Below are 60,948 nucleotides of genomic sequence, written 5' to 3' on the forward strand. Positions count from 1 at the left end.
GTGTTGTTGCTAGCCAGTCCATAGGTAATGCATTCATAAATATGGCTCGAGAGAGAAGTGAAGTGTTGCAGGTGCTCTTCTTGTTCATCTCTCATTGCAGAAGATGTTACCATCTACGCCTAAAAAAGTTTATAAAGGTGGTAAAGAAGTGTGCCGAGTTTGTGCTGAAGAAACATCAGCACATCACTTGACCAGAGCTTTTTCAAAAAGTGGAAAGGAAAAATCCTTACATCACAAAATATTTAAAACATGTGGATTAAACGTTTTCGAGTTTGAACCATTGCCTAAAACAATTTGTTCCAAGTGTGACAGGTTTATCAATAAATTGTTTGACTTCCAGAATAATGTACAACAACAACAAATCCATTTACAACAGCAAACAACAGTAAAAAGATGTGCAGCCTTTTCACCAAACCAGCAGTCAAAACCAAAAAAAAATCAACATTAAAAATGAAAATTATCCTGCCCAAAAAAACTGTTTCCAGTCAAAAAAATCTCTACAATTTACGCCTTTACTGAACATAACAAATGAAACAGACATAAAGTCAAACACAAAAATACTTCCTAAAGAACTTGGCAAAACAAAACAACCTGAAAGCGACTTCATTACTGAAGATCAAGAAAATAAAATTATTACTGCATTACAAACAAGGAGAATTGATATTATCATTACTACCATAAAAAAATAATTGCCCTAAATTAATTGATGCCATTAAGCAACTTGTTACAGATGAAATAAGCACTGCATGCAAAAACTTGTGCAAGAAAAGTGGTGGCTCTGTCTTGTTTGACTTGTTTGAAGAATTGTGACGACATGATGTTTTTTAAAGAAGGTAATTTATGGTCAGAAGTCACACAATATAATCCAGTTTTAATAGACATATTGACAGCTGTAGCAGTCAGAAAACATATTGAGCATGATCTACAGATAAAATTGTGTTTTATTTACTCAATTTCAATGCGGCACAGATGGCATGAATTGTCCTAAATCCAAAGAATAAATACAGCACTTGTTATTGAAGGTGGCTGCAGCAAACAGGTAAAAAATACATTTATTGATTAAATAACATAAGTCGTACAAATCTTAAAAATCAATTAAAAACAATAAATACAAAAAAACTTCACACCATGGTTAAATTCCTCTCAAATAAACATCCGTTGGTTAGTTATAAATTATTATGCTTTATATTCTATATTTTTATTGCAAAATTATTAAATTTAAATAAATAATTGTCATAGGGTAGTTTTGTTTTTTGTGTTTTAACTCTGTTGCGATAGGTAGTAATATATCCTCATATCCTGCTAAACCTAAGCAATTACTCATTCTTATTTCTGTTTTTAAAAAACATTGGCCTGATTAAGTACGGCGGCTTGCCCCGGTTAAGAACAGGGCAGGAAATACATAATCAGGACAACATAATCAGGACAGGCTGGCTTATTACTCAGAAAAAATTATTATGCACTTATAAAAGGAACATAATAAGGGCAGGCCAGTTTGTATACGACAGTCTAATATTATTTCTCACTTATTGTAGAACGCACATAATCAGGGAAGGTCGGCTTATGTATGCCAGTCAAATATTATTTGAGACTTATAGAACGAACGTAATCCGGGCGAACCAGCTTATATACGATGTTTTTATATTATTTCTCACTTATTATAGAACCAACGCACATAATCGGGGAAGGTCGGGTTATGTATGACAGTCAAATATTATTCGAGACTTATAGAACAAATATAATCGGGGCCGACCGCTTTTATATCATTCATCATCACTGCTGACAAGCAAATAGCCCTGGTGGCAAAGTTTTTGTTGTTCTCAAATGAAACGAAATTTCGTGACAAATACTAAATTTTGGGATTTGCAAGTTTAATAACTTTTCACCAAACTTAATTCTCGCAAAAAGAATAATTTAGATTCCGTGAAATTTAGTTGCTTCAAAGTATGTATATTATGTTGAAATGTATTTACTACAAGAGTACTTTATACTAAGAATTACGTTGAGACTTATTTCTTTCGCCATGTCTAGTTTTTAGGGGTGTTCTATCTTCCAGAGAATGTTTAATTCACAAAAGTTCGAAGAAAATGCCAATCACAGCCTGCCTGGCCAGCCATTATATCAGCGTTCATAATCCGGTCACCACGACATAACCAGTGCAAAAAAAACATAATCGGACCATGCGTACATAATTCGGCTGTCCCGGTTGTAAACAGGCCGTTTTTGCAATCTGGGCAGAACATAACCACTTTGCAATTTTCTATTTTCAAAGCTTTTTTAAAATTACGTAATTTTGTGGGTGAAGCAGTTGCAGTCAAAGCTAACATGATACTGTGAGGGAAGAATGCTTGGAAAACTGATAAGTATTTAAATTCTGTACGAAATTCTCCAGCCCTAGATATAACATACAGTAATTCATCAATTTCTTAGCTTAACCGTATTATGTGATAAATTTATATTATTCAATTATCATAGCTATACATGTACACATATTTTGTTTGTGAAACATTTTCAAATGGATATATAATATATATTAGTTTGTTTATATATATTTAGTTGCTATATTTAAGGCATATTATTTTTATATATAATAGCTATGTATGTAGCTAGATTTTTGATACGTTATGTTTACAAAGAAAGCTAGCTAGCTAGCTAGCTACACTTACCATAATTCCACACAATGCGCCTTGCCTATCACACAAGCCAAAACATTTTTCTCAATTTTTGATCTTAATATTTTCCTTCCCTGATCTAATAACAGGGACTCTGGATGTGCAAATAAAATTTTACATTTGCCTGCAACAATGCTTTTTGAAATTTTGAAAATAGAATTTTATGCATCATTCAAATCTTCTTCAAACAAGGGTTCGTATTTCTGACTATTAGCTTGGTCTTCGAGTTGTAAGAAACCACATTCAATGCCTACTTTAGTTAAACATACTAGCTGATCTTGAATAATTGATGTTAAAAAAGAGACAACAAGTACAATATCGCCTCTGCCTTTCGTTCTGGAACAAAGTCGGGTAAAAGTTGATAAATTAACGATTTACCAAACCCTGTAGGCAAAACAGCTATAACGTGGTGTTCTTCTCCAAAATACTCGAAACATTGAACTTATTTTGGTTTCAAAATAAACAAGGGTAACTTTTCATACTTTTCAAAAACATTATTGAGCCGCCTGAAAACACGTACCACATCTTTCCAGCCCATCGCCAAAATCGTAAATATGCAGAATTTGCATAAATTAAAAATGAACCAGAATCTGGTTCATTTGATGCCCACGTGACCAGCCTGTGCCAGCGCCTTTTCGACGCCACGGTAAAAGGTGCTGGGTTCGAGCTTGCCCCTGAACATGTTGCCGCAAAACAATAACTCAGAGAAAAGGAAGAAGAGTAAATTGTTGCAACTAAGATTAATTTTGTTAATAATTATATAATGTGTTTTTGTGCTATGGCTTTTTGTAATAAGAATAATAGAAGTTGTTTGGATTGTTTGCGCAGTGAAGAACCTTTTATTTGCGATGTGTCTCTTTCAACAAGTACAAATTGTGATTCCTTTCACTAACGCAACTCGCCAGTGAATAAAATGTTACGGTATATATATATAAAGAAAAATGAATTCCCTAATGGAATTAAAGCTCGTTTTTTACATAATGATACATTCTAAATATAAATCAACTTAATGGCTCCTTAAGGGAGTCAGTGACATAACGGAATAATCAAATTCAGGACAGGAAAAATTCTTATAGAAGTAGCGCTGGAAAGCGTTCCTTCGCCAGCGTGTACTCATTACCAGAGTTTTAATCACTAGAATGTTTTGATCAACGTTGGCAAAAAAGGCTTTGGCAATTCTAAATCTCTGTCTACTTGTCTTTGCATTAGGCCATATGAAAATTCTGGTATAGGTGCTCGCTCTTCTACGTTGCGTCTAAGACTTTTCTATTATATTGTGGTACACTAGGCAGGGGATTTACGGGATTTTATTTTGTTCTACGCGCGTTGTTGATTCTTCTTTCTTTTTTTTTCTTTTTTGCTTTCTTATATTAATCTATTTTAATTTATTTTTCGTGTCGCGTTTCATTCTCATATCAAAGAACGCTATAGGCCCTGGGATCGAGGTTGCTTGATTTGTTATTATAATAAACCCAGGGTTGTGTTTTTGCACCCGTTCTTTCTATGTTTACTTCCGCATGGTCGTGATTATTAACGCTGCCAATAGTCTAGTCATATAATGAAGTTTTCTGCAAATCTTCTAAATTAAAAACGCTTTCAGAGTCTAACTCTTCTAACCAACACAAACTCTTAGGGATCACAGCGCGGCATTTTTCTAAAGAGTAAAATAAAATGTCGCCCGCCATGGTTTGCTCTGATAGCCCTAAATAGCTTCTTTTTCACTTTAAAATATACTTTCCAGCGCCGCGACCCGTCTCCTGTGGGCATAGAAGTCTCTACATAAGTCAGAAAGAGCCAATCTCGTTCTGAGAGCATTGGAATAGCTAAAAAGGCCACGGTTCACTACTAAGCTATTGCTTCAACTTCCATTCTCATCCTCATATCAGCTTTCCCAGCTAGAGTCTGATTCACTGTCAGGTTTTGTAGACTTTTTACTGGCCGAAACTTCAAAACTAAGAAAGCCCACAACTTTTTCACGGGAACTCAGTTTTAAAAAGGGAAGTAAAAATCAAGTGTTTACTTATCTTCAGTATATACCTGTTACTCATCTTCAGTACCTGTTACAAATGTTGAAAAAATAACAACCGCTTTGTCATATATAAAACCACTTTGTATATAAAAACATGGGCCAACGGCAGAGTCAGCGAAATTATTATCCGGAAGTTGACGTCACAAGCCCTCCCGCGAAGGAATTTATTTAAAATCGGGACACAAGATGGCGACTGGCACGAAGCTTCTTCTTCAGCTAATATTTTACAACTTCAACAACGAATATCTTGCGTACAAATCAAAATAAGTATAAAAGAATTTTTTTTTCGTAATTAGTACAATATTTTGAGTTGATTTTCGAATACTTTTTTTAAAGTGGGAGGTAAGCTTTAAAATGACTGCTCCGAGAGAGTTTGTTTTCACTGCAGTAAATCGCGCATGCGCAGAAAATTACTGTCAGTGATTAACCCGGATCCGAGAATTCCAAGTCACTTGAACTTGAAACTGTAGCATTCATTTTGTACTTCTAACTTTACTTTACTACTTCTAGCTCCACTCTTCACTTCCGAAGTAACTTATATTGTGGCTTCCAACTTCCTACTTCTACTTCTTCACTTGGTCTCTTTTTTCTTTTTTATATATGCTTTATTGAACTACTCTACTTTTTGCACTTTTTTGAAGACGAAGGGACCGTTCTTTTGTTGTTGTTTTGTGTGTCGATGTTAACCCTGTTCCAAATTATATACTTTTTTAATCCACTCCACTTCTTCCTTGACATCTGCACAATATCTGCACTTTTTTATGACTAAGGGATCGTCGGAAATAAGACATTTTATATCCGCTTCTTTAGTTCGCCTTTTGTCGAGACCTTTGTCGAGACCTTTGTCGAGAGATTTTTATGTTTGTTTGTTTTTACGCCAAGGAAACTTTCTAATCGAATGCCGTCCCGTTCGAAAGTATGTATTTGAGCGAATCATACTGCTTATTTTCTATCACGTGGTTTCTAACGGTTGCGAGACAAATGTAAACAAAACAAAAAACTCGACAAACTCGCGCATTCGGGTGATAAAAAATATCGCGTTTGCAAAAGTCACAGACAGACAGAACTGGCGTATTATTATAGAGATACATTCCATAAGGCGAGGTGTGTAGATAAAAGGAATTATTGCTTTAAGGTGAGAAGCATGTGTTCTACTCTCCAAAACACCTTAACTTATTTTAAAGGTTTTCAGTATTAGCTACGAAAAGCTAGTTGTTGAGCTATTAGCTATAGCTAGCTGGTTATTTCTTTTTGTAATATGTGCTCATTGAACAGATTTTTTGTTTTCAATTTGCTTTTAAAAACCAAAGGGAAAATATTTTTATATATATCTAAAAAAAGTTTATTCAGATTTTCCCTGTTCCATATTGTTTGTGACATGACTCTATCTCCCGAGCAGACAGTTAAACCAGAAGCAATCAACAACTGTAACCCCAAGACATGGTTGCCTTTTTTGTTAATACTTGCCGTGTCAACAGTAATAAAAAGAAAAATTAATAATAATTTGCTGAATTTTACAGGAATGATTTGCCAAATCGTCTGGTCTGATTATGATGGTTGCTTACCAGACAATGTTATTAAAGCGTTAAAAGCTGTCAAATTTGATGGCTTTGAATACATCAAGGTAGCATTAAGAATTTCAGCCACTTTACCGTCATATCCTGTGAATGTGAACCTTCCTTTTTTTCTTTACGTAGACTTTAAGACTACACTAGGCGCATCATGGTTTAGGATCGTTTAAATGGAATTGCGCTCATGTACATCCATAAGGAAATCATGCCTAACATAGATGCTGTTAGGTCGGTATACAATGAGAAACCGAAGGCTAACTTTTTCATAACCCTATTTTTCAATGTAATTGGTCGTTGTTATGTTTGTGTTTTATTGTGCTGTTCATGGCTGGTGTAATCATTTGATTCACCTAGTCATGCTGATGAAGCCTGATATTGGCAGAAACAGCAAGAGTTTATAAATATTAAAATACATTCACAATTGTCTCACTTTATTGTAGTTAATCCCTGTTAATCTCTGTTGTTGTTGTTTTTGATTGATAAACAGTTCAAGTTCTACATTTTTAAGAAACTTTCCAGGCTCAAATAAGGAAAATTAAGAAACATTTCAGGCTCAAATTATCGAAATTTTAAGAAACTCCAGACTCGACCATATAAAAAATGTTCTTAGGAGATTTTCTAATAGCTTTGCGTTTCTTTTCGTCAATTTCAATGACAACTAGATGAATCGAACGACAATTTCCGGCGATTTTGTACCCGCAAAGCTCGTATTAGCGAAAGCTTTTGGAGCTTCGCCCCAGACCCCACTTGGGGGCCTTACAGCGCCCCCCAAGACCCCCAGCTGGTAAATTCAAGCCTTATTCAAAATTTTGCTGCGCAGCAGCAATATTTTGACTAAGTCTTGAAAAACTCTGGATCCGCCCCTGATCAACCTGAGCTTAAACAACTTTTTCTAAAAGGCTCAATCTAAGCGCAAACAAAGAGATAGAAACCTAAAGATCTTTTACTGCGTAGTGATTCCTACAACATTAAATCTGAACTCAACAAATATTGTGATTCATGTAAAAACAATGTAGACGAAACATCTTAACGTCATTTGCAACAAGGAATATATTTAGGATTAGACGGAACAGCACTTGTATCGCAAGTAACGTTGTTTATGTTGCGTTACTGTAAAAATTGCGGTGACCAAGGAGTTGGTTCAACTTTTTCTTGGAAATCAAGAGTGGAAAATTATAAATCACACATACAAAAGAAGGTGCCATCTTGTAGAATTGTACATTTCACTGAAGAGTATACCAACGACACGGTGCGGAATAATCGTTTTATTATTATTGACGTGGTTAATAATGTTAAAAATCTGACAAAGGGTGAAATTGGTTCGTTGTTGTTGGAGAAGAAAACGTTCTGGATAAGAACGTTGGTGACACATAGTCACACGGTTCTTTTCATGTCATTTTCCTCAGAAGGTTTGATAGTCTCAATCTATTGTTTTTCAGGTCAGTAAAATTGCTTTGTCAGACAGAGTTTTTTGGTTTCCTCTAGGTTCCAAGGACCAAAATATATCACTCCAAAAGACCCTAATTTCATGTCATAAGCCTCATGATCAAAACTTTGTATGCAAGTAGTATTATTTTCTGTGATAACAAAAATACAAAATCTAACATAAAATTTGGGTTCCTAGGTCGTGTCAGACCACTAACAAAGCACCATAAAAAGGGCTTGTTTTCATGTCATAAGCCTCATGGCTGAAATTTCTCAGATAAGTAGTACAAACACCTACGAATACAAAAAATACAAATCTAACATCAAATTTGGGTTCCAAGACTAAGCCAGACCCTCCACAAGGCAGGTACCAAAATAGTGTTGTTTTCATCCAATAAACCTTATGGCTGAAACTTTCTAAGTCAGTAGTACTAAAGCCTACAAACACAAAAAACGTCTAGCATCAAATGTGGGTTCAAAGTCCAAGTCAGACCCTACAAAGACCCTTGGTCAAGCAACGTCTTCTCAATGTTGTATAGACGTTGGAACAATGTGAAAAACGTTATTTGTCCATGACGTGGTTCGAAAACTGGATGAAAGTAGTAACATCAAGAAAATTACATTCATCATCAATGCTCGTAGAATCCATATCATCCTCATCGTGTTCATCTTCACTGCCATAAGCATCCTTATGCTCTTTATCATCAAAATCTAAAAATGATGTACTTAGAAATGATTTGGATGTGGTTATAGTAAAATACCAACACCTTGATACAAATTGATCTCGCTCATATTTCATCACAACATGACAACTGCTTAATAATTACAAATATCACATATGAAAAACTTACCCTCTTTATCTAGTTCATCTTTTACAACATCAGCGATTTTGGGAGCAACATCTCCATCAAACCGCTTTAATTGATAGCTTTCACCATGCATCGCTCAACTGAATGATAATGGATCATTAATGGAAGCATCAGCTAACACATAGCTTTACCAGAGACTGGTGACGTAACTTGTTCTTCTCATTTCTTCTAGTAGCACTTTTAAACATGGAGGTAAGAAACTTGCATCCATCTTCTTCATATGATGTACTAATGACTCGTTTTTCTTTTCTGGTGTGTATTTTTTCGGAAACATGCCCGAGTGAGCTTCATCCACAGACACGATTGTCTTTTTCCCATAAATGGGACACACAAAAGATTCAATTATTTTAATATGAATATTAGAAATGTCATCCCAGTCACCAATTCTTGAAAGTGAGGACGTATCTTTACTTCGCGGTTGAAAGAAGCTGTGTAAACACATCCAGTAAAAGCATGATAACCGGGTGCTTTACAAAGTGATTCCACATTGCTGAAATATTTGGTTTATGCTCATATACCTTCGGCTATTCTTTGTGAACATCCCCACTTCCAACCAAACATTTGAACCGATATTCATAAGATGAATGCATCCAAGAGCTATGTTCAGCACATCTGTATCTACAGTGCGTGTCACCACGTTAACTGGTGAGGTAAGTCGTTCAAATGGAATATCATTTTCGAATCAGCTTCCTCGTGCGTGCACAAATAATCCTATTCTATTATGGTGATCAATCTTCCTTCTTCAGCAGTAAAGGAATAACACACATCGTCACAGTTGACAAGCAATTTCTTTTTATCCAATATTACCAAAACTAAATCATTATTCTCATAGCTAGTGAGGAATTCTACTAGGGATTCCTTGAATTGATCCTTTCTAAAGGTTTGTAAGCAATTGCCAGGCCTTTTCTGCTCGGCACCTGTGATTTACTAAGCAACACTTCGATTGTCTGATCCCTTATCTCTTTTACAATCCTTGATGGACGGTCTTATTACTTTATCAAACACAAGGAGAATCTCGTCGCCTTTTTGTTTGCAAACTCGACGTAATATGTGAGATGCAACTGAACCAAATGTTGATGGCAAGTCAACGAATGAATGAAGAAAAAACACTTCATCAATTATAGTGATGTTCACATAGCTTGGATCTATTTTTACTCTCTTCTCTAATTCATTTAATAACTTCACCTTCGGAGTTTTCTGCATCGTGCCTGACTCAATGATAAGGGTACAATTGTCAATGGATAATTCAGCGCTCCTGCCATGTCTATTTTTGCTTGCAATGCTTAAAATAAAATGCTTCCAAACAGATCTCTAGTCATGGCTACTGATACGTGTCTGTTTTCAGTTGAGCTAGTTACTTTGTGCCTTCCCGATTCTGATGCAAAGGTTTTGATTTTCTGTTTCTTTTTTCGTTCTGAGAATGCGTTAAGATCTTTGTTGTATGATTCAATAAAGTTATTTCAAGCATCAGTACCCATATCTTCGACTTTCAATAGAAAATTTGTAGTATCTTCATTTGCAGCCTTGAGATATTTGAGATATTGGAAAGGTGAAATTTAATGATATTTGTAGTAACAGCTCTATGTTTGATGTTAGATTTGTATTTTTTGTATTCGTAGGTGTAAGTACTACTTATCTGAGAAGTTTCAGTCATGACATGAAAACATATATTGAATCATTTTTATGGTGCTTTGTTAGTGGTCTGACACGACCTAGGAACCCAAATTTTAAGTTAGATTTTGTATTTTTGTTATCGCAGAAGATAGTACTACTTGCATACAAATTATTAAAATTATTAGAATATCAAAATAATAATTATTTGCAATTAACAGGAGTAATGACTCTATTCTTAAAATCTGCGAATGACTCTGTTCCCCGTATCTCTATTGGCAGTGCATTGAAAATTTTTGCACCGATAGAGAAAAAGCCAGATTTTGCGAGCTCGAGTTTCACTTTAGGAATAGATAACATTGTAGAGTTTTGCCGAGTATTTTCACAATGGATATTAAATTTAAAATATTACAATCTAAACATTTCTTTACAAGAAGGACTGCGTGCTTATATATTTCATCAATAACGCTCCTCGCCCAAAATTGCTGGTACTCTTCGATCAACCGAACTCAGTAGATTGAGTCGTGTTCTGGAAAAGTTGATTTGTTGATTTGCAAAGAATGAAAAGCAGCCTCTACCCTCACTCAGCTCTTTTTTCTCCATTTCATTATCATGATATGACAAATACGAGTTGAAGGATTTTGCATTGTGACCTATTTTTAATGCCAAGGTTGGCCACACTTTAGTAAAGAAATTGTTATGCATTGACGGGTCATTGCTGACGTCAGTAAAATTTAAATGACGGATCTTCGTTATTTTTTTCGTTTAAGTTCATTTTTCCACAGGCCTTATCGACTAGTCTCTAATTTGGTACTTTAGGGGAAACTTTGCTGACGTCAGCAAAGTTTTTAAACCTTTGTAATTCCTTAGCCGTTCGTCAAAAGTGCATGATCCTTCACATTATTATATTATATCCATCAGCGTTTCCAGCTCTACACAATAGAAGCAACGTGTTAACAAATAACCCAAAAATGTTTTTTGTATTGACGGGTTCTTGCTGATGTCAGCAAAAATTTTAAACAAATATATCTCCTTAACTTTTCCTTACATGTAGCTACATCATGTTCATATACATTATTTTGATCAGAGTTTCAAGCTCTTCACAATAGATGCTACGCGGGCTAAAAAATTCTAAAAAAAAAAATTTTATATATAAGAACTTGCCAGTGCTGACGTCAACAAAATTAAATGACGGTTCTTTGTCATTTATCCTTTCCCTAAGTGGATTTTTCCACGGGCTTTATCGACTAGTCTATCTATAAAATAATACGGAGAGTGTCTGTCTGTCTGAAACAGACAAAGTGGATGTGTTCATTTTCCTCTGATGTCGCCGAAAAATGCTTGTCTCAAATGGTGGTCGACAAACTTAAAGTCGCGAGGTCAATAACACTAATTAACGTCAATATCTTAATTTAAGTTAGCCTAACTTTATACGCCTGTTTTCTGCCTTGTGTAATTTAGCGTAAATTTTTACGCCTGCTTTCTGATTAAGCACCAGGTCGTTTGGTGTAATATTTTAATTCCTTTTCTCAATTTCACTTTTAGGAAAATGTGAGCGTCGATTACTTTCCACATGAAGAGAGCAGTGGCGAGGAAGACGGTAGTCCTTGCATATTTACAAAGAAAAGCAAAAAGGCTGGAAAAAGAGGGCGGAAGTGTTTGTGGCCAGAAGATATAGTGACAGACTTGGTAGACATTATACTAGAAAATGAAATGCTAAAGAAGAAACTTCTTTTGACCAACACCAAAAACGTAAAGAATAGCATTTACTACAACGACGTTATTCGCGAATTAAAAGAAAGGTGTAAAGAGCGTGATGATGATTTCCTCTATGATGTGGCACAACTTAGATCTAAGTTTAAAAGATGTGTAAGCATTTGCCGAAAAGCTGCATTGACGGTTAAGACAGCTTCTGGGATTAAAAGGTTCCAGGAGGGGAAAGAGTTTGGGCCGTGGTTTGAAAAACTGTTTCAAGCGATCTGTACGATGGATCATTGCCAACCAGAGCAATCAATTGAACAAGCACATGAAATGGCGGACTCCTATTTGACGACTCCTTCAAGTTCTTCTGAGCAAACAACATACGCTGACTCAGAGCAAGGCACATCAAAAGATTCTACCAGTAAGAAAAGGAGACGCAGTTCAAAAGTGTTTGTTCCAGTAAACAAAAATAATGTTAAAAGGCAGGTACTAGAAGAATCCTTAAGCCGTGAGTATACAAAAAAGGTGTGATATTTTAAAATGCTTATAATTCACCAAAACTTTATTTTGATATATTAATGTATATATTTTTAGAAAGCCTATATGATTACCTATATAATGGTATAAAAATTATTAAGAAAAAATAAAATTTGAAGGTTTACACGAAAAAAAAACGGCCCCTCTCCTACAAATGCGATCTCTTTTACAAAACTACTAATTTCTCAAGTTTGCTGTTTGCTTTTTTGTGACCACAAGACATTGATCTAAAAACGCTTTTTTAATTTTTTCTTAATGTTTTTTACTTTTGGAGTTATTTAGTATTAAAATTTTTTCCACAATTTTTAACCTCTGATTGTCAGAAAACTCATCATAACGCGCTTTCTACTCATTCTCAAGAAATAAAAAAAAAGCTTTTTTATTTAGATCAAACATTCCTCTCCACGCTAAGTGCGCTCTCCACCCCACATACTTTATAGTTTTGTAAATAAGATTTAAAACGTAAGTGATACTCTCTTAAAAATTTAACACTGTGAAAAAGAGCTTTTAAGTTTCTTACAGAAATCTTATACTTCTGCATAATAATTGGTCACTATGGTAACGACTATTTGTTAACAGGTTTTTTTTACATCTTCTGTTTTAGCTGCACGTGTTCGCTCACATTCGCAATTATACACAGTTGAGTATGGGTAAAGCAAAAAAAAACTCTGGAAACAAAAATCTTTTCGACTAGTGCTAGCTTGGCGATCAACAGGGAAAACGTTTTGCTTTAATCTTCTTTTAGCTGGCAAGTCAAATATTTTTCTTTAGATTTTCTTCTTTTTTTTGATATAAAAGCTTTATGACGATAGGACATTTTTATTCGCTGTTAACTGGTTTTGCCATGTTTTTCAAAGCAAATTATATTCAACTTCTGAAGATAAAAAAGAAAAAGAAAATATTCTTATGGGAAATAGGAGAAAAACTTCAAAAAAAATCTTTTAACTACATACGAAAATCATTTTCCTCTTTGAGTCGGCTATCATTTAAAACCTTGAACATAATTGAGTAGTAAAAATTAATACCCAAGATGATTACGTGTGAACAAATATTTGATCTTTATCGCTTAACAAAAAAGTAATTTATGAAAAAAAATATTTTTTTGGGATAATAATCTATCTTAAATACATTTTTTTAAAAATATTTTTGCACCATTTTAAAGACCAGATCTTTTTCTATCTAATCACACTCACGCCCTAAACAATCTGTTCAAATCGTTGGAAGAATTTACTGAATCTGTAAAAGAAAATAGTACGCAACAACTGGTTGATTTTCTGAAAGAGGACGCTTCCAGGCAAGAAAAAAGAGATGAAATGTTCATGAAAATGATGGAACGATGCCTTATGCCTCCGCCACAGATGCAACAACTGCACCCGTCAGAAATGCCACAATCTTCTTACGCTGGAAACTCTTTCAGTGTTGGAAATAGCTATGTTGACCCAAGAAGTTATCATCACAATTTTTTAGTGTATGGGAATGGGACAAATAACACTGGTGATACCTCTGGTGATATTCTTGATAATTTCTTACAACAAACAAAATAAAAGTAATGTTTAGTCATGCAGCTTTTGGTTGAATAAAACATTTTCTACTGAAAGCAGTTCTCTTTTTTCTCCCAAAATAACTCAGCGCTTGCCTTATACTTTTAGCAGAACTATCTAATATGTAGTTCTTTTGATGTCGGTCCGTCCTATCTCTTCTTTTGTTCGTTGCTGGATCCACTGTTAAATCCATGCCACGCTTGAGAATATCTCCTCTGTTAATGCAGATATTATGTAGGACGACTGCAGCTAATCCAATGGCCTTTACGGACTCCTTCGAACAACTTACCAAAGGCACCTTCAGACACCATTCGTGCTCGGCTAAGACGGCAATTAAAGTAGCGCTTTTTCTCTGTTAACACAGCGTCACCATATGGCTTGCACATCCAAGATTTCAATGGGAATGCCCCATCGTCAAGTATCATCGGAGGGATATGAACATCACCTACAATTTGAAATTTGTCTGGTAACACTTTTCCTCCAGTTATGTCTTCCCACAAATGGGTTGATTGCGCCTAATGCAGCCCATATAAAACGATATTTGGCATCAACCAATGCCATTACGATAACTGAGTAAAAGTTCTTGAAATTATGATACTGTTTCATGGCTTCTAGACCACCCGGAGGGCATTTTATGGGTAAATGTGACCCATCTATCGCAGAAAACGCAAATTGAAACTGCCATTCCGCTTCCATGTCAATTAATGCTTGCCGAAATTCCTCTTCGTTTTTCGGAAACATGGCTGTGACATTATCTTGCCACAAAACTTCAACGATTTCCTGGCACACTTCTTTAGTTATGCAACTGATGGTCGATTCTACATGTCCAGTCATTTCCCCTACGGCATAGTTATAGTCGCCTTTTCCGAGTTTATACAATGTGATAGCCAACCGTTCTTCAGCTGAAATCGAGCCCGCGCCAGTGTCTTGCTTGGTTACTGCCGGCCAGATTTTCTCCAGTATATAGTTAAATGTTTGTTTGGAAACTCTGAATGTTTGTTTGAATCTTTCGTTATATGAAATATTTACCGTGTTCCACCAACCTTCATTCCGTGTAAATTTCCTGCAAGAACGTACACATGTTTTTGTTTCGCTATTTATCAGTTCATGATAACTATTTATGCAATGTTTGATGAGAGCCTGAAAAATCATAATTCGGTGCTGTTGGTTTCTCAACTGTACTTCCAGATATCGTAAGACTTGTAGTCGCAATTTATGACTTTTTCTTTTACGCTTAAAATACTGTAGAAGCAAAACTTCATCACATTCGTTTCTCAAATTTTCGTTCATTACGACGGGAATGTTAAAAGCGAAAGAATGAAGAATTGAATTAGACAAGCTTTTAAAAACATTAAACTCGGCGTTTCGTGAACTTACTTGCTGTGTTGAACTTTTGCTGGATTTAATTTAATTAAAATAGACAAGGCAGAAAACAGGCGTATAAAGTTACGCTTAATGAAGCCAATTACAATGCAGTTATAATTTTAAGGCCAAGTAACTTGGAAACGAGGTGGTGACGTCTGTCATTTTTTACCGCGTGCGTAACTAGGGACCACCAGGGGCCAAATTCTTCTTCTTCTTCTTTGCAGCTCCGGCTTGAAACTATAAGCGTTTTTCGCCTCCTGCTATACATCAAATTTGACAAATTTGTCAACTCCCTCCTTTTTTTTCGATTAGATGCAATTTTTCTCAGCTTGTAGATAATAACAAAATATTTCATCGTATCTTGCGTTTGTTTTGTATGGTAAATAATAACAAAATATTTTATCTTACCTTGCGTTCGTTTAACTATGAGAGATAAGTATCAAAATGTTTCGTCTTATCTTGTGTTTGTTTAACTGCGGTTGAAAAATATTCGAGACAGGTTTTTAAGTTTATCCAATGGAAAACTATCGCTAACGTTATCGAAAAGGAAGGGTAAAAAAAAGAAGAAACTCATTTATGACATATAAACATTAAATCAAATCTTCACATACATGAAAACAATCAAGCTACAGGAAATGCAACCTGTATTCATAACTATTACACGCACAAACATAAAAGTGATCTATATCATTATAATTTTTAGTTATAAAATCTATTTAATTTTCATATATATATTAAACTAAAATTATATTATATATTAATTCTTATCCAAAATTATACTTCCAACACTGTAAAAATCAGACAAAATATTTCATGTTTATCTACAATATAGGCATCTTATAAATTCTCTTACGGCAACAGTAAATACTCAGTATCTGGATTGCTGCTTTCCTTAAAGGTATTTATCGAAAATGATAGTAGTGTAATTAATGCAGTGATAACCGTGTGAAGATTGATAATCAAAAATTCCATCAATTTAACATGTAGTCATTTTAGCAGGAAATCATCGAAAAATAACGCTGTTAAAAATGATTTTGGAAATTACCTCTTTAACATTAGCTGACTAAATACTCTTTTTTAAAAAAAGTGAAAGATATTATTAAGTGGCAACCTTAACCAACTGCCTGTTTAAATTGAGACTTTTTGTTGAAATCCTTGAAAAGCAAAAAAAGTTCTGGAGATTGTACAAGGTGACTAAAAAATCATTGGGAAATCCTGAAATTTATTTTATAAATTTGTTAGATGTTTTTGCTTCAGTCAAATCTATTTTTGACGTAGTCAAGTGATCGTCGGCTGCAGCATTTACCTAAAAAAGGTTTATTCACATTAACTGATTGAACTGCGTGACATTAAAAGTGGATAATAAAAATTTAATTACAAACAACGAAAAAGATAGAGATAGCAATTTCAACAAATTTATTTTAAAGTGAAAACCTAACCTCTTCAACTTCTTCATCTGTCACTTCTTCAGGAAGTTGCTGATCAATTGTTTGCTCAACTGCCGTTTCTAGATTGATAGAAAGCATGATCATTCTTCACGTTATATAAATATAAAATAACGTTTATCGCAAACCGCCTACAAAAATTAAATGTTCATAGATGGCCATTCTCGTCCCAAGAAAATCTCTAAAATAGCTCCGGACCCGTTTGGTCAAGTAATCAAAAGACCCACTATATCTGGGGTATTATTTGGACTCGATTCCCGATGCCTTGTTTTCAAACTAGCTGTTTTAAAGTTGACTCATCGTTTGTGGGGATCTATTTAGGTTTATGATTTAGTTCAACTCGGTTAAGAAGGTCTGGAAGTTGCTGGAAAGAAATTTAATCTGATAATAATGACTCGAAAGCATTTACTTAATGTTAAGCTACATGTAAACCTAAAACGTACTTACTTATAGCCAGTCAGATAACTCCTGCTGATGTTATGAAGCTTAGATAAGCTTAGCTAGTGTTAGCTAAAGTAAAGTGAAACACCCTCGTTCCCGGGGATATTTGTCTTTCTGATACGAGAGAAGACGGCGAAAAATACCCTGGCATTGTTGACCAGACTTTGAAATATGGCTTTCAACTGTTCGAATAATAATTTCTCGTTAGTCAGCACTTTTCTAACTCAAGATAAGAATGGCGCATGAAGCCGTGACAGATTAGTTTTTTAACAAAACTTACAAAGCTAGCCAATTTGATAAAAATTTGGTGTTACTTTTCCGAAGAAGACTGAATTGATCTACTTGAAGATTAGTCTACTTGAAGAAAGTCAAAATTTTTAAAAACAATTTTTAGATCTCGTATATTTCACTCCCCAAAAGGCTTAAATGAGTTATCGGAACCAAGTATAAGTTATTTAAAAATAATAATAATAATAATAAACAACAATCGTTTTGGTTGTCATACACCCATTTTCAAGTATCACGCCTAAAGGCTCGCGAAATATGTAAACGAGAACATAAACAACTTAATACTTTTTCAATATTTTTTCCGGCACTGTGCGATAACTACTATATCGCCTATGGTAATAGGCTAACTGTGTCTGTTTGTCTGTGACAAGCAAAGGGAATTAAAAATTAATTTGCAATTTAATTTGCTTTTAAATTCAATAAATAATTTGTTAAAAACCCCAAAGTTTTAAGAAAAAATGAATATACTGAATATGTGTCTGAACCATTATAGTATCCTAACGTTAATCTATATATTAATAAGCCAGTTCCGTGTGTCTGTAACAGGCAAAGTGGATGTCTTCATTTTCCTTTGATGTTGCCGAAAAATGCATGTCTAATATGTTGAATTTTCTGACGTTACGACGCGACAAAAATAACACTACTTTAACGTCAATATCCTATATTAAATTAATGAAGCCATTACAGTGCACCTAAAACTTTGAGGCCAAATAACTTGGAAACGAGGTGGTGACGTCAATGATTTTTCACCGCGTGGGTAACTAGGGACCAACTATGACCAATTTGGGTAATTTTCCCAAACCTGGGTCCCCGAATCCGTTTCGGAATGGACGGGTTGATGACGTCATCGAAAAACCTTCAAATCCTAATATCTCTGCAACCGTTTGTCAAAAATACGCGATCCTATACATTTTCTTGCTCAGCGTTTCAAGATCTATACGATGAAGGCAACAGGCATACACATTTCTGAAAAAAAACATTTTGTGTTCTGACATGTCTCTGCTGACGTCATCAAAATTTAAATGACGGTTGTTTTTCTCTGTTATCCTGCCTAAGTGGATTTTTCCACGGGCCTTATCGACTAGTCTATATAATAATACGCTAAGTGTGTCTGTGTGTCTGTGACAGGCAAAGTGGATGTCTTCATTTTCCTTTGATGTTGCCGAAAGATGCATGTCTAATATGTTAAATTTTCTGACGTTACGACGCGACGAAAATAACACTACTTTAACGTCAATATCCTATATTAAATTAATGAAGCTATTACAGTGCACCTATAACTTTGAGGCCAAATAACTTGGAAACGAGGTGGTGACGTCAATGATTTTTCACCGCGTGGGTAACTAGGGACCAACTAGGACCAATTTGGGTAATTTTCCCAAACCTGGGTCCCCGAATCCGTTTCGGAATGGACGGGTTGATGACGTCATCAAAAAACCTTCAAATCCTAATATCTCTGCAACCGTTTGTCAAAAATACGCGATCCTATACATTTTCCTGATAAGCGTTTCAAGACCTATACAATGAAGGCAGCAGGTATACAAAATTCTAAAAAAAAAATTTGGGGGGTTTGACTGGCCATTGCTGACGTCAGCAAAATTTTCAAACCCTTATATCTCATTAACTGCTCATTAAAAGCACATGATCATATAAATTTTCTTGATCAGCGTTTTAAGCTCCACACAATAGAGGCAACGTGAAAACAAGCTTCTGAATTTATTTATTTTGTATTTGCACTGCTGACGTCAGCAAAAAATGTAAAACAACCTATTTTACCATCTTCCTTTTGCCTGAGTGGATTTTTCCACGGGCCTTATCGACTACTCTCTTATAATAATACGCTAAGTGTTTCTGTCTGTCACTTTTGCAAAGTGGATTACATTCTTCAAAATTTTGTTTAACCAATTCTATAAAACATCGCCTATAAAATTGTTCTGTAATTTACCAAACTTTACCGATAAAATAGTATTGACGTCAAAGGAAAGTTAATTAAGATTAGTGAAGCCATTACAATGCACTTAAAACTTTGAGGCCAAATAACTTGGAAACGAGGTGGTGACGTCAATGTTTTTTCACCGCGTGGGTAACTAGGGACAACCAGGGACCAATTTGGGTAAGTTTTCCAAACCTGGGTCCCCGAATCCGTTTCGGAATGGACGGTTTGATGACGTCATCAAAAAACCTTTAAACCTTGATATCTCTGCAACCGTTTGTCAAAGATACATGATCATATACATTTTCTTGATCAGCATTTCAAGATATATACGATGAAGGCAACAGGTATACAAATTTCTAAAAAAATATGTTTATTTTGTATTTGCACTGCTGACGTCAGCAAAAAAACTAAAACAATCTATTTTTCCATTGTCCTTCTGCCTAAGTGGATTACTCCACGGGATTTATCGACTAGTCTATATAATAATACGCTAAGTGTGTCTGTCTGTGTGTCTGTGACAGGCAAAGTGGATGTGTTCATTTTTCTTTGATGTTGCCGAAAAATGCATGTCTAATATGCTAAAAGTTCTGACATTACGGCACGACGTCAATAACACTACTTTAACGTCAATATCCTATAATAAATTAATGAAACCATTACGACCATTAAGATCTATGCGATGAAAGCAACATGTATACAAATTTCTAAAAAAATTATTTTAGTATTTTAGCAAGTCTTTGCTGACGTCAGCAAACTTTTTAAACCCTTTATATCTCATTAACTGCTCATCAAAAGCACATGATCATATACATTTTCCGGATCAGCAGTTTAAGATCTACACAATAGACAAGCTTCTGAATTATTTTTTTGTGGATGGGTTGCTGACGTCATCAAAATTCAAATAAGGCTTCTTTTTCATTTTTATACTGCCTCAGTGGATTTTTCCACGGGCCTTATCGACTAGTCTATATAATAATACGCCAGTTCCGTGTGTCTGTCTGTCACTTTTGCAAAGTGGATAAAATTTCTTTGATAAAGTCTATAAAACATCGCCTATAAATTTGTTCTGTAAATTAGCAAACTTTGATGTTAAAGCAATATTGACGTCAAAGGAAAGTATATTAAGATTAGTGAAGCCATTGCATTGCACTTTTAAATTTAAGGCTTAATAACTTGGAAACGGGTGGAAATAACTGACGTCATCTCCTGCGTGGGTAACTAGGGACCACCTAGGACCAATTTGAATAAGTTTCCCAAACCTCGGTCCCCAAATCCGTTTCGGAATGGGTGGGTTGATGACGTCATCAAAAAACCTTTAAACCCTAATATCTCTGCAACCGTTTGTCAAAAGTACATAATCCTATACATTTTCTTGATCAGCGTTTCAAGATCTATACGATAGAGGCAACAGGTATACAAATTTCTAAAAAAAATTTATCGGTTTTGACGGGGCCATTGCTGACGTCAGCAAAATCTTTAAATTCTTATATCTCATTAACATCAAAATTTTTATCCTGCTTTAGTGGATTTTTCCACGGGCTTTATCGACTAGTCTATATAATAATACGCTTGTGTGAGTGACCATGTGAGTCCACGACACGCAAAGTATGGGTCACTTTCTCGCGACATGGCGTTACGCTAAAATTTACTTAGTTAAAAAAAACGCGAATCAGGGGGTTATTATTTAAAAATTTAGTTCTCTTTTCTTATTACTTTAAAAAGTAAAACTTTTTTTTTTATTTTATTAAAGCTAATTTTTATTTTATTTTTAAATGTCTTTATTTGTATTCTGTTTTAAATGCCCCGTTGATCGTTATAGATAGAATATTTTAATTTTACCTCTGGTTTACCATGTGCGCGCCGTATCTCACGGAAACAAAGTTTATCAACTGAAAAAAGAAAACCAAAGCAAAGAATATTGTCTCTTTTTCAAAGTTATTTCAAACAATGTTTACTCATCATGAGGTTAGATTAAACCTCATTTTTGTGTTCTGGGACCGAGGTTGCTTCCTTTTATAAAAAATCTATCGAATTCGAATATGAATGTACTTCAAATCTAAAATGTAAAAGAAGAAACTGTTGTTGTCGAACGAAGTTGCTGTTGTTAGTTAGAAATACTTTTTTTAAAAAAAATAAAGAATGTACGATGATATAACATTACAAAGAAAATTGATTGAAAATGTATCAAATAATTGTAATCCAATTTATGAAGCGAAGTTTAGTAGTCGAAGTAAAAAACTGATTGAACTTTCATCCAGAGAACGCTAGCAAGCTACCTACTGAGAAAGCGGAAGAAAAAAAGCAGGTGTGTTGTTTAGATTATTTAGGAGAGAAATGAATTTGGGTGTATAACGATATTTTAGCCGTTTCTTTCAGAGCTAAATTTTTCCTTAAATATTAAGTTCGTTGTTGTGTCTTGCGCCGGAAAATATTTTCTTTAAGCACTTATTTTGCAAGATATATATACTCTGAAAAATGGGTCAGAAGTTTAGAATATCCTAGGAATATGTCTAAGCTTGATATTTTGTTTTAAATATGAACATTTGTATGACGCACAAAATTGATTAGAAGATAACTTTTTTTATTGTATATCAAACGAACTGAACTTTTTTGTGTCCAAGCAATAGACCGTTACATGTAGTAGAAATTGCCATTAGCTAGCTATAATAACTTATAACATGCTTTATTTTATTAAGGCATTATATATTTTCAGGCTATAGTCATGATAAGAACATATTGAGAATAATGAGGATAGCATTTGTAAAAAATGTTAAGAACATCAGGCTTAAACTGAAACCCACTATTCTTATTAAAACAGTGTGTATATCCTAGATAAGAATTTACATAAACTGTAAAAAGTAATTTTTCCGTTGTTACTGTTCTTGTAATTCAGTTTTGATTTCGTTATAAAAAACCTAAACATAAAACCTAAACTTAAATCAATGTTTACATCTGTTACGTTGCCGTTTGAAATATTTTCGATTCTTAAATTCGAAAACACTGAATTGTTATCTTCTTTGATTTTATGCGTGATTTTCTTGATTATAAGTTTGGGTCTGTTCTTTTATTATTTTGGATTGCAATATTTAGGTAGATATACAAAATACCGAATGATTCAAATTTATATATATCTCTTTTATGTGTTTTCAAAGGTTTGCCGTATGCAATAGACTGAATAGCTGATTTTGTATGACTTAACCAAAAATATTGGATTTTTTTTAATGTTTGGCATTCTGTTTTTTTCCCTGGTGTACTTCTGGAATGGCAAAAAAAGTATATAGTTTTAGCGTATTTGGTTTTAACGGTTGTTAGACACCTTTGATTTTTTTGGACATTTTCCTTTTTTATTTGATACATTTTTTTGGTTGTTGTTGCACAGACGTTTTGTTTCAGCGGTTATAAACGTAGAATAATACAGATTGTGAGCAACCTCGATCCCAGGGCCTTTTCTTTTTTTGCCATCCCGTTATAAAAGAGACAAAGACCCCGGGTCGAGGTTGATATGTAAGTTTTAAAAATTTATATTATTGTGTTGTATGTTTTTGTTTGTTATCCCTTACATCGATTTCATGAGAGATTCAGTGGATTCTTCCACGGGAATTCAGCTAGTATATAATAATACGCTGAGTGTGTCGAATCCGTTTCGGAATGGACGGGTTGATGACGCCATCAAAAATTCTTGAAACCCTAATAACTCTTCAACCGTTTGTCAAAAGTACACAATCCTATACATTTTCTTGATCAGCGTTTTAAGATCTATACAATAAAGGCAATAGGTATACAAAGTTCTAAAACAATTTTTTGGGTTTTCACGGGACATTGCTGACGTCAGCAAAATTTCTAAACCCTTATCTCATTAACCATTCATCAAAAGCACGTGATTACATACATTTTTTGATCAGCGCTTTTAGAGGCAACGTAAAAATAAGGTTCTAATTTTTTTGCAGATGGGTTGCTGACGTCATCAAAATTCAAATAACGCTTCTTTTTCGTTTTTATCCTGTCTCAGTGGATTTTTCCACGGGCTTTATCGACTAATCTCTTTAATAATAGCGGTATTTTGTCTGTGTGTCTGCGAAAGCGGCGTCCCGTAACGAAAACACGAAATTTTTAAACTGCGCACAAAACCAAATGCGATATATTTTTGTCCACTTTGTTGCAACGGGTTAATTTAAAGGACGGGCAACCCCGTGGATTTTTCCACGGGCTAAAGACGATCTCTTTAATAATAGCCGTATTTTGTCTATGTGTCCGCGAGAGCTGCGTCCCGTAACGAAATCACGAAATTTTTATAATGCGCACCAATACCAAATGCGATATATTTTTGTCCAGTTTGTTGCGACAGGTGAATTTAAAGGACGGGCGAACCCGTGGGTTTTTCCACGGGCTAACGACTTCTCTTTAATAATAGCCGTGTTTTGTCTGTGTGTCCGCAAGAGCCGCGTCCCGTAACGGAATCACGAATTTTTATAATGCGCACCAATACCAAATGCGATATATTTTTGTCCACTTTGTTGCGACAGGTGAATTTAAAGGAAGGGTGAACCGGTGGATTTTTCCACGGGCTAACGACTTCTCTATAATAATATGTTCCGTTTGTCTGTCTGTCTGTGACTGTTACAAAGACGATATTTTTTACCACCCAAATGCGCGAGTTTGTCGAGTTTTTTTGTTTACATTTCTCTCGCAACCGTTAGAAACCACGTGATAGAAAATAAGCAATATGATTCGCTCAAATACGTACTTTCGAGCGGGACGGCATTCGAATAGAAAGTTTCCTTGGCGTAAAAACAAACAAACATAAAAATCTCTCGACAAAGTTCTATACAAAAGGCAAACTAAAGAAGCGAAGAAGAATTTTCGACGATCTCTTAGTCATAAAAAAGTGCAGATATTAAGAGCAAGGAAAGTCAAAGTGAAGAAGTGGAGTGGATTAAAAAATCATATAATTTGGAACAGGGTTACCATCGACACACAAAACAACAACAAAAGAACAGTCCCTTCGTCTTTAAAAAAGTGCAAAAAGTGAAATGTTAAAGTGTTTTAAAAAAGAATATATGAGAAAGAAGAAAAGTCCCAGTGAAGAAGTAGAAGTAAAAGTAGAAAAGTGAAGTTGGAAGCCACAATAAGTTACTTCGGAGGAAGTAGTAAAGTAAAGTTAGAAGTAGAATATGAATGGTAGAGTTTCAAGTTCAAGTGATTTGGAATTCAGAAAAGGTAAGAACTTTGATATTTTTAAACGTTCTGTTTTTATATGTAGGATACTTAAAATTGTCAAGGAGAATCGTATTCTCAAAAAAAATCCATTAGAACTTCAAATTCTTAAAGTTTACCGCGTTTTTTATAAAGAAGCTAGCATATTTGTTTTTTATTTTTTGCATAATTAATGTATCTCCTGGTGCTTAACTAATGTATAAGTTCTAAAATTCAAAATGCTACATAAAGCTGTTAGCTGGCTACAATGTGCTAGCGAAATAAAAAATTTTGGTTTGTTGAACTAAATGCAAATGTCATAATTCTACATTGCTTTTGTTTTCCTTTATATGTGTTTTACTAAGCATAAATGGCTAGCTATAGACGTAGCTAAATCTCCCCAGCTTAAAGTATATTTAACTGGGTGTCCTAGCTACTGTTAGCTAGCTAATGTTAGCTTCAAGAAGGGTCCATACCATAGTTAGCTCTAACCTATAAGTTATGTTGTTATTCCTCTTTTTTAAGCATTTATAGCTACCTTAGTAGTCAAACTATTCTTTTTTTTTGAACACAAATTATGATGTAGCAAGCTAGCTACAAAATTTTTCTTGAACTTTAAGAATAGTGTGACTCATTGTTAATGCCCATAGAGTATAGTTTTTTTCACATTTTCTGTAAACTGAGGACCACAATATGACAAGTGGAACGAATTTTATAGAATTTAAAGGGTGTGTGTTTAAGTTATTTTTCATTGTTTTGTCTCCTCATCCTGACTTTTGTCAGCCTACATGTAAAATGCCAGGTTTTTTACAGGGGTTTTTGACATTTGATTGGAAATTTATATACGTGGGTTTATGACTTTGGGTTAAAAAAATTATAAGAGGATGGTATGGTTGTCAGTTCATATTGTTCGTGTTGCAGAATGCTGTTTTTTGAAATTTTGTGTAAACTTTTGTGGAAATAGACCACATGCAATATAAATACTGAAAGAACAAATCTTTGTAGAATCAGACTTCGCTGTAAGCTGTTGTAAAGCTGATGTCTTTATCGGTAAAATTTACAGCCATAGTTTACTAATTAAGATAAAAATAAAACGAGTTTTAAAGTTAAAAAGTATTTCTTTATAAGCTTTTCGTACACTAACTACATCTTCAGGCTATATAAACAACTTTGTCTTTATATTTCGTGAACTAACTGTATGTGATGTAATTTTTGCTGGAAGAAAATTCCATGGTTTCATGTTTTTGTTTTTCTTGAGAATTTTACAAAATTTTGTAGGGATAAATATTTGCTGATGATAAAAAAATTATTTATGACTGAAGCTGCTTTTGTTTCTTATATTTTATAATCTAAACGCGAGGACTGTATGCACTGAAATGACTGATTTTTTTAAATTTTGATGTGTTTCATAACTTTTTTTGGAAGATTATTGGGTAATGGCAATATACGATACGCTGAATTAAATTATTTTTGTTGATTCAGATGTGTTTCTAAAAAACCGATCTGTTTTACATTTTGCGAAACTTTTGTTAATGAACCGTATACAATGTTTGTTGATTCAAGTTTATTCTTTGCTTATTGATTTTTTGACATTTAGGTTTAAAATTGTTAGTAAATGGCAGTATGGATCATCATATTAAAAAAGAAAATTTTTGAGTTCTTAACTGGTTGATTTTTTCATTTTGTGTAAATTTTTGCGGGAGAGGATGGTATGCAACCAAAATGACTGATTTTTCTAGATTTAAATTATGTGTTTCCAAACTATGGCTTTTTCATATTTTTGTATAAGCTTTTAAGGGAAAGACAATACTTAAAATGTGTAGAGAACTTATTTTTGTTGATTTGTGCTAACTCTTGCAGGCCTTCCTTTTGACATTTCAGAATAAAATACTGAGGTTTCATATTTGAGATGCGTTATTTCTAACATTGTTATTATCCGTGTTGTGACTGTCTGTGTTGTAACTGTCGGTGTTCTTACTGTCCGTTTTGTGGGTGTTGTGAGTGCAGATGTTTTGAGAATCGTTGTTGTAACTTTTTATCAACTACATTTTGCACCTTGCAAGCTGTTCTTTATTTGTGTGGAGGATTTATTGCGATTTGACATTTGACATTTGATGTAAGATTTTAAAAACATTTTTTGACAGGTCTTTGCTGACGTCGTCAGCAAAATTTTTAAACCCTTATATCTCATTAACCGCTCATCAAAATCACATGATCATATACATTTTCTTGATTAGCGTTCCAAGATCTATACAATAAAGGCAACGAGTATACAAATTTCTAAAAAAGAAATTTTGTGTGTTGACTGGAATTTGATGACGTCAGCAAAATTCTTAACCCCTATATCTTTTTAGGCATTCGCCAAAAGCACACGATTCTATACATTATTTTGATCAGCGTCCCAACCTCTACTTATTACAGGCAACGGATGAACTAATTTTTACCAATGTTTTTTGTATCTGTACTACTGACGTCAACAAAAAAATCTAAAACAACCTTTTTTTCATTGTCCTTTTGCCTAAGTGGATTTCTCCACGAATTTATCGACTAGTCTATATAATAATACGCTAGTCTCGTGTCTCTGTGACTCTGTGACAGGCAAAGTGGATGTCTTCATTATTTTCCTTTGCCGAAAAATGCATGTCTAATATGTTAAATTTCTAACGTTACGGCGCGACGTCAATAATACTACTTTAACGTCAATATCTATATAATAATACGCTTGTGTGAGTGACCATGTGAGTCCACAACGCACAAAGTACGGGTGACTTTTCTATTAAATGGCGTTACGTTAAAATTTACCAAGTTAAAAAAACGCGAATCAGGGGGTTCATATTTTGGTTGAAAAATATGACTTAATCTCGAGAGTGCAATTAACTCGAAAGGGCGAAGAGTAGAGATAACACTCGATGATTTTAAGGAGTATACTAAATAAAGCCATTACACTTATTGGTCAATTATATAATTCTCTCTCGTATCAGCGGAGATCGAACGCTTTCACAACTTTGGTTTGGAAGTATTGAAAGATAAAGATACAATGTTTGCCAACAATTGTGATGAACTACTTGGGAAGAGATTTAAGGATGATTGGACAAACACGATGAAAAGGAAAAAATATAAAGAGTTGATTTCTCAATCTAAATCACCTGGATCTTCAAGCAAAAAGCCCTGTCGAGGAGGCCCTCCATCTGTCATCAAAGGTAGAGGGCGATCAGCCTATTTGGTGCGATGTTAACACAACCCTTTGGCGCATCATCAGGTAAATTTTATTCATGCGCCAGTTCTAAACATTCCAGGTCTAATTCCAGTAAACATAACCAATGTTTATCCAATAGTAAGGATGTTGTTTTCCAGGTAGATACTAAAAGTACCCCTGGCTTGCAGAATAAAATATTTTTTACACAATTGGAAACATCTTACCCAGGATCAAAACATTTTATCAATAGTAAGAGGATACACAACCTTATCAGGTAAAGTTATCTTTGAATGCTCACATGATCAAGAGCAAATAAACTTAATGAACCTGGAAGGACAACATGACAGCACTAAGTTATTTATTAAAGATTAGAAGATTAAAGGGGGTACTTAACCCTATTCGATCCGGGGTTTTTCAAACATATCATGACCGGGAGGGGGGGCGGAATCCGCCCCCTCCCTCAATAACTTTCCACAGGCTTGTCCAAATTGAATCAAACTTAGCACACTTATAGTACGTCACAAAAGGAACAAAATGGCAGCAGTAATTTTTTGCTTGCGTCAGCACATTTTCTGTGACGCCATCAAAAGCTTGAAATTTCTTTAAAATGCCATTGTCTGTTTAAAATTCAATTACTTTAGTTCTAGAGCAACTTTTTAAATTCTGTTTGAAGTTTCTGACAGCTAAATAAATGTTTTTAACATATTTTCCGGTTTTTTGGATGTCATGAAAAATTGCCAAAAAAAGCCCGAAAATCCATTTTTTTCTGATTTTCGGGTAAAATCCGAAAATATCGGGAAATCAGACTAATTACGTGTCCAAAAGATGCGGAAGGATTCTTCTTGATGAAACAAAGTTGTGTTATAAGTTTCAAGTTTTAAGGATAATCCTAACAAGACTTATTATATTTCCCCATTATAAGGGTTTCATAGAGATTTTTAGGGGTAGTTTCGGGTAATAGCCAATATCAAAGCCTCTGAAAGGTATGGGACCTAAAAATTTGGCATGCAGGTGTCTAATAGATAATTATTGAAACTCAGTAAGTATCGTAGCTATGCAACATAGTATTAAGGAGTTATTAAAAAAACCGTCAAGGGTGGGGGGGGGGGGTCACGCCGCCCCGCCCCGCCCCGGACCGAATAGGGTTAAAGTAAGGAGCTTTTACAGGTATCAAAGGAAATCCAGACGTATCTGTTGGGCAAACAGATCATGATTACAGCATAATACCTACCCAGCAAATTGAATGTAATAGCAGACAGGGCGTCACGAAACCACCAGAACTCAATTAAAAAAAATGACCAAGTTAATGGGGTTAAATAGATCTATTTGTGTCTCGGTTAAATAACCAACTGCTAAGTTACTTTTCTTGCAGACCAGAGCCAGGGAGCAAAGGGACAGAAGCGATGATTCAGAACTGGAAGAATCTTTTCGGTTATGCTTTTGTACAGTTACCACTAGATTTTTTGTTGACATTGTGTTTTATTTGTTATTATATATTCGTTTTGTGTTCAATATGTATGTTACGTGCATGTTTCGTTGTTCTTTTATGATGTATTGCGTAAGTAACTTGTGTCTTATGTTCGTGTCTCAAACGAAATAAAACCTAAAGATCTTCGACTTACCTAAAGAGTAAAGACTGAAAGAAGTAAGAAAACTTTACAGCGTGCAATCGCCAGTTGTTGCAACAAAGAATCCACCTAAATCATGTAACACGTAACGCCCTACATCACCAAATACCTGATCTTGACAACACCACTAAATCAAGACTCTCCCCCGACCAATATAAACAGGTTAACAATATTTACGATACCGTGTATGAGAAAAAAATGAGATTGGTTAGAGATAGACACCTTAAAAAGTTCAACAAAATCAATGACAGATGCAATGATGATCCCCACGCAGGTAGACAAGAGCAAATAGGTTGTAAATCTTTCCGACAGACAACTTACGACAGAAGAGAGAAACCTTCTATCTAACGGAATAAATTTCTGTATGACACCAGCTTCAATCCCAAAGAAAGAAATAGTTGCGAAAGTGGAAGAGGCAATTAAAGATCTAACAATAACCGGTAATTACAGTAATTGACTGTAATTATCAGCTTGTTCCTGATTCGTAATTTTTAGGAATTCCAATCCTCAACAACATTATACTATGCCCGATGATGGGAAAAGTATCTCCTGAAACGTCGCCTACTAAACTATCATGTTCAAGAAATAATAAGGTTTCCAGAGTAATATGAATACTGAACAGACAAACCGAAATAATATCTTCAATAAGATTAAAATAACTCAACAATGTTCAATCCATTCAAGACCTGTAAAGTTGGTATACATTTGTTATTTATTTTCATATTTTCTGTGTAATTATTTTAGCTTCAACCTTCATTTCTGTCGGGGTTTTTTGCCATCCTACGAAAACTTAACATCCAAACAACTAATAACCAAATCTTTAAAACTTCGAATCTTTCTTCAGAAATTTATGAGTAAAAGAGTCCAATCCAGCATTGATTATAAACTTTTGCACAATACGGGCGAAAAAAACAAAAAGGAAATCGCATCAACGTGTGACGAATCAATAAACGAACTTTCAAATTTACTCCAAAACATTAATGCTGTCAGATATGGCAAATGATAAAATTGTTGAAATTAATGCTTTACTTGCTGACATAAGTTTTTTTGAAAAGAAAATATTCGATCTGGTAGCAGTCGGTTCAGAAATCAAATATAGATGTATTGATTGTACATCATTTCAGAAATGTAAAAATGGTGAGAAAATTGAAATTCTAAGCTTAAAACAATTGCCAGATTACCATTCATTTATAACCCTGCAGTGAAACTTGCTCCGAAAAAAGGAATTGAAAGTTTACTACAATCAACTCAGAAAACTTAACAAATCTGTTAAAGACAAGGAAGATGTTATCAATTCAGAAAAGAAAATATAATCACTTGGACTTATAGACTTTGTGCACAACTTTACACTGACACAACAACAGTCATCACAACACCATCAACTATAAAACTACATTTCCTGGCAGGCTGTGCGGGGAAAGTCGTTTACAACACCATGTCGACTTGCGTCGCAACCCACTGACGGTGGAATAAGTTTAAATGACAAACTTGCTAAAGGCACCAATGACATGAAAAAAATGCTAAAAAATTGTCATACGTTGGTTTAGTCATTCAATCACTTTTCATACAGATGTACAGAAAATGTACAACACCGTGAAGTTATTATAGCAAGAGTGGTGTCTGCAACGTTACATTTGGCAATAGTACTGTCTGATGCTGTAAGTTTAGATGTGAATACAATCGATAATGCAGATGCTAGTCAGTAAATCGCGTGTTCTGCTCGCTCTAAAATAATTACAGAAGGAACAACACAGCTGAGAGAATTGCAGCCAACTAAATTGCCCACACAGGCTTTGTTGTGAAAAATGCCATATTGGATCAGTCAAAATAACCGATAGTCAAATTGCTTTATTTTGCATAACAAACGAGAAAAAACCTCTCAAAACATGGGTGAGAAATCGAGTAATTGATTTTAACAGATTTAACAAACGTGATGATTGGATGTATGTGAAAAGTAAAGATATGATAGCCGATGTTGGCTAGACGAGGTGCCGCTATCTTAGATGTCAGTCCAGGATCTGCATGGATAGAAGGATTCGAGTGGATGAAGTCAGACGTATCAAAATTTCCTGCATACAACGTTAAAACACTCAATTTGAAAGAAAATTTATCCGAACAGTAAAAGAAATTTCTCACCATGAAGAGTCACCAGATGTACTGTACTGGCTTTCAGAGGTTTAAGAAAAATATTTGGCAAGTTAATATCCAGGTACAAATTACCAAATTACGTTATCGATCTGATGAAACACAGATTCAGTCAAGTTATCTGATTACTTGGACTTGTTTAAAGATTTATCAGTAACTGTAAAAGTAATTTTTTTTACTACAAAATTAAATAAGCCCATCTGTCAAGTAGCAACAATTATCTTGTCCAGTGAAGACTTAAAGGCGGCCAGGGAGTACTTTTTGAAGACGGTCGTAACAATGACTAGTCACCAGTTGGTCTTATTGCCTTAACTGAAAATCCTGGGAAATTTATTGATCAAAACCGTAAAATATTCAATGCATGGTTCGAATGTTAGTTAATAACCTATGTACCATAACTAATGAAACAACCAAAATGATTTCGAAACGATCTTAATATCAATATTGTCTTATTCTTAATATCAGAAACTTCGTTAGGACAATATGGTTTGTAGTTGATGTCAGCAGAATTCTAGCAAAAGTCAAATGAAGACAATCTCGAATTTTGATAATAACACCGAAATGGCAAAGTCAGTCACAGTATCGAGTTCTTTCACAAATGTCAGTGAGGGATCTAATATTAACACCCAAAATGAAATGTTTGCCACCCTCTAATACCAAAAGCTCAGCTGCAGTTAGCAACATGGTCAGTTTCAGGGAAGTAAAAATCGTGCCAAAATGTTTTCCACTAAAGTTTTTGATGACAAAATGTTTGTTTCTTATATTTAGAAACTTAAAAATCTAGGAGATAAACTTAATAATAAATAAATGTGAAGTATTCTGCACAAAGAATTTTTTGCAACTAGCTAATAAACATTCGCAACTCACAATACACTCAAAATACACGAAACTCGCAAAAGTTTGATGAAATAGCGTTTTTGTACACTTTGCAGTAGTTATTCTACCAAAAGAGAGTGGAATTTTCGCCCAACACTATAAAAAAAACTGGTCATCTGGTCATCACTTATAAATAGCAAGCTGTGTGAAAAATGGTCAAAATATTAACAAGTAATTTTTTTAAAAAAAGGGAGAGCCAAATTATGTTCTTTCTTATTATCTGCTTAAAATTCAGTCACAGCATAAATCAAAGACTTTTAAAAGAAAAACTTTAATATTTTTGTCTCCACCGCCATGTTTGATTATGTTAAAACGCTAAATACAATTTTTCGTGGGAAAAAAAATTTCAAGAAATAAACCAATGAGAAGCTATCGGGTGGTCAGACAGGTCCGTAACTACTTTTAAGGTTTATCTTAAAGAGCTCTGGGAACGAGAATGAAAGATGGCAGCAAACATGTTTACCGAGAATAAATTTTAGGAATTTTAGCTTTACCTTGGTTATCTGTGACAGGCTCCGCAATTTCACTTTGTGTACCACTAGCATCGAAAACATTTGGAGATTCTAAACAACACATTAACTGGAATTAACTAGATATCATTGAAGCATCGATTAATTTAAATCAAAATAATCCTGACATTAAAGACACAACAAGTGACTGCCTCATTATCATAAAAAAGAATATTTATGAAATACAGTGACTTTCTATTTTTAGCATACTGTTTATCGGACTAATTAAGGCAAAATGTAACTTTTGATGTCACCGCTATGTTTCACACTATGAAAATATTGGAAAAGAACAATATAGTTTTTATTGCATTAACTTATGGAATTGCAAAATTAAAAAAACGCTTAACATGCTGCTTTCTTTACAACTGATAGTTGAAAAAAAAAGATTAGCTGTGCGAATAAAATCTGGAAGTGTTAAAAAAAATACATCTATTTTCTTTCGCAGAGAAATTCTGCACAAACAGATAATTCATCAGATGATGATAATAATAATTCCTTACTTGTGTTTCGTAATTCTTTTTGTGTCTTGTAAATCTCTTTCATGTGGGTGGCAGTAAAGGATGGTGATATAGGATCTACAGTCGTCTCTCGTTCCGTTGGTTCGTCTTCAATCAATGATGGTTGCTTATCTCTGTGCTTGTATTTACCTGAATGGACAGGATTATTTTGATCACTGGTTAGAACTTCTATAGCAGTATCATTTGACACAGGTTTTACTGTAGGTGTTGCTTCATTCTTATCATCTTCTTCAAAAAAGTCGAATTTTTCTTCGGTGTCACTACTTAATGTAGAGTCATGTCCTTCAGCTTTACTATACAAATTTGACAAACTGTCTGAGTTTGTGGACAGTTTTTTAGAACTAACAGTGTCCTTAGTTATGTGTTTGCTGTAACTAGTACCAAACCCTTTTAAAATCTTTTTTCGTCCTTTTTTATCATTTCTGTTTTTGTTTTTATTGAAGGTCGCATTACGCACTACATTTTCTACATGACTGCATGCCTCAATTTCTAAGTCATTTTTTCTGTCAATTTCTCCGTCATCTCCTGCATCATTAAATGCACTAATGCTTGCATCATTTTCTCCATCATCTACTTTTCCCTCAAAAATATCAACCACATCCTCCACTATATTATCGTCTTTTAGAATAGCTTCGTTAGTTCTGCTTTTATCTAGTTCATTCGTTATTTCATTCGTTAAGCAAGACATAAAATTTCCAGTGCAATTACCATCAGCTCCACTCTTATCAATGGTGTTTTCATAATAACATGGCTTGCTATTGTCTTCATTTTTATTATTACCTTGCTTTTTTAAGTAAGCCTTGCATCCCCTTCGAAATACAACTTTGTCACACTTCTAAAACAGATGAAACAACAGACTGGTCTTACATTTTTATGATCACTTTTGTGTACTTGAATAGAACAAGGACACTTGTATGTTAACCGTATTAAGCAGGTTAACTTAAATATTTGCTAAATCCTATAGGTGGCACATTTTGCAAATCAAAGTTTGAGAAAATACAAACCAGCTATTCGAATTAAGAATGTCAATTAAATCGATCTTTTTTCAAGTTTTTATAATTATATAATCAATTGAAATGCAGAAATATTAAATTTATTATTTAGTGTAAAACAGGTGTTACATTTTGCCGACCTTGAATTCCCGAAATTCCTGAAATCTCCCGTATTTTTATACGTTTTCTGACCATATACCATTTCTTCCAAAAAACCTCTTTGATTTAGATTTTATTCTTTTTAGATGAACTTACATTTTTTCAAACTATTTTTTTAAATATTTTTAATTCATTGGAAAGATTTCCATACGTAACTTTCAGTTTTTAGGTACCAGCTATCATCAATGACACAACGCTGAAAGTTGAAGATGAAATACTTTTTTGATATGTTTATTGGAATAAGAAAACCTGGCAAATTTTTACGTCCTATAGCCCTCAGACGTTCCTGAAAAATCAAAAGGAGGAGAGGGGGATATTTATTACCCATACCTTCAGGCCTAACCTGAGTCACAAGTGCCCTGGCTTAATAGGGTTAAAGTTTAAAGTCGGTCTAGTATATTTATAACATTTTCAACTGAATTGGATATTTTAGACACATTGGAGAGTCGTGAAATGAATGTATAAATAATGTATAAATAAGACAAATGATCACTTAAAGTACTGTCATCGGAGTTTACAGACGAAGAATGACTTCCCTGATGATTTACCTGCCAAATTCTTATAAAATTTTCTGAGTTAGAATTTCATATTTCGGTATGGAAGAGAATTTTTCCCACACATTTCATAATGAATCTCACTTTCTTGATGACACAATATAAATAAGCATACCATAGACTTACGTTTTTCGAAGAATTCTTGGGCAGTGTCGATCTGTAATTATAACAGAATAATAACATAAAATCGATACTTTAAAAAATGGTGCACATGCAAGTTACAATTTGTTAGTTGTTACAATTGTGTGCAGGCAACCAAATTTTGTATTTACAAAAATAAAAGTGTCAAAAATTTATCAAGAAAAGTTAAGAAAGAAATTCCTTTTTTGGCTTTAGGATAAACAATATTATACCTCTTTGGGGTCACATTAAATGAATTTTGACCATTCTCATACACATCTTTTATTAACGGTCGATTGTATCCAACAGCAACATATCTGGTACCAGTTTTAATATTTTTCGTTTCTTTGACTTCAATACCATCCATTGTGACCAAGCTAACAATGTGAACGGTTTACTTTCTTTAAAACGATTGGAACACAAGTGAAATAATCAATTGCATACGTATTTTTTTATAAGCATACATACTTTTTGAAATCAGACTCGTGTATGCATAATCCTTATTTGTAAAAGGCTTAGATTATGCTTGCGATATGCTTATGTAAAACAAAATTAACCAGGTAGAAGTTGGTCACCACAATTGTTTTTCCCAGACAGGGTACACTATTTTAGGGTATAAAGGTAAGCAAGATTTATTTTCAATAAAACTTTAAGTGCTCAATCATTAAGCTGCTTTGAGGTTTCTGAAAGTAGTCTTAAATATTACATAATATACTTACCATATGCTTTTTTTTACTAAACCTAAGCCTTATATGCTTATAAACGTTGTGCTTTAAAAAAAAACATGTATTCCATATATCATAAGGGCCACTTCTTTTATAAAGCTGATTCGATTTTCTTCCACAGAGACATATAAATGGACAATTTGCAAAACATACCAACGAACAGCACCTGTTCTTAATTTGATTTTGTTGGATATATATTGAAGAACCTAAGATTCAGAGAGCAAAAATTAATTTCACTAAAAAATACTAATTATTGTTTTACATTGGTACAAGATTTACATTTTTTTTACATTTTTAAGGTAATATGAGGATTGCCAGGTACTTTTGAATCACCTACCCTAAGAATGCAAATTTATTTTTATGGGAAATTCCTCTCCCTACAGAGCACTAAAGCAGCAAAAGGAAAAGATACTTTCATTTTTTTACATTTACTTCTTTATATGTATTCACAAGTATGAGAAACATAACTGGCATTAATATATTACTGAATCAAAAGATTGAATGCTAAATGACTTCTAACTTCTAACCATATAACTTATCAAAAGAAAATTGTAGCAATGTGAATTTAACTATACTATATTTTATTCACAGCTAAAAATACATAAATTGGATGCTCCTTGATAATCTTTATACGAAAATCTGCCTGAAAATTATAATCGAAAATTCATTTTTTCCGTTTCAAATTTCTGTAATAATTTAAAAGGTTCTACGCAAAAAAGTAGGAAACTTTTGCATATGAAATAAAGGATTGTAACACTGGATTAGTATTAATGAAGTCAGAAAAAAATAATAAATCCTTGGAAGCATGCAAATTAAAATCTTGTGGCACATTCTTTTATCATCTACAAATTTTTTACATTCACACATAGCATTGTTATAAATGCAGGGCAGGGCATAAACCGGTTAAAAATCCAATGTATGACAATTACAATTGCAACTAAGAATAAAGCTTGACTCACTGTATCCATACTTTGCAATATCCTTTTGTCCAGCAAAAGTTTTAAGCCTGGATGTTTTGGTTCTCCATTGCGATGGACACTAAAGAATAACATGATGACCACAGAAAACTAAAATGTAAATTCCAAAACATTCCAGGATCTTCCAGGACAAAATTGTTTTATATTTCAGAACAATTCCTGGACGTATTGTTAATCTTAAAAATCACAAGCCCAATAAAACCTTTGAAGATAAAGCAATTTTTAAAATGGATGCACTGCAACCTAGAAATATTTGTAACGTCACCTAGATATGTGAATTTTTCTTCACGTCATAAACCTAGGATGTCTCACTAATGTGCTTTCCCTTTAAAACCCACTAAAAAAATTTTCTCCTGGATTGAAGGACTAGTTTTCACAGGTATTAAATTTTGTGGAATTAGCATTAAATTCATATCTTTAAAAAAAATTCATTGAAAAATATACCTTATGGTCATCGAGTAAATTAGGTCTAGAGTGTATTGGACTAAAAGTAGTTTTGGTCTTGTACACAAACTTACGACCATGTGGGAATAAGTATTTTTGTCCATTTTGATTAATTTAGAACAAACATATGATGCAAACAAAATGTTGCAGTAAGTGGATAGACAATGCAACCTTCATTTTCAGGTACATACATGAAAAACATCGATTTAATTAATCTCAACAAAATTTAATGTTAATTTTCTGAGACATTTTAGGACTAAAGTAGAAAATGGCAAAAACAAAAATCTTCTTTTTTTCTTAATGAGCAAAGCTAACATAATGAAGTTCTGGAAGCTTCCTTAAAAGATAACATATTGGTCTCTAAGAACTTTTAGAATCTTAACGAGCATTATGACATCTCATTCATTGATTACAGGAAGCCCATGAAAAATTAATTAAAAATGATGCTCAGTGATGTAAAATAAAGAGGTTTAAGAAACATCATCATCATCATCATTCTCAGCTTAACGTCCGTTTTCCATGCTGGCATGGGTTGGACGGGTATATTAATGCCCCTCTTCCAATCTGATCTAGACTGTGTTAGATCTAAACTCAACTTCCTCTGTATCAAGTCTGTCCTTATAACCTCCTGCCAAGTCTTTCTTGCTCTGCCTCTGGGCTTTGCCCCAGTAACTATCAAGTCTCTACACTTTCTTACCCAATTATCCTCCTCCATTCTTTCCAAGTGCCCCAGCCAATTCAATTTCTTATCTGGATAACATCTTTAATTCTACGGAGACTTAGCCTGCTTCTTAGCTCATCTGAACTCTTTCTGTCTCTCAGACTGGCGTTACACATCCACCTAACCATTCTCATATCATTCCTTTCTCAACGGTCAAGATCTTCCTGCTTCACTGCCCATGTCTCACTACCGTACAACATAACACTTCTTACACAGGCCTCATACAACCTACCTTCTACCTCAATTGACAGGACTCTGCTAGTCAACAAAGGAAGTAACTCTCTGAACTTTTTACAAACAGAACCTATCCTGCAAGTAACACTTCTTCCAACACCCCTTCACTGCCCAACATATCACCTAAGTAACAGAAGTTCTCAACTATCTCTAACGAGCCACTGTTGTACATCATTAAAGCTGGAAATACTTCATTCTCTATAATCTCACCTTTGCAACGCTTGCATACAAACTGAATGTCAGCTCTTAACTTTCCACTAATACTCTGCACTTCTTTTGTACCCAATGCTTGCAAGTCTGACAAAAAATTGAGTTACTACCAACCCCTTTCCTGCAAACTCCACAAGGCCACTTTCCAACTACAAGGTCACACTTGGCTGCAATGCTACTAATCATGAAACTAGATTTTGCTGTGTTTACCTTTAGCCCTTTCTCTTCTAGTCCTTTCTTCCGCTTATCAAACTTTTCAACTAATTCTTCCATCGACTCTGCTATGAGAACCAAATCATCTGCATACAATAACTCCCATGGACAACCTGTTCTGAACTCCATTGACAGGGCTTCTAAGACTAGAACAAATAACAATGGACTAAGTACAGAACCCTGATGTACACCAACATTTACACTAAATTCATCACTAAGTGAATCGTTAATCCTGACACGACTTCTAGCATTGCTGTACATAGACTGTATCATCGTAACTAGCCACTCATCCACACCTAATTTTCTCATAGCCCACCAAATAACTTTACGTGGCACTCTATCAAAAGCTTTCTCTAAATCTACAAAGGCAAAATAGAGATTCTTTCTCTTTCCTAAATACTTTTCCCTGAAGCAGTCTGACTAAAAATATTGCATCTGTAGTGCCACGCCCTGGAACAAAACCAAATTGCATCTTATCTATATCAAATCTTTCTGTAAGTAACTTATCAATCACTGTTTCAATAACTTTCATTACTTGATCAACCAATTTCAAACCTCTATAGTTACCTCTTTCTAATGCATCACCCTTGCCCTTGAAACAATTCACTATTACACTCGACTGCCACTCACTCGGAATAGCACCATCCTTTATAATCTGCTTAGCAAGACTTGTAATAAGCTCAACTCCAATATATCCAGATGCTTTTACCATCTCTGCAACAATACCTGATGCTCCTGCAGCCTTGCCAATCCTCAATTTCCTAATAGCCTCCACTACCCATTCTGTCTTGATCTGCATAGCTGGCCCTTCTACAACATCATCATCAGACAAATTTTCCTCGTCGCAATCAAACTCAGTGTTAAGCAACCTCTGATAATAACTCTTCCAAGCTACCCTTTTCTCCTCCTCTGTGCTAGCCAAAACACCTTCATCATTAAGTATACACTTCTCACCTACAACATCTTGATTAGACTTCTTCATTTGCTTTGCTATCTTGAATACCTCATTGCGCTGGTCTTCCCTACTTAACACATCTGCAAATCTGTTTCTCTCTGCTTCTGATTTTGCCTTATACACACACTGCTGTACGAGCACGACGCTTAGCTTCTAAGTAAATATTTTTACTACCACCTGACTTCCACTCTTTCAAAAGTTTCCTCTTTTCCTTTATACACTGGTCAACCTCATTATTCCACCACCAGGTCTGTCTATGTCTAGCTGGTCCTTTCGTCCACCCACAGGTATCATCAGAAGCTTCTAGAAGACAATTCTTCAGAGTAGTCCAAGTACTTTCAACATTGTCACTATCCATTGACCATTGTGGGCTAATTGCTGAACTTTTGCACTAAATTGTCTTGCTACAATCTCTTCCTTCAGCTTCCAGACTTTTCGACGTGGCCTGTACTTTCCCTTGGCTTCTTTAAGACTCTTCATGATAATATTACAAACCAGCAACCTATGCTGGGAAACACACTCTTCCCCCGATATAACTTTCACGTCCTTCACCACTTTCTTGTCTGACTTTCTAACCAGGAAGTAATCTATCTGTGTCTTACAACCACCTGACTCATATGTTATCAGCCTACTCTGTCTTTTACTGAATGATGTGTTGCAAACCACCATGTCCGTTGCCATTCCAAACTCAAGCAATCTCTCTTCTTCCTTATTTCTGCTCTCAAATCCGTAGCCTCCATGCACACCTCTATAACCTTCAGATGACTTCCCAACATGACCATTAAAGTCGCCGCCCACCATGACAAGTTCAGTATCTCCAAACTTTGATGTGACTGCTATTAACTCATCATAAAACTTATCTTTATCTTCCTCACTGAGTCCACATTATGGAGCATAAACTGACAGAAAAGTGACAATCCTATTACCTATCAAAAACTTTATCACTATTATACGACTAATAACACGCATAACATCTATTACTTTTTCTACCCACTTCTCTGCAACGAATATGCGAACTCCTCCATATCCATCACTAGTACCAATCCAAAAAAGCTTATACCTTGCCCTCCTACCTTCCACAAATCTCACTGAAGCTCCTCTCCACCTGACTTCCTGAACACAACACATATCAACAGATCTACGTTCTAACATTTTAACTACTTCACCTGCTCTACCTCTCAGAGTACCAACATTTACACTAGCCATCCTCAACCTAGTGTTATCTACCTTGTGATGTGATAGCTGGGTAACGATCTGACGATGCTCATACCTGACATCTGTCCTACCGTGCGCGACACCTTCACTCCTTAGAGTTCCGGCCCCGTTTACGCAGTTTGTCTGATCAACTATTCTTTTGGCCATTAATAAAGAGTTTTGGCATTGTTTTACAGCTGGATGTTCTTCCTAGCACCAATCGTTCACAGACCAGACTGGGTGTTTTTTAAAGTGACACCATCACTATGTGGCATTTCATGGGACTTCCACAATCGCCTTTTTAAACTAAGGTATGGTGGAGGACGTTCAACTCCTCTCTTGTCTCTTAAAGAGACCCTTCACCCAAGAAAATATCCTTTCTGTAACGTTTGTAAAAAGATTTAAATATTCATAATTGCAACCATTTTTCTTAACATGATCACTTTCCAGGACAATTCCTGAACATCTTCACTTTTTGATAAAAATTCCAGGATTTTCCTAGGAATTTCCAGGACAAGTAGATTTTTCCAATATATTTCAGGAATGTCCAGGACCGTAGTCACCATGAATAACAAATAAAAAAAAGGGATTTGTAAAAAATAAAATAAAGCAAAAAGAAAAGAAAACATTATTATATGTGATCAAATGTTTCTACAGATATTGCTAGTATGTTAAGTTTGATCAAGTGTTAAAAAAGACATTTCTATCATGATGTTGTTTGCTAAAAACCACATTATTTGCAAAAAATATTATGTGCCATTGCTCTTATGAAAAAAACAACGCAAAACATAAAATTATATGAATAAGAATACATACTAAACAATCCTGTTCTGCAAAGGTTCAGCCAGTGCCACTTTTTTGTACCTTGCAGACGCATGTAACCGGCTACGTAACACTGGTTTAACATTCTAAAGCACAGTTAATAAAATACAAAGTAAAAGAATACAGGTTAGGTTTTGCAAAACAGGTATTAAGGGGGGATGGTATTCAACCATTAATACATTCATTCTAAAACCAAACTTTGTGATAAAAACAAAATTAAAATCAAAAATTAAACTAATAATAAGATGAATGTATCTTTTACAATGTCTGCAGTGCACTTCAATGTTGATCATTAAACACATTTTTAAAATAGGTATGAAGGCCAGCGGCGGATTTGGGGGTGGTGCATTGATGAATTTGCAATGGTAAAATTTTACCAAAAAACTTAGGTGTACCTCTCCAAACGTTTGGTTGAAAAAGATAGGTTTGATTTTATCATATTTTTACAGAAAGCAAGAGGTGTGTCCTTACCCCGTACCCCCGTATTAGTGATGGTGTCACTGTAAAAAACACCCAGTACAGTCTCAGAACGGTTGGCGCTAGGAAGGGCATCCAGTTATAAAACAATGCCAAAACTCTTTATAAATGGCCGTAAGAACAGTTGATCAGACAGGTGTGAGCATCGTCAGACCGTTACCCAGCTATCACATCACAAGGTAGATAACACTAGGTTGAGGATGGCTAGTGTAAATGTTGGTACTCTGAGAGGTAGAGCAGGTGAAGTAGTTAAAATGTTAGAACGTAGATCTGTTGATATGTGTTGTGTTCAGAAAGTCAGGTGGAGAGGAGCTTCAGTGAGATTTGTGGAAGGTAGGAGGGCAAGGTATAAGCTTTTTTGGATTGGTACTAGTGATGGATATGGAGGAGTTCGCATATTCGTTGCAGAGAAGTGGGTAGAAAAAGTAATAGATTTTATGCGTGTTAATAGTCGTATTATAGTGATAAAGTTTTTGATAGGTAATAGGATTGTCACTTTTCTGTCAGTTTATGCTACACAATGTGGACTCAGTGAGGAAGATAAAGATAAGTTTTATGATGAGTTAATAGCAGTCACATCAAAGTTTGGAGATACTGAACTTGTCATGGTGGGCGGCGACTTTAATGGTCATGTTGGGAAGTCATCTGAAGGTTATAGAGGTGTGCATGGAGGCTACGGATTTGAGAGCAGAAATAAGGAAGAAGAGAGATTGCTTGAGTTTGGAATGGCAACGGACATGGTGGTTTGCAACACATCATTCAGTAAAAGACAGAGTAGGCTGATAACATATGAGTCAGGTGGTTGTAAGACACAGATAGATTACTTCCTGGTTAGAAAGTCAGACAAGAAAGTGGTGAAGGACGTGAAAGTTATATCGGGGGAAGAGTGTGTTTCCCAGCATAGGTTGCTGGTTTGTAATATTATCTTGAAGAGTCTTAAAGAAGCCAAGGGAAAGTACAGGCCACGTCGAAAAGTCTGGAAGCTGAAGGAAGAGATTGTAGCAAGACAATTTAGTCCAAAAGTTCAGCAATTAGCCCACAATGGTCAATGGATAGTGACAATGTTGAAAGTACTTGGACTACTCTGAAGAATTGTCTTCTAGAAGCTTCTGATGATACCTGTGGGTGGACGAAAGGACCAGCTAGACATAGACAGACCTGGTGGTGGAATAATGAGGTTGACCAGTGTATAAAGGAAAAGAGGAAACTTTGGAAAGAGTGGAAGTCAGGTGGTAGTAAAAATATTTACTTAGAAGCTAAGCGTCGTGCTCGTACAGCAGTGTATAAGGCAAAATCAGAATCAGAGAGAAACAGATTTGCAGATGTGTTAAGAAGGGAAACCAGCGCAATGAAGTGTTCAAGATAGCATACAAATGAAGAAGACTAATTAAGATATTGTAGGTGGGAAGTGTATACGTAATGATGAAGGTATCTTGGCTATCACAGAGGAGGAGAAAAGGGTAGCTTGGAAGAATTATTATCAGAGGTTGCTTAACACTGAGTTTGATTGCGATGAGAATAATTTTTCTGAAGATGATGTTGTAGAAGGGCCAGCTATGCAGATCAAGACAGAATGGGTAGTGGAGGCTATTAGAAAATTGAAGATTGGCAAGGCTGCAGGAGTATCAGGTATTGTTGCAGATATGGTAAAAGCATCTGGATATATTGGAGTTGAGCTTATTACAAGTCTTGCTAATCAGATTATAAAGGATGGTGCTATTCCGAGTGAGTGGCAGTCGAGTGTAATAGTGAATTGTTTCAAGGGCAAGGGTGATGCATTAGAAAGAGGTAACTATAGAGGTTTGAAATTGGTTGATCAAGTAATGAAAGTTATTGAAAGAGTGATTGATAAGTTACTTACAGAAAGAATTGATATAGATAAGATGCAATTTGGTTTTGTTCCAGGGTGTGGCACTACAGATGCAATATTTTTAGTCAGACAGCTTCAGGAAAAGTATTTAGGAAAGAGAAAGAATCTCTATTTTGCCTTTGTAGATTTAGAGAAAGCTTTTGATAGAGTGCCACGTAAAGTTATTTGGTGTGCTATGAGAAAATTAGGTGTGGATGAGTGGCTAGTTACGATGATACAGTCTATGTACAGCAATGCTAGAAGTCGTGTCAGGATTAACAATTCACTTAGTGATTAATTTAGTGTAAATGTTAGTGTACATCAGGGTTCTGTACTTAGTCCTATGTTGTTTGTTCTAGTCTTAGAAGGGCTGTCGATGGAGTTTAGAACAGGTTGTACATGGGAGTTATTGTATGCAGATGATTTGGTTCTCATAGCAGAGTCGATGGAAGAATTAGTTGAAAAGTGTGAGAAGTGGAAGAAAGGACTAGAAGAGAAAGGGCTAAGGGGGAACACAGCAAAGTCTAAAGTCATGATTAGTAGCATTGCAGCCAAGTGTGACCTTGTAGTTGGAAAGTGGCCTTGTGGAGTTAGCAGGAAAGGGGTTGGTAGTAACTCAATTTTTTGTCAGACTTGCAAGCATTGGGTACATAAGAAGTGCAGTAGTATTGGTGGAAGGTTAAGAGCTGACATTCAGTTTGTATGCAAGCGTTGCAAAGGTGAGATTATAGAGAATGAAGTATTTTCAGCTTCAATGATGTACAACAGTGGCTCGTTAGAGATAGTTGAGAACTTCTGTTACTTAGGTGATATGTTGGGCAGTAAAGGGGGTGTCGGAAGAAGTGTTACTTGCAGGATAGGTTCTGCTGGGAAAAAGTTCAGAGAGTTACTTCCTTTGTTGACTAGCAGAGTCTTGTCAATTGAGTTAAAAGGTAGGTTGTATGAGGCCTGTGTAAGAAGTGTTATGTTGTATGGTAGTGAGACATGGGCAGTGAAGCAGGAAGATCTTGACCGTTTAGAAAGGAATGATATGAGAATGGTTAGGTGGATGTGTAACGCCAGTCTGAGAGACAGAAAGAGTTCAGATGAGCTAAGAAGCAGGCTAAGTATCCGTAGAATTAAAGATGTTATCCAGATAAGAAGATTGAATTGGTTGGGGCACTTGGAAAGAATGGAAGGGGATAATTGGGTAAGAAAGTGTAGAGACATACATACATACGCAGATACGCACATACTAACATACGCACATACATACGCACATACATACGCACATAACTAACATACGCACATACATACGCACATACTAACATACGCACATACATACGCATATACTAACATACGCACATACATACGCACATACATACGCACATACATACGCACATACATACGCACATACATACGCACATACATACGCACATACATACGCACATACATACGCACATACATATGCACATACATACGCACATACATACGCACATACATACATACATACTTGTCTGTTTGTAGGTTACAAATTAGTTCTCCTGAAATGTGCAAAATATTTTTTGTTAAAATGTTTTTAGCAAGCTAAACACATTAAGACATATCCCAAGCCTTTTTATACCAAAGTGTGGTATATTAGTGCATTGTAAAGGTGCTATATTCGCCACATTAAATGCAAACCTACTTATAATTTTGTAGAAGAATTATGGAAAAATATAATTGGACCATAGTAGCCAGTTATAGTTGTGGGAGTGTTTCCTTGGGCTAATTATAGGAAAGTACAAAATGCAATGATTTGTAAAAAGAAAGTTATTGGCTTTAAACTTTTATGGGGTGCTTTTAGACCAATCTGAAGAAATTTTGCAATGGCTATACTTTTTAAATTTTTAAATTTTAGTTCTGTTTACACAATAACAATCAACAAACTATTTTTGTGTAAAACATTTCTTATGGTCTGGATACTGTGCTGGGAAAATTACACATAAAATTGACAGTTTATCATATTTTTAGGCCACTAAGCCCATCATGAATTTCAGGTGCTATCTCTTTCACAATATATTCCTGCATTTACCCATTACTCAAATAATTTTATTTTTAGTATTATTACTATTTTGTTGCTTGTATATTATTGAACATCCAAAACAAGTTGACTAAGGAGTTTGTAGTTGTAGAAAAAAATATTTGTCATTTGTTTTGATGTGGTATTTTAAAATGACCCCAGCTTTCTGCAATAACTTAGAAGAATTGTGAAGCCACCTGTTTCATGTTCCTTAGTACAGTCTAGAGTGGTAAAGGCTTTTAGAATTGGATCATTATCTAGAATTTTCTCCACCATTTCAGCTAGAAATTAGTTATATTTTATTTTTTCGATGTTACTAAATTCATTTAGTTATTTCGGACGTAGATCTTTTAAGACCATGATGGATAAAAAATGAAGTGTTTCCAAAGGAAACTTATTCATGCTTTTAGATAAATTTACAAAAGTTTATTTCCACAAAATGCTAAAATTTTACAGAAAGCTGAACCACAAAACTTCCTTCAACAAACAGTTTCTTCCCTTAAAGCAATGCTTATAACACAATGGTTTTCAAACTACCTCAAATAACTTCACTTGATCTATGATTTTCGTAGGATTTGCTTTGTATGATTTTTATGAATTTTGCATAATTGTTTGGTTGTATTTCTTAGAATTTGGTAAGAAAAGACCTTTTTAAAATTATTTTTTCTTGGCATACATGTTGGACAATTATGAACACCTTTGCTCAGAACTATCAATTTTTAACTCAAAAGTATTAAAAGTGAAAATGTTAGTGCTGTTGTTGAATGATAGGCATTTTCTACAAATTGACATTTGGATATTGGAGCAATAACTGAATGATTGGATAAGTGTACCAGTCAGGGTAGTACATGTGTGCAATTATCAAAAAAAAAAAAAAAAAAAAACCGTACAAATTCTATAACAGATGGTTATGATGATCCTATAATATAGCGTTGTAACTTCCATAACAGGACCAATTGTTTATGCTGCAAAAAAATAAAGAATTTAAAAAATACACGATTTGAAGTGCAAGCAACACCTCTTCCGACGCGGATAGACAGGTTTAGGAATTGATTTTTTACCCATTTCAACCGCTAGAGGGCATTTAAGGGCATTGGTTTCCAGGGTGCCAAACTGGACCCTTACAATGCCCCTCAAACCCCTAGTTGTGATTGATTGTCCTAACAAGCAATTTAGCTTCTTGAACTTATTTGCACCACCTAAAAAATCCTAAATCCGCTGCTGAAAGCATAAAGCAATATTCTTAACTTGTTGTTTCTTTTTTTATTTTGAAACATAAGATAAAAATTGAGTTGTTGTATTTGAATAGGAAAACTGGAGTGCAAAGAAAATAACCATTAATATATGTAGACAAAAGAAATATATGATAACAATAAATGGTCGCCAAATGCATATAAAAAAACCCTGAAACTTGCTTGAAGAAATACCTCTATGAACTGTGAATTAAAATCATGAATAAATCCATTTTAAAATATTAATAGAAATAAAAAGAATGCAAAATTCACCTGCTTTATTATTCTCTGTTGATGAATAGGTTGTAACTTCCCATATCTAGAAGTAATGGTATGTATGTCGGTGTAACATTTTTTTTGTTGTTGTTGTAGCAATTTTGAATATTTTTAGGTTAAAAAGCTTACAAATATATTCACGTTGATCTTAATGCCTGCAAGTATATTACAGGATCAAGGTGAAATCAAAAGATATTGTTTTTTGGGCTTAGTTTATTCTTCCCATTGTTTTGCTAATCAAACTTTTTTTTCGATTTATACTTCTCTGTCATCCATGGCCTCAGTTGTCATCAAGAATTTTTTTTTTTATAAAATAAATTATTACACTTGTAAGAAAAAACATGTACCGTATGAAAAGGCAAAAGGCCATTCTCTTGTCATGGAGACAAATTTTGCCTTCAGCTTTGTTGTTTTCTGTTTGTTTAAAATAAAGTACACATATCCAGAAAGATTCTTTATTCCCAAATTAAATCACAGCCTGTGAAGTTTAAGTTGCTGGAAAAATCTAACAAAACAGAATAGAGTATATGATCAAGGGATGAAACAAGAAATGATATTTCAGTGTTGGCTTAATGGCATGTTTTTTTTAAGAACTATTTTCTATAAGAATGAGGCTTCATTTCTAGGTATGTTGAAAACACTATGGGTCTGAAGATATCCTGAATTTATTTCAGATTTTATTGGTATTTGAAATTTTATTTTTCTTCAGTTTTAAGTGAATTTCTGGGGGGCATTTTCGAGATCTGATAAAACTCAAAAAAGGTTAACCCTTCTTTTTGATTGAAATCTGTAGTAGTCCATGGGTTTTCAGGATATCGACCGAAATATCGGACTTGATGCATTATATTGCACTGAAAATTATAGCTTAAAACCACCCTTCATGATCTTTCCGTTGAAAATTCTTTATTTTGGAGTGACATTGTAGCTTAATTTCAGCAAAATAGCAATTATCAATAATTTAATAAAACAACTGAAATTCTACAAAAAAAATTGTATTGGGATGTACTTGCATGTTGTTTCAACAAATGACCTCTGTCAACTAAGGGATGTTAAGTTCAAGGGGAATACTTCATGAAAAAACAAAGAAAATCATGTGACCTGAGCTCATTATGTAGATATTGCTCATTATGTAGCAAAATTTTCTTAAAAATTTTCCTAATTTTTATTCCTCTATTTTCTATGTTTTCTTCCTAAATAACATTTTATCGACAGCTGTGAATAACATTACAGTTATGTATTTTATTTGGGACATCTTTTATTTTTATTAAAGAAAAAAGACTTCTTTCGTTATTTTTATGATGCCAATTTTGTTTGGATGTATACGTGATTGGAAATAAAGAAATTTTATGGTGTTGTGTTTTGAAATTATAGTGATTAAGTAATTGAAATGTAAATATAATGGTCATCAAAAATTGGTTCTTAACACGCATGAGGCTGGGGATTTTCTTAAAATTTTGAGGTTTTTGATGCTCATTTTCTTATAAACGTTTACCTTATAAAACATGTGTAAACAAAATAGTCACAAATATCGCGTATGAAGTATTGAAATTGACTTTACACGCACGTTATTTCAGAACTGTGTGACCTCTTATTTTAAAAAGTAGAAAGAAATCTCTGTATTTATGATGTTCAGGCTTATACTGGAAGCTATTGGTCATAAATCTCATTGATTTAGTGAATACCATTGTACAATATGCTGAAAATTATTTCGCAATTCTGTCAACTATAAAAGATGTGTGTAAGCTAACTCTATTATAATCTACTAGCCGAATTCCCGTGGAACATTCCACTAAATCTCCCATTGAATCCATGTTAGGGATACCAAACAAAAGTGAACAACTTAGTAATTTTTAAAACTCATAATCTGCATTATTATATATACCCACTGAAACAAAATGTTTCAGAATATAGGCAGGTGCAACGAAAAAAATAAAAATAAAATAAAAATAAAATAAAAATGATAAAATGTCCAACGAAACCGTTATGGGATAAAGTTAAATCTGCTAAAATTATATACTTGTTTTGCCATGCTAGAAGTACAGCAGGGAAAATAGTATACCGTTAAAAAAACCCAACATATTCGTTAAGTCATACAAAAAAGGTTATTACAGAATTTCCACAATATACAGTTTGTAATGCATCATACCTAATCAGATATTTAGTCTGTTGCATACACAGTAACCCCTCCAGAATTTTACTCAAAATTTAAGAAATCAACAGTTAACAACACATAAAATTTAAAATAAAACACGAATCATTTCAGTATATTGCATATTTACCGTAATATTCAAATCCAAACAACAAGAAAACATAACAAGAAAATTAACTATTAACTTGATTTTATGTACCAAGAAAACAGCACAAACGATTTTTTAGCTGTTTAACTTTTAGAGCTAATGCAGTGCTTTCGAATTTAAGAATCAAATATATTTCAAACGATCATAACGTAACAGACGTAAATATTGATTTAAGTTTGTTTACCTTTAGGTTTATTATAACGACATTAACACTGAATCACCCACTTTGTGGTGTTAAAAACAGTAACAACAGAAAAATTCTTCTCTAGTCTATAAACCATGCATTTTATAAGAATAGGGTTTTTTCGTTTCAGCCTTAATGTTCTTAACTTTCCTGACAAATACTATCCTCATTATTCTTAATATATTCTTAGCATGTCTTAGAAAATATATATAATGCCTTAATAAAATAAAGCTTGCTATAAGTTGCTATAGCTATTGGCAAATTCTTTTTATATTCAGAACAAACAATCCAGGTTGAACATATTCTTAGGATACTCCTAACTTCTGACCCATTTTTCAGAGTACATTATTAAAAAAAAGTGCTTAAAGAAAATATGTTCAGGCTCAAGAGAAAAATATTTAAGGAAAAATTTAGCTCTGAAAGTTAAACAGCTAAAAAATCGTTATACACCTAAATTCATTTTTGTACCAGATACTCTAAACAACAATCTGTTTTTGTTTGGCTTTCTCAGTAGGTTGCTAGCTAGCGTTCTCTGAATAAAAGTCCAATCAGATTACTAAACTTTGCTTTATTCCAAAGAAAACGAATTGAAAATGTATACAATTGCCTGATACATTTCCAAACAGTTCTCTTTGTGACGTTATATCACGTTTTTCTTCTTTTTAAAAAATATTTCTGACAACAACAGTAACATTTTATACTCGACAACAACAGTTTTGTTTTTATCTTTTTAGATTTGAATTATTCATATTCGATAGTTTTTTATAAAAGGACTTATCCTCGGTCCTAGAACACAAAAATTGAAAATATAGAAGAACAAGTAAGCTAACCAAGAAAGCTAACCTCATGATAAGTAAGCATGACATTGTTAATGTTTGATATTATCTTAATATCTCTTTACCGTATTTTCCAGTATATAACCCGCAGGTTATAAGTTGATTTTTACGACTTCTACTGTTGGTGCGGGTTATAATGTGGTGCGTTTTATGTGATAAGTTTTATATTTTCTGTTATTTACTGTGAAATTTAAAGTTTATACATTCAATGAAGAAAAATAGTACCAACGGGATAAAATGGTACATTAGTATAACTGCATGTGCGATCCTATATCTACGTAATTTTACTTCAACTACGTGATTTAATTACGAGCTCTCTCTGAAACACAATGCTGGAGATCATTTTTCTTTTGTGTTGAATGTAATTCTAATCTACTTATCTTTGCAATCACATTGAGCACATTGAAATGATTTGCTTCTGGTAATAGAGCAATATAGCAGGTATCATTTTTAGGTTTAATTGACACGTATTTCACAACCTAGTGCCCAGGACTTAATTATTAATTCCTGTTTAAAATATTGAAAAATGTTAAAATTAAAGTATAGATAATAATTTTCTTTTTTTATCTTCGTTACCTTTGAGCAACAGGTGGCCACTGAAAATATCAAAAATAAATATAAAATACAATTGATAAGACACACGCAGCTTTCTCCTCCTCATTGCCGCCATTCATTTTATCATGCACACTGTGGTTGCTGAGATATAAATACAGTACAGTCCAGATGTAAGCGTACGCGTGCGCTCAACTTGCAAAAATAATTGCTTTCATTCAAAAAAAACAATAGGATAGCGAGTTCCTTTCAAATTGCGCAAAAATAATTGCTTCGTGTTAAAAACAAAAGCATAGCAAGAAACATTGTTTATAAACAATACTCTGCGCGAAAAAAAATTACATGTGAAGGCCATAGAATTTTTATTTTTTTTTAACAACGAAACTAATTATAGTAACGCGATTTTAATCTCCATATATTTAAAAAACACAAGCTTTTATAAAAAAACAACAAATCCAATGACCTAAGCAACGTTTAGCAACGCAAACGGAAAAACCCTACATTCGGGACTTTTCCCTTCGCGATAAAATTTTGAAAACAAATTACATTTTAATACTGAAGAAAGAAAAAATCTAAAAATATAACTTTTGATGTTCTGGAAAGATCAAAACACTCATTGTGTGAACATTTTGTTTTAAATTTTAATACCGAAGAAAGAGTCTAAAAATATAACTTTCGACGCGCATAAAAGGCGAAAACGCTCGTTGTGGGAACATTTTGTTCTGGTAAGAATAAAAAGATACAAAGTTAAAAACATGTGTTTTTTCTAAAAAATAAATCTTAGAAAAAGAGTTGTACAAACTTAAAAAATATTAATAAAGAAAGAGCTATAAAATTACATGAAGTCACTGTTATTTAGTTTCGGTTGTTATTAAACTTTTAAAATGCGATCTAAAAAAACATTTCTATCGCCGTTTTTCATTAGTAAAGAACGTTCCGTACATCGATGTTACAGACAATCCGTGATAATTATTATGTTGTTTATTTTTATGCCAAAAAAACTTAAATATACATAAAAAACAGAGATTTTACTTTAAATTTATCACCTGATAGCATTTTATTTTTTATTTGTTTGTTTGTTTAATAGCAGGAAGCAAGAGATATTATTGGCTGAAACTAATGTTTACAAATAAAAGGAAAACAGCATTGTCAAATTAATTTTAATTCATTATTATTTCGACAATCGGAGACAAAGAAGTGAAGACTGAGAGAGTCGCTAGTTCATACACTCGGTTCTCGTGTTTGGGGTTCACGAGTTTAAACGTCCCCCAGTTGTCTCCATCATGAAAAAAACAGAACACACGAACATGTTTATAAAATGATTAGGGTAAGTAAAAATACACTGAATTTTTTTCTTAACAGCGGGTAAGTAAAACACATTGATTGAAATTTTATGCGGGTTATACGAAGGTGCGGGCTATCTGATAGCATCTAGTTTATAACTCCCTAAAAAAGCTGAGCTGCGGGTTATATGATGTGCGGTTAAAAAACGGAAAATACGGTAACAGACATGCCTTGTTTAAAGTAACTTTTTTCAAGATTCTTTTGAAAAAGAGACAACCTTCTTCGCTTCGGGTTTTTTTTCAGTTGAAACAACTTGTTTCCATGAGATATGACCCTCAATTGGTAAACGGGGGGTAAAATTTAATTATTCTAACCATAACGACCCCATACAGCTTTCAAAATAAACAACAAATAAACGGGGGTGTGGCTACTTTTTTTAACATAGTAAATTTTAGCATAATGCCACGCTTTGGGGACAAAATGCATGAGCCATAAGAAAGTGACCAGTGATTTTAGCACCATGAACTCGCATAGTCACACAAGCGTGTATTTGTCTCTTGCATTGCTCAAAACTACCTTGCCTGATTATTGTTTTTATTAAATATTATTTTAGAATAATTAAAATAATAACAACAATATATTTAATAGGATCAATTTTTCATCTTTCAAAGAAGTAAATGTTACTATATCAATATTTCATTCCCAGAATGACATTTAAACAACAATCTCATGAACATGTCTAAAAAAATGACATCACAACCATCATGAACAAGATTCAACAGTGTAGGAGATAACAGTTTAAGTCAGTAAATATAATTTACAATTCAAGATTCGGCCAGTCGTTAAAATAGAACTATATTTAAGATCAGCATAGCCTTCGCAAAAGAAGAGCAAGATTTAGATACAAAAGATAGCCATATTAGGAATTTGGAGAGTGAACCAGTCTTAACCACCAGGGTTGAATCGGTTAAAATCGACGCCAGTATCCAGGGGGTTGAGTCGGTTAAAATCCATGCCAGTATACAGGAAGACCACCAAAAATATCATTAACAGTTAAAGAGAAAAGATCTGGAGACCTTGTCGGACAGCCAATGGAAAATAGGGGTGAAGATGGTGTTGGAATAAAGACATGCATTTGCAAAAGATGAAAACGACATAGGATGTGCTACAAACTTTAAGATAGACATCCTAACAACAAATAAATTTCAGGTGCAGAGAAACTACAATTCAGTACCACGCTTCTTGTACAACGATGTGAAACAACATTTACAAGATTTACTGAATCGTCCATGATCTACGGATGGATTGAAAAATCAAAATCTGCTTGGTCATCACCTGTACTGATAGTAAGAAAAAAAGATGGATCCATACGATTATGTTGCGACTTCAGGGTACTGAATAAGAAAACCATTGCAGACAAACAACCATTACCACGTATTCAAACAGCCTTTGATAACCTTGGTGGGAGTCAATGGTTCTCAGAACTTGATCAGACGCGTGCCTACTACAAAGGATACCTGACAAAAAAAAGCTAGGAGAAAATGGCGTTTGTGACCCCATGGGGATTGTTTGAGTGGGTCAGAATACCCTTTGGATTGATGAATGTGCCTGCAGGATTTCAAAGGTACATGGAACAGACATTTGAGGACATTGCAATGAATATGCCCTTCCTTATCTAGATGATGTTATCGTTTACTCTGGAGGTTTTGCCCAGCATATCGAGCACATTAGAAATGTGTTACAACAACTGTTAGCAAAAGGTATCAAATTGAACCCGAGGAAATGTGAAATGTTCAAGAATAAAGTAAATACATAGGGACCGTCTCCACAAACGTTTCACATTTTATACGAATTGAAACGATTATGATCGTTTCAAGATCGTATCATCATTTTTTTAAATCGTTCATAGATCATTTTATGAAATGACGATGAAACGATTGTGAAACGATTGAATTTAATTTTAAACTTTAAGCTTACAAATGATACGAAGTGGAAGCGAAGGGGATACGAATGGGAAACGATTCCGAAACTATTTTGAAACGAATGCAGAAAAACTTTTGAAACGAATTTCTGAAGCGAATTGTTCTCCTAAAACAATTAAAAAACAATAAAAAACGTGATAAATTAACTCCTTAAAACTATTTTTAGACATTCCTTTCTCACTTCCATTGAATGGGGTGATAAAACTACGTAGTTTCAGAACCAACTATGGCTATATTTGATACCATTTTGATAATTTTTAAACAATCTATGGCGATGTTTTAGCTTCTTACGATCTTGTTTAGATAATTTTTAAACAATTTACAGTGATGTTTTTGCTTCCTACGATCCCGTTTTTATGATTTTCAAACAATCTACAGCGATGTTTTAGCTTCCTACGGTCCCGTTTTTATAATTTTTAAACGATCTACTTACAATTGCTCACAATTCTTCCTAATAGGAAGAATTGTGAGCAAGGATGGTTACTAAATGGACGATTCGTCACTTACCACATTGAAAAGTAGATAACCACAAACAAATAGCAAAAGTGCAACAAATACTTGGTCTGCTGGGCTATCATCATGTACAAGAATTTGTCAAAATAGCCAAACCGCTAAAAAAAAAAATACCACTCGCAATACTACTAACAAAAATTCTGGTCAGGGTCGATCAAAAACACCAATAGTTTGAACTGGTATTCACCAAGCTTCAATGAATGCCCTGATTGACATTGTGACACAATCACCAATTTTGGTTTTGATGATGCTATTTCTACATGTAGATGCTAGTGGACTGGTACTTGGTTGCATTCTTTATCAGAAACAACACTGCAAGACGTGTGTAATAGGTTACGGCAGCAGAACCTTATTACCCACCAAGTATCACAGCAGTAAGCTAGAATTTTTGGGCCTGAAGTGGGAAATCACAGAGAAATTAAGCGATTATTTAGCCTATGCAGATCATTTACTGATAATAATTCACTGCTGTACGTACTGGAATCAATCAAGTTCAATGCTAATGGACAAAGATGGCTGTTCGAGCTTAGAGTTCAACTTTAGTGTCGGTATAGACCTGGTATTAATAATCGTGCTGCTGATTGCCTTTCCTGGTTGCCCTTGGATATTAAGAGATATGCTGCTGATTATATGGAACAACTTTCACAAGATGCCTTCAAGCATGGGAGGGTAGGATTAGGTGCTGTTAACCTAGCTACCTATGAACTGTTGATGTGTGGCAAAGAAGATAACATTCCAACTGCTAAAATGGTCGAGCTTCAACAAAAAGACCCTTATATTACGGTGATGATAAATGTACTGAAGAATAGCGCTGATGTCCCTAAAGATAAGATCACACTCACTCATTGTTCGTATTATGTTGCGAGACAGAAGGAAATATTTTCTTACTGACAAAGGTCGACTTAGGTGAAAAACTGCCGACATTACCCAGATAGTTCTTCCAAGGATCTTAAATCCTCTTGTATACCAACACCTAGATGTTGACATGGGCCACCTTGGTGCTCATCAAGTGATAGAGTTAGCAAGACAGAGCTTACTGGTCTGGAATGTATAAAGATATCCGTGAAATTCACCAGACACAGGTGTCCATGTATTTTCCAAAGGAAATCAATGAGGGAACCGCCTGCGCCGCTACAAAGTATCATCTCATTGTTACCTATGGAACTAATTGTGATGGATTATCTCCATTTGGAAACCAGTAGCGGTGGATACAAATACATTCTGGTCATCATGGACCACTTTACACAATATTACCAAGCCTATCCAGCACATAATAGGAGTGCTGCAACAGCAGCAAAGCACTTATGTAGAGAATACATTCTACGATTTGGATTACCATCAAAACTCTGCATGATCAAGGACAAGAATTCGAAAATCAGTTGTTCACCGAACTACACCAACTATCTGGTACAAAAAAGCCAAACCACTCCTTACCACCTACAAACTAAAGGTCTTGTGGAGAGGATGAACAGGACGCTGTTACAGATGCTGAGAACACTTGGTGGAGTTGTGGAACACAAGCTTAAGCAAGGTTATTTTTGCATACAACTGCACCTACCATGACACAACAGGCTATGCACCACATTTCCTGATGTTTGGTCATCATCCTAAATTACCATTGGACTTTTCAATAGATGATGATAATAAAAGAGATCCACTGGCAGCAGCAAATGAATGAAGCAAAAAAGATTGCTAGAGCGAGTACCAAGATAAGAAAGGCTGCTGCAAGAAAGAAACAGGGTCTTCAGCATCAATCTGGACAACTTGAGATTGGAGAGAGAGTTTTGATCAAGAGCATAGTGGAACGTGGTGGACCTGGAAAAATAAGAGCGTATTGGGAACACAGTCAAAGACATTAAGCAAGGTGAAGTAATTGTACACTGTCCAAAAAGAAGACGACCCATCAAGCCGACCCATCAAGCCGACGGAGAACAGCAACCTTCTTATGCCATGCCAGAATCTAGAACTACAGAAGACACATCAGTAGCTAGGTTCAAAGAGACATTGAAACCTGAGTTCTCTGCTGCAAAGCCGTATGCAGTTATGACCCGAAGTAAAAGACAAAGAATGAAGCTAAACAGCTCTGAATCGACATACGACCAAAATGAGATTAATGAGTCCCAAAACAAGTTGGATGATGATGCACTCAGCCCTACAGATTTCCAACAGCTTTACAATCATATGCAGACTGAACATGTTGATTTCACAGTTCAAAAACCTCCAAACAAGATCAAGGAATCTTCAGCAGGTTTAAAACAGCGTGTATACATATACTAAAGAAGAATTTATATATTAATACGATAGTTTTGTCCGTCTGTGACCGCCAAAGTGGATATCTTTAATTTTTTTGATGTCGCGGAAAAATTTATGTCTAATTTTGTAATCTTTCTGACATTACGGCGCAACGTCAATACATTTGATAATGAAACGAGGCAGTAACGTCAGTCATATTTCACCACATGGGTAACTAGGGCAACCTGGGACCAAATTGGTTAAGTTTTGCAAACCTGGTTGTCCTAATCCGTTTCGGAATAGATGGGTTGATGACGTCATTGAAAAACCTTTAAACCCCAATATCTCTTTAACCGTTCGTCATAAGTACATGATCCTATCTATTTTATTAATTAGCGTTTCAAGATCTATGCAATGAAGGCAATGGGTATACAAATTTTTAAAGAAAGATTTTTTGGGCTTTTGGTGGTAGGTACTTAGCTGGCGTCAGCAAAATTTTAAAACCTTTACATCTTCTTAACTGGTCGTCAAATGCACATGATACTATACTACATTTTTTTATCAGCGTTTCAGGCTCTGCACATTACATGAAACGGATAAACAAAATTCGCCAATTTTTTTTAGTTATGCACTGCTGACGTCAGCAAAAGACTCAAAACAATCTATTTTCCATTGTCCTAAGTAGATTTTTCCACAGCTCGAATTGACTAGTTTATATTAGCCATAAAAAGTAATTTTTCCGTTCTTACAGAGAACTCCTACAGAGTGTGGTGAGTCAGTATTTTTATCGTTATTCTAAACATAAATGTGAGAAAACTTAAATCGATGTTTACATCTGTTTCGTTACAATCTTTTGAAATATATTCGATTCTTAAATTCGAAAACATTGCATTATCATGCACAGCATGTTTGTGCTGTTTTCTTGATATACATAAGATTTTCTTGATTAAAGGTTTGGGTCTGTTAGGCAAACAGTTCCTTTAATATTTTGGATTGAAATATTGTGGTAGATATACAATAAACGAAAATGATTCAAGTTTTTATTTTTCTGTTTTATGAGTTGATAACTCTTGATTTCTTATAACATTAAAAGTGTTGCTGTATGTAATAGACTGAATATCTGATTTTGTTATGACGGTTACAAACTGTACCGTGTGGAGATTTTGTAATAACCTTTTTTGTATGACTTGGTGAAATATGTTTGATTTTTTTTAATGTCTGATATACTTTTTCCCTGGTGTACTTCTGGCATGGCAAAGCATGTATATAGTATTGGCAGATTTTGCTTTTTACGTACCAGCTGTTAGACAACTTCAACATTTTGCATTTTCATTCTATTTTTTTTGTTGCACCTGGTTATATTTTCAAACGTTTTGTTTCAACAGGTATAAATATATATAAAGTAATGCAGATTGTGAGCAACCTCAATTCCAGGGCTTTTTCTCTCTTTTTTCCGTCCCGTTATAAAAAGAGACAAAGAGCAGAGGTTGGATTGTAAGTTTAAAAATTCACATTACCATGCTGCATGTTTTTGTTAGGTATCCCTTACATGCATTTCATGGAGACATTCAGTGGATTCTTCCACGGGAATTCAGCTAGTTTAGCATATTTTCCAATAACATATGATGCAGTAATATTATGTATCCCCCGTTTATTTGCCAGCGACTCAATTCTGAATGAAGCAACAAACTTAACGTCAAAATTCTACATTTTACTATTTCGTTGATATATATAATACTGAATAATGTCCATGTGGGTCCGCTATTAATTAAAATTTCATTTTTATTGTATAGGATTTCTTTTAATTGTAAGAGTTGTTTTTTAAATTTTACAATTTATGAGTAAAAAAATGCAGCATTCACTGGACAACTGACAGAAATATTACACAAAAGATGCCTGTTAAGCATTATGCAAATTTCTATTAGTTTTATTCTGTTATATAGTTTCTATTAGATGTTTACAGTAAAACAAAAAATCAAGTTAAATGAAGTAGCCAACAAAACGCAAAATGTGCTGACGTGTGAAATAAAAAGCCCTGTTGACATAAAAAGACTGTTGTTTGAATTTAAAACAACTTATGCAAATATACATTTATATATACATTTACTAAAATTTCTGAAATAAAAATTAACTAGCTAGCTAATAGCTAGAGCTAGCAAGTTAGCTATAACAAATTTCTCAAAAAAATCCTTTGCAGCACAGGGATTATTGCTGAATTTTTTTATTGATGTATAGCTAGCATATATATATATGTAAATAATAAATTAAATCAATTTTTCCATAGATTTTTTTATGTCTAGCTAACTAGCTACATTTCCAAGGTAAGCCCTTCTGGCTCTATTGACTACGTGATAGGTGAAAAGATGCAGGAGGTTGCTGAAGAAAGGTGTTTTTCAGCTCATTTCTTTCTACAGAAACATTGTTGAGGCTTTAAAGTATTATTATTGAGTGTAGATTGATAACTTCTGATTGACATATATTCATATAAAGTCGTAACGATACCTTCATGTGAAGAAACAGACTGAGAAGGATCTCACTTCAATTAACGCCTGCATCTTTTTTTGCCTGCCATGCGATTGCTAAAGCCACAAGAACTTACCGCGAAAAATGTAAACATTTGAAAAGATCTATGGACCAACTTAATGTAGTGAAATATAGCTAGTTAAAACAGCTTAATCTCTAGCTAGCTAGCCAATGATAATGTTACTTTGGTAGAAAAAAATTGACTTACTTTAGCCTTTTAAACTTTTCTTGGCCCACTGCAACGTAGATACCTCCATTCTGTAACTGTTCTAACTTAACAACCCTACTTCCATGGTTAGGCGTGCATAGTCTTCGAATAGCAACCCTTGCATGCGTGTCTTGAGTCACTTTATCCAGAAAATTATCAAAAGTGGAAATTCTTTTCACATTAACTACCAGCTTTTTTCCAAAGAAATGTAGATCCCCATTTTTATAAATCGTTACCACAGGCACTGCTGACATTTCGGTTTGTTACTTTTCAATAATTTTATCCAAGGCTTTGTTTTATAACTTTTTTGTTTTTGTTTTATATTATAGTTCTCTTTTTGAATCACGTTTGTTTTGTGAAGGAAGATGGTGTCTTTGTAGCCAATTTGTTGACTGCTTATGTTACCATGGTATCATTACGCACGTCCACGCAGCAGACACCCCCTTTCAATACTTATTACCTGCGCTCTGGAGGATGTGGGGATTTATCTACGTGGGCAAGATTCTCTCTATTATCGTTGGTAAAAATTCTACTTATAAGTAGATTCGCTTAAGTGTACATTTTCCCTCCGTGCCTTGAGTGTCCCACTTAACAAAAGTACACTGCATAAACATGAATTACTGGAGGCTATGTGGTGCTTGCATGA

General features: G+C 34.4%; 1 protein-coding gene across 1 annotated transcript; it reads right to left on the minus strand.

Moving 5' to 3' along the window:
• Positions 1-15,894: 15,894 nt before the first annotated feature.
• LOC130646904 (doublecortin domain-containing protein 2-like) lies at positions 15,895-60,745 on the minus strand. Its single transcript, XM_057452567.1, has 11 exons — positions 60,303-60,745; positions 47,689-47,734; positions 41,811-41,902; positions 37,006-37,084; positions 36,200-36,252; positions 35,555-35,698; positions 35,328-35,358; positions 33,479-34,331; positions 32,964-33,032; positions 16,761-16,828; positions 15,895-16,627 (listed from the first exon to the last, which is right to left on the minus strand). Exons 1-11 carry the CDS (start codon positions 60,554-60,556, stop codon positions 16,544-16,546), a joined length of 1,773 nt encoding a protein of 590 aa, XP_057308550.1. The 5' UTR covers positions 60,557-60,745; the 3' UTR covers positions 15,895-16,543.
• Positions 60,746-60,948: the final 203 nt, after the last annotated feature.

The sequence above is a fragment of the Hydractinia symbiolongicarpus genome, chromosome 6 (assembly GCF_029227915.1).
Source record: "Hydractinia symbiolongicarpus strain clone_291-10 chromosome 6, HSymV2.1, whole genome shotgun sequence".
Taxonomy (NCBI): Eukaryota; Metazoa; Cnidaria; class Hydrozoa; order Anthoathecata; family Hydractiniidae; genus Hydractinia; species Hydractinia symbiolongicarpus.

What these genes read in the sequence shown, in the direction of transcription:
- LOC130646904 (XM_057452567.1), bottom strand. Translation starts at nt 60,556, where the DNA reads ATGTCAGCAGTGCCTGTGGTAACGATTTATAAAAATGGGGATCTACAT. An exon ending in TATTGCAAAGTATGGATACA is followed by an intron (nt 36,253 to 37,005) that starts GTGAGTCAAGCT and finishes TCTGAATCTTAG; the next exon opens with GTTCTTCAATATATATCCAA. An exon ending in CAGATGAAGAAGTTGAAGAG is followed by an intron (nt 16,628 to 16,760) that starts GTTAGGTTTTCA and finishes AACCTTTTTTAG; the next exon opens with GTAAATGCTGCAGCCGACGA.